The following is a 72,089-nucleotide window of genomic DNA, read 5'->3' on the forward strand; positions in this document are numbered from 1 at the left end:
ACTAATAATTCAGATATAATAATCAAATAACAATTATAAAAGATACTAATATCACAATAAAAGAAAACCAAAGCATTCATTACAAATTTGGATTATCATTTCAATCATAAAGAAAAAAAAAAAAAAAACCAACTACCGCTTTTTGAAGAAGAAATAATATCAAATAAAAAAAAACATTTCAAGCACCAAAATAAATTTGAATTAATAGTTCAATAACAATAAATAATGTTTTTCTTCTAATTAATCACAAAAGGAATTGTGATGAGCAAATATTGACATGTTAACCACATTTTCCATATGGAAAATTCAGGTATTAGCATTTTTATTCACAATGAAAAAGGTAAACATCACAAAAAATGATCATACATTTGTAAATAGCTAGAGAACATAAAAAATGGGTTAAGAATTCACCAAAATCAGAGAGTGCCGCCAACAAGGCGTGGTTTTTCTACTTCCCAATCGCAGATCTATGGAGTATGGTGCAAAACGCAATGGTGAGATGGAAACACCATGGAGAGTTTCCCAAAATGGTGCAAAAATGGAGAAAAGAGTGAAGATTCACATATCTGGAACGATTTCTCAGCTTGGAGTCACTGGTCGTTGTCGCTGGCTCTTGTTCGAACTCAAATCTATCATCTTCTCTGAATTGGGGGTGTTCAATGGAACCTTGAAAAAAAAAAATGATGGGGACAATTTTGTCCCATAAAATGGAATAAGCGCTTAAAATAAGCTGCCTTAGGGTTGTTTTTTTAAGTACTTATTTTGAAAATAAGCACTTATTCATTCATTTTTTTTTTTGTCAAATGTGAATAATTTATCACTTATTGTATGGCCCCACCACTTATTTTAAGTATTTAAAAGAAGTGATATCAAACAGGGGCTACTACAATATAGAAGTGTGCCTAAAACATTAAAAGAGTTCATAATCTTGATGGTCGGACGGTCTAATAATGACTCGTGTTCAACAGACATGGTAGAGAGAACATCAAGGAAAAGGCTTAGCATACTACAGCTTTGAGGTTAAGTTTTAATAACTACAATTAACAAGAAATGCTTCATTTTAAAATTAATTTTTATTAACTTATATTCCATTTAAAAATTAAAAAAAAATATCTAATAATAACGGGTTAAAATAAAATTACTAATAAAAATAATAAAATCAAAATCCATTTACAAATACCATGAGTACAAATTAATAAAATTTAATGAAAATATATTTAACTTCAAAGCTAATTTTTATTAATTTAAAAACTTATAGGTTTCATTGACAAATTATAAAATATTATTATTTAAAATTAATTTTTATTAATCCAAAATTCAAATGGAAGTCGGGCTGCCTAGGTCAGATTTAAATGCAACCGAAGCCCAAGCCTAAGAGTTGGACCTAAGGCCCAAGACTGATGTGAAGCTCAATCAATCCAACTCTCAAGTCCAACCTACAAAATGAAATTGGGTGCATTTGGATTAGGCTTGTGTTGGGACAATAATAAGTTGAGAAAACGTGGGGTACGACTAGGGCTAGGCGTGGGTATGGGTACATCCTATAAAAATAAGTTGGGTGCTGGTCCTGTTTGAACTTTTAAGTTGGGCTCAAAGAAGCCCAAGAAGTCATTCTCATGGGTTGCGGCTTTTAGAGATGTGGTTGAGGCCCATGCATATGAATATATATCAACCATATGAATTTGCATTACTAATTAAATGTAACAGGAGTCTTTTAGTACCAAAAATAGGGTGATGACAGGGTCAACCAACAGAAGTGCGTGTCTTGGTCCGGCCGGTCTCTCCTCTCGGAATAGACTGAAAGGAGGGAAAGCAATGTCAACTGTCAATCACCCCTTTTGGCTTTTGCTCTATCAAATCAAAATGAAAAAGAAAATGTGTGTCTAATCTCTCTGTATGGTGAATAAAGCTATCCGACTCCGTAGGCCCCTCCTGAACGCTCCAAAACAATCTCAACCAAAATACAAAAGTTGGGAAAAATGGGTGTAGCATGAGTTGGATGTGAGTGAAGGTGGTGGGTGCAACCTCTCAAATCTTTCTCTTGTCCTATTTTTCCTTCTTTTGCTGGCGTGGTGGAAGATGGTATTCTGCTGATCGATCGATCGATCAAAATTCAAAACCATGCCGAGCAAATTCAAGAAGGCGATTGGGGCCGTGAAGGATCACACAAGTATAGGGCTTGCCAAGGTATCAAAGAAAAATACCTCCAACCTTGGTATCGCTGTGCTCAAGGCCACCACCCATGAAGCGATTCCTGTGGAGGAGCGATACGTGAAAGAGGTTATCCTCCTCGCCTCTGCCTCCAAGCAGGATGCAGCCATTTGTGCTCAGACTATCGCCAAGCGCATAGGTCGCACCAGCAACTGGATTGTTGCTCTCAAGTCTCTCATGCTCGTCCTTAGGATTTTTCAGGAAGGTGATCAGCAGCACTTCCCCAGGGAAGTCCTCGACACTATGAAGCGCGGCGCCAAAATTCTCAATCTTTCAAGCTTCCGAGACGACTCCAATTCAAGCCCCTGGGATTATACAGCCTTCGTGCGCTCCTTCGCCCTCTACCTAGACGAGCGTCTTGATTGCTTCCTCAATGGCAAGCTCCATGGCCGACCTTCAAATTGGGATCAAAAGCAAGGTGGCATCATCAATTATGAACCCGCCGTTTATGACATTCAGCAGTCCCCTTCGTTGCTCGAGAAGATCTCTTGTTGGCAACGCTTACTTGATCGGGCGATGGCCACCCGCCCCACTGGTGCCGCCAAGAATAACCGACTGGTGCAAATATGTCTTTACTCGGTGGTGCTGGAGAGCTTTGATCTCTATCGGGATATCTCCGACGGTCTCGCAATTCTCCTAGATGGTTTCTTTCATCTTCAGTACGAATCCTGCGTTAATGCCTTCCAAACGTGCGTTAAGGCCTCGAAGCAATTCGAAGAGCTATCTGCCTTCTATTACCTGTGCAAGGGCCTTAACATTGGCCGAACATCCGAATATCCGAGTGTCCACAAGTTATCCGATGAGCTCATCGACACGTTGAGGGAATTCCTGAAAGATCAGGCTTCTTTCCCAACCGCTAATAATGGTAAGGCGGAGCCGCCGCAGAACCCCCAGTTGCTTCTCCGTGCATTCTCCACTAGCATGACAAGTTCGGAACCGTGTGAAGGAGGTGGTGAAGCCTCTCAACAATCCGATCAACCAGCAGAGACGATGTCGTCAGAGGAGAGATACTGGGGCTCGGAGATGGAACCGCAACCATCTAGTAGTGATCCCGACGCCGATGTAGGAGGAACAAGCCCATCCGTCGACATGGATCAAGAACAATTCGAAAGGGAATCCGATTTGATGGATATGAATGAAAGGGGAACAAGCAGCCCGCCCTTATTCAGTTCAGATCTTGATCTGCTTTTCAATGATCAGCCCCAACAAGAAGAGGAGCAACAGCCTTCGGTGTCGGGATTGGAGTTGGACGTCAAAGAAGATTCAAAGGAGGGGTGGGAGCTTGTGTTAACTCAAAGTGCAAAGGACATATCTTCCAAGCAAACTGGTGGGGAGGTAGACCATTTGTCTGTCATCGACAACCTGTATGATCAGCACAATTATCCAAACTATAATAACCCTTTCCTACAAGACATGGGTGAGGGTGGGACTAAGGGTGAGGGTGAGGGTGAGGGTGACGGTGACGGTGAGGGTGACGATGAGGGTGAGATCCATGCGCAGGCCATCAACCCTCCTGATCATCCTGTTGTTGCAGCAGATGGTGCCTTCTCCATCCCCACGTTTCAAGCAACTCCTACGTTTTGTGCACAAAACTCCGATGCCACAACACCGCCATTGCAAATCGAAAATGACCCTTTTGCACCATCCAATCCCCCGGGTGAAACTTCCTTGGATGGCTCCATGAATCAACATCTCCTACACGAACAACAACTGTGGTTGCAAAATCAAGACAAGATCATAGCAAGAAATTTAGTTTGACTGTTTTTTTTTTTTAATTTTCTGAATGCATGCTAAAGCTTGACCTGCTTTTGGAGGGAAAGGAAATGAAAATTCAATAGATTATTTCTATATATATATATGATCCAATACTATAGTATATGGATCCCAACTATTTAATTACGACCCCAATTGAACTCCATACAGATACAAGTATAATGCATTCACATCTAGGAGTAATTGCGGTTTAATTAGCTCAATCTTTGCAAATTAAAACCAGATATATAATGCACCTTTTAAGTATACCCCCATGCATTTTGCATTTGTATGTGTGTCAGTTGTCTGTATGTTGTATGCATGTATCCATGTACCCATATAATACATGTTAAGTATTAATCTCTTATATATATACTCATTTTCCCATGTTGGCTTCTTGCTAGTATATAATATATGTCATAAAACTTTTGAAAAAAATATGCACTCTAAATAAAAGGTCCATTAATTGTTATTTGGGATTTTTAGACTGTATTCCCCCTCACAATTCTGATTTAAACCGTAGACCTATAACAATTCAAATTTATAAACAGTTCCACCTATAACATCTATACTCTTTCAGGAAAATGACATCAACTCCGAACTGACACCTACCTTAACTGTATGATTGACATACGATTTCTGGGGTGAACTGTTTGTATTAATCATTACTTGACATAAGGGACTTTACTTTTTGAAGCGAATAGTACAATAACACATCAATAACCTTAAAAATCAAATAATTCTTAATGGAATTTGAAACCGCACCAACGCTGAAACAATTTATCCAATAGTGCAGCAACTGGGCTACCCCGGCCCTCAGTTGGAAGGTCTAATAATTGTTAGTATCTTTTATTGTAGATGTCTAATAAGCTTTATTCCACAACTCAACCCAATCCTAGCTCAAATTAATGTGTCTCCTAGGCACAAGTCCAGCTTAGTCCAATATACATGGCTCTATAAGCTAAGGGACGATATCCAGAAAAAGGCACACTCAGATTCAGCTTTTAGTGTTTGCTGTGTTGTGCAAAAATCCTACTTTTGTACTCTGAACAAAACTCATCTTAGCGATGACTTAATTATTATTATTAGGGATGCCTTTATTTAGTTGGTAAAACTTTTATTTGGATACGGTTTATGTTAATAGATGAATGAAACTTGGGTGTCATTTCTTAAGGTCTAGAGTGAAAGATGTGTGTGTGCGTCAGAGAGAGAGAGATTGTGTATAGATTTTCATAAAAGGATAAAAAATACCCAATGTTGGTCCTAACCATTACTCAATTACCCAATGTTGGTTCTAACAATTTTGGGTCTTGGGAACTGGAGATGGTCCTAACCTGTGTTCTTTTTTTTTTTTTAAACTGTGTTTACCACTTGCCGGCCTGAGATTTTACCATTAAACCAATTAATAGCCCTATTATCTCACATAAAGATCTCTTGAAGTTAAACAGTTATATAATTTTTTTAATAACTTGAACATTTCTTTTGGTACCCCTATTGTCTAAGAATAAGCATGATTACATGATTTTGTACCATTTGACTAAGATGATCATAGTAAAAGGAAAAAAAGTCAAGTTTTCTACATACTCATTTGCTTAACTGCGGTGAAAGCATTGATCCCGTGGCTGTTTGTTTGCAGTGTAAATCTGAATTGAATACAAATTTTGCATCTGGTTCAATTTTATATGTATTTGTTTGTAAGTATCGTTTGCATTCCTATCTAATACAAAATGTGTACATTATTTTTGTCTCATTTACATTCTCACTCACAGTACAGTTTTTGTATCCCAAAGATTGATGCAAAATTTGCACAATCTTTCTCCAAACTCTATTTTCTTTTTACATAAAGTGGGGACTACATTATCATGCTTCCTATCTCACTCCTACGCAAATAACCCTCCTACCTCTTGAAGGGATGAGAGATCCATCTTATGGACGCCCAAAAGATTGCGGAATAAGAGGCGAATTTCAAAAATTTTTCTCTCTCTTCAACTGGGAATCGTATTCCCCATTTAGAAAATTATATTTTCAAGGATCAATTCTAAACCATAAACTGAACCAGATCTGAACCAAAAAGGAGTGGGAAGGATTATACCTGATACGGAGAAATAATATCTCCCAACGAAGGTGTTCACGCCCAAGGAAGGATCCAAAGACTGCTCCCACTGAAGATGGCGCAGTGCAGGTGGAGCAGAATCAGCAGTGTTCTTCTCCAAGAACTCTGTCATTCGCAAGAATCAGCAAGATGGTACGTGAGCACAGCTTCCTTTCAATCATTTCTCAAAGGACTGATGTCAAGATCCAATCTTGACTTCTCCCACAAGTGGAGATCGAACTGGCAAACAGGGCGGCAAGAACAGGGAGGCGGCAAGAGAGTATTTGCAGGGAGCAGAATTCTCTCTTCTTGATTTCAGCACTAAAGAAAACCTGATGATCTGTATGTTTTTAGGCTGCCGCCCCCTTCTTCTTTTATAATCTTAAAGGGATCAGCTCCTAATCAGATTAGGAGTTGCTAATCCAAATCATATTTGGGTTAGAAGTTCCTTTAAGTGATAAGGGATAATCCTTATCTTATCTGGAGATCAGATCAGCCATCTCCTAATCTGATTAGGAGGTTTCCAGATCTAAATCTTATTTAGATCTTGGACTCTCTAAGTGGATAGGGTCTAAGCCCAATCCTATTAGCTGATCCACTTCAGATTTCGCCCCTTTATTAACTAAATAAACAGCCCAGTTCAAAATGGGCTTTAGGCCTATTAAGCTTATGTGCTCACTTAACCCTCTTAACTGCTGCCCAGTTGGGCTTCCTTGTATGGCGTGGGACCCAAGCATTGATCTACACATCAGCCACATGGGTTCGGCCCAGCCTTTGTTACAAGGCCTGACTGAATACACTGTTAAAGACAGTGGGCAGATGCAAGATTAGCCCATCAGGTATTAACCTCAATGGTCTTACACTTAACCTCTCAGCCCATAATGATCATACACTGTCCAACAAGAGAGGACCTCTCCCTCGGCTACAAGGAACAGTGTTGCACTCTCCACTTCATATGGATCCCGGGAATTAAAACCTTCTTGCAAACATTTTAGAAACCATATATATACTTTTATATCTTATATAAAATATATTTTACAAAACAAATCTCAACGGTTGAAATCGGCTGCCGGCAGTCTTGGTTTCCATCAGTGAGAGTGCATCCCCGATCATTACCTTTGTCCAACAAAAGGGCTGATCCTATCACTATGATCACCCACTTAGATGAATTCTCGGACTGTCCCAACATACCTAGGTTTTGACCCCCGCTAAGGATCTCACTGATTGGTACATCAAAGATAGCCCAATCCGACACCTAGTGCAGTATCATAATCGAGTATAGGGGTCGGGTGTAACTTTCCAGTTTTGCCCATCAATCTCCGAGGTCCAGGGCAATACTGGAAATCTGGTCCAGTTCAAAGATTCAATTAATCCTACACTGTATGTGCCTAGGGTCTCACCCTGGCAGCTGAGACAGGCCACCCCAACCGACTTGGTGGTACCACAGTGTCAGCCTTGTCAGGATAGGTCTCCCCAGACCGACCCACTGGCTGTGAACATTTTAAACTAACACGAGTCTCATTAAGTGTCCAGTTTAAGGGTATTACACAGAAACATACCAAGGGAACATGATTCAAATATGTATCTTTATTTATTTACAATAAACTCATAAAGTACATCATTCTGATTGAAGCTAAGGGCATACAAAACTGTATAACACCTCTATTCTCTTTCAATATAAGGCGGAGACTGAATCGATTTAATTCTTAAAAACAAACAGGACAAGACCAAATTTAAAGCAAAAATAAACCAAAATTTACACTCAACCTATTACTCCCTTAAAGCTACACCAGTACAAATGAAAATAGCACTGCAAATAAATTGATCCTAATTTATCATTTACCATTTGAAGGAAGCAATTATTCACTCTTTGTATTTCTCGACCATCTGAATTTTGATTGTGGAATGCACTGCCTGTCATTGTAATCCGTTTCTGATATTTCTAACAAAGAGGAAAAAATAACAGTTTCAATCGATGGAGATACTAGAATATTCTTTGTACCTCAATTAACTCTTAGTTTTATGTGAGAATGAGATCTATCAAATGTTGGGCGTCCAAGTCTATGCATGCCCATCAGCATCAGGTGTATGCTGAAACTCTTTCCCCCACCTTCCCGTGCGGTCTAAGATCGATGGCGAACCCACATGTTCGTCAAGCTGCAAAAATAATCAAGTTTATACTTTATAGCTTTTTATATGTTTATGTTTATATCTATATTATATAATTTTTACATACCAAGTATTCTTTTACATGTGAAAAGCTTTTGTTCGGAAGATATCACATCAAATTCAATGGACTGTGAATGTCCTCGTTGAAAACAATATCAGAGATAAGGTAGATAGCGTGAAGTGATGCAACCGACCGGTGTAGTTTAAGTAACCTGAACGCTGATTCCATTACGTGATTCAATTCTTTTCTTCATTTATTAAGTTGGTAGTAAAATCACTGGACCAGTCTGTGTAATATATATATATAATCTATTCGAGTCATTTTCTTATATATTTTAAACATTGTGAAAGCGAACGACCTCCGAAAACAGAGATTGCTGAAAAGCCGAAAAGTTTAGGTTGAATCGCAGTTCCTAAGTTTTGACTTCTCTCCCTTTGAGGAGGAAAATAAAAGGATTAAAATTCATGAGCGTGAAATCAAGAGACAAAGAGGTGAGTGTGGGGGGCAGAGTCCCACACCCTTTTTCCTTTTCTTTTCCCGAAGACCACTTTACGTTTAAATTACACAAATAAGCAACCCCATAACCCATTGAAGATGAATTTCCGGATTAACACAGGGAGAGAAAAAATGGAGGTTTTAGGCCACAAACACAATTGAGTAATGAATTAATGGCAAAAGAAGAGATGCATACGTCTTGTTACTTATGGGATGATGGTGCATCCAACTACTCAAACACAATGGTCCTACCTGGTTTCTCTCTCTCTCAACTAAAATTCTACTTTTGCCGGCAGTTGCAGTATTCACAATCGCACAAGGCAATGGGCCCTTGGGCCCTCATTTCTACTCCAAAGGATTGGAGACGTACAAGTACAACACCCTTGGCGTTGACAAATCCTTCAGGCCACAGTACGTTAGCATCACTTGATTTGCCTCAAAATAATATTTTAAGCCGTTGGCCTAAACTCTAAACTTTGATGATCATGCATCAACCATTTGAACTTTCTACCCAGCCCTTTGATAATTCTATGCTTCCCGAAAATCGAAACAATCCCCTCTGTGAATTTTGATAAGGTGCCACCTGATTGCTTAACACTTTCATGATACCAGTTGGTTTGATTGGTTCCAAGCTTTCTGGTATCATAGTTGAACTCTTTACCCTTCTTTCTATTAATCCTTAAAAAGGGTATAAACTAAGGCAATATTTGGAACTGGTGCTGTTTCCCAAATAAACACCATTTTTTTAGAAAATGGTGCTCTGCAATGGAAAGTCATTCACAGAAAACGGCTTTTTTTTTGGAACCATTGCTTCCACCTAGGCAATGATATAAAAAATGAGAAAATGACAATGTGAGGCCATATTTTCTTTTTCCAATTTTCAAGATATAGTCTTAGAAAACATTGTTTGAAAAAATGCCCAACCAAATAGTTGACGTTTCCCCAGCACCGAATGTCCTTCATGGCATCGGTTCCAAGCATGGCCTAAATCGATTGCAGCTGACACAAAATTAATTTCCCGGTTTTTCGGATGAAGCCAAATCAATAGGAATTCCCATGTCTCAACAAAGAACAAACAATAGTTTTGATTTGGAACCCAGAGATCCACAACCACAAGTCGCAAAGGGGTAGCGATGCTAGATGACACAGAGCAAGCACCATGAGGGATAGAACGCATATGTAAAGACGGAGGCACTCCATATCAAAGTTTTAACACTAACAATGTCTCTTCTGCTCTGCCCATTCAAATTGAAGATACTCCTTATCACTTTATCAGGGAATTACTATCACGCTACAACATCAACATTGGAGTAAGAAGTAGGAGATTCTCTTGAGAGGGAGAGGGACCCATCAGAAAAAAACGGTATCGAACTCGGGCCAGAACCCAGAAAGAAGAGGACAATAAAATTACCATATATCCCAGGGGAGATAACAGTATATCACGTAAACGGGGGAAAGAAAAAAAAAAAAAAAACAAGGAAAATGGGCGGTGTGTTTTGAGCAAATCCAATTTTTGATAATCGAGGCACGTTCCCTGGTGAAAAGACAAAAGATTCCTGACAAATTTTATTACATAAGAATGTGTTTGTCTTTAATTAGGAGAAAGCGGTAGTGCGCCTCTTTTATCACAGTTCAGAACTCAGAAGCTGGAGGAGATGTGCTCAAATTAATGATTTATCACCCGAAATCAAGAATAGGAGAGACGGACTTGTGTAACCGTCGTTGTAACTGTCAAGTTACCCCATCTATCAAAAGAGAAGAGGGAGAGAAAGGAAAAGAAAAATGGTAATTAAGTAAAATGGCGCTGGCGGGAAAGAAAAGGAGAAGGAAGAAGGGAATAATGATGAGAGGGGAGGGAAAAGTGAGCTGCAATGAAAGAGAAGCAAAGCTTTACAGCTTGCTTGTGCAGTTCCTTAAAAGCTTCCACGAGAAATATGACCAAAAAAGTTGCCTACTTTTCTTTTGCTAACAAGTGAGGAGGCATCATCACTCTGAACCTCTCTCAGGCATCACTTGTTTACTTACCAGTCTTGATTCTTGACGGAGTAGAGTGAGTAGTAGGGAATGGACCACACCCCACACCCCACACCTAGGGCTAAGGGATTATTGCTAATTTGCTGACCCCCACAACCTTTGGTTGTGTTACTTCAATCACCCCCCCCCCCCCCAACCTTTGGTTGCTAATTTGCTATGACCCCCCCTCTTTTCCCATGTGAAAGTCGCTCTTTTCCAGTCCTACCACCCGTCCCCCCGCTGCCCCGATCCCTTTCCATTTTCCCTGGGAAAATGCCCAGGGACGCCACGCCATGATCTCCTCTTGAAAACGGTTCCCTCTTTCTCTAGACTAGTGCAGTCTCCCCCAACTGCGCCGTTACCTGCTCCTGTTTTCTTGTGGAACTGGAAGGCCTTGAGATTTCACTGTTCTGGAAAGGGGTTGTGGTGGGACCAACTTCCACGTGTAGTTCAAAAACATAAATTGAAACAACCCATGTGGGGAATTGATCGAACGATAAAACTTGGTCATCCCATATTGACATTTCAACATCATCGCTCATATTTCACACCCCAGCCCATGAAATCATGTTGATCCATCCAATGAATTATGAAATCAGCGTTCAAAGTTGAATGGGTTTTCCACCAAGCATGTCATGTGGGCTTTAATATGAATTATAAAAGTGGACCCCAGCCCTAACCCCAACCCGTCTCTGTCTATGTCGCCACTTTGTTGTATTATCAGTATCACACACTGAATACATATCAGGCTGCAGCAGCTGCACTCAGATGTTGATCTCTCACCCATGATTATCCAAAAGCAAAACAAGTTACACAAGGAAAGAAAAAACAAGGGAACAAAAAATAAAACAAAACAAAACCATGATGATATCAATGCACAGCAACAAAACACAGTAGTATACTTTTTTTGGGATCCTTTAATTCCTACCCTTCTTCTACCCTCCAATTCCATGGGAAGGAACGTCACTCTTCTGTTGACGGTAAGGCTACAAAAAAGAACTGCTTTCTGAGTTTTTGTGATTAATATGGTGTTAGAGAGGGGTTTAAGATTTAACTTAAGAAGAGCAGGCCTTCACTCCTAAGTTTTGGTTGGTACATCACACTCACACATCATCCTATTATTATACAATCAATATATCAGCAACGTCCACATCAACTCATGGTCCTCATCACCCAAAAGGAATTAAAAATAGACAAAACAAGAATCAGAAAGCAAAAAAGTCGATTATATGATTATATCACACCACAACAAGTCAATTGTAAAGAAGCTTATTACAAAAAAAAAAAAAAAAAACAACCATGCACAAACAAAAACAATTACACACCTACTATCTAATGCTTTAAAAAAATGAAAAAAAGAAAAAAGATATGCCTATTACAGATAAACAACAGACCCTCTCTCATGTACATTATCAAATCTCTCTCACTTACTCTCAGAGTCTAAGCTTCACAAGTCAAACAATTAAAATAAGAAAGAGGATACTTCCCTAAAAACCGCATCCACCATTTCTTTTTTGTCTCTCTATTCTATATTATATAAATATTCGAATAATAACCTCCTAACTATTCTTATTCTCTCTCTCTCTCTCTATAGCCTTCTTGGTCTTCTTTCTTTTCTTGGGTCGGGGGGAGGAGACTAATAATAATGTAAAATTTTTGTTTGGTTGAGTATAGGAAGTATGTGTTTGATTCTCGTACCGGAAAAGTAGTTTCCTCTTCGACAGTTAGAATTTCAAACGGATACCTGTAAAAATGCATATCACAACAAACACTGCTAGTGTAAGTAAAAAAAAAAAAACGCTTTAATCTTAATAATTATTGCAAAGCCAATGATGGCTCGACTATTTTCATTTCCAACTGCACCATCTGGGTGGGCTTTTTGGATAGGCCAATCCATAACTTAAATGGATCTATCTAAAAAAGCCGTCCCACGATTTACACACCCGACGGCCCATGATCCCCACCTTTAATGGCTGGGATGGAGTGGATTTCTAGCTTATCACACAGCTCAAGTTGAGATTTTTGTGTGCTAAAAAGTAAAAAATTAATTCAAACGGATTTTTTTTTTCTCTCCCTCTGAGTCTCTGACGACTTACCTTTGCCCTTTGGCGGGGTTAGTTTCTTTTCTTTGTCGGTTATTCCCTCCAAGTCCTGCTGAAGATACTCTTGAGACGATTTCCGGCAAGCCTTTGTAGGGCCTTTTTTGCGCCGGCGACGTCCATTTCAGCCAGCTTCTGCAAATGCGGGTAGGCTCCGGCAGCCACGATCCTCTTCCGACACCTTTGGCTGCCTCCGGCTAAGATTGCAGAGATAACCGATACTGGAAACTTCTTACACACCATTTCGTTTTTGGGATCTAACATCTGGACTAACCTCAGTACACTCTTCTCGTCCTTGGCAAGATCTTTGCGATTCGACCGAACGGTCAATAAGGAGGCCAGCGCTTCCGTCGCTACCTCCTGCAAACCCACCGGCTTGGAAGATTCCACCATTCTCACTAGTGCCCCCATACTCCCTGCTATTGCCCGCTTGCTCGCATCGCTTATAGATAGGTTAGCTAGAAGTGAAGCAGACATCTGCTGCACGATGACATTTCCATGCTTGACAAGCTCGCCGAGTTGCAATATGAATGGATTTGATGAAGACAAGATCCTGGCTGCCAAAGCTGAAGACGAGAGGGCGTATATCCCTCGCAGGACGTGTTCTAACGTATCCGGGCTGGAAGACTCCTGTATTAATTGCAGAAGCCTCTGTAATCCGCCTTCCCGTATTATCGAGGCCCTGAAATCTTCTCCCGACGAGGCGAGGATCCACAGATTATTGGCAGCTTTTTCTTGGGCGGAATCGGTGCCAGAAACCAATAGCTGGACAAGAACGGCGACCGCGCCTTCTTCTGCCAAAGCAGCCCTTATTTCTTCAACCGCCGCTACATTCTTCATCGCACCTGCTGCAAACGTCTGGGTCAAAGGAGATCCCGAACGACACGCTTCCACTAGCACCGGAACACCACCATAGGCAGAAATGGCCCAGGCATTATCCGGATCGGCGGTGATCGCCTCGACGGCCATGGCAGCCTTCTCCTTCAGGCCCGACGAACCGGCTTCGAGAAGGCGCAGTAAAGGCCCCAAACCCCCTTCTTCGAAGACGGCGTTACGAGAGGAATCACCGGAAGTTGCAAGAACAGAGACAGCCACCGCTGCTTGCTCTCGAAGCGACGGCTGATGACTGGAATCAAGCAAATGAATCAAATACCTAATGTCTCCTTCCTTGGCCACCAGGACAGCAGCTTTATCGTCCTCTCGGAGAAGCTGAAGCAGCGAGTCCAAGGCCTTCTTCTTGAACTCGATCCCCCCGATCTGTAACCTGGCGAAGAGGTCGCGGATGAAAAATCCCAAGTCGTCTTTGGACGAGCCGGGACCGGGTTGGGAAAGAACGATAGCATTGGACTGGCGAAGGACCCCGGATTTGATTAATAAATCGAGATCATGTAGAAGGGCGGACAGGGAAGCGGAAGCCATATCGAGGTCGCTCTGCATGAGGAGCTTACCGCCGGTGTAGGAAGAAGGGTCGTGGCATTGATCAGAGAGGGATTTGGTCTTCTGAAGAGTGGAGAGGAGGGTAGGGAGGAGGTCATGAAGGAGGAGATTCTCGGACCAGTGAGGGGAATCTGAGATTTCCGAGAGGGAGGTTCTGAGGGAGGAGAGTTTAGAGAGGAGGACCTGCCAGCGACCGACGAAGGATTTGACGCTGAGAGCGGAAAGGAGGAGGATAGAGAGGAGGTGGTTGATGAGGTCAAGGGTTTGAACTGGGGATGATGATGATGATGATGATGGTGGTAGTGGTGGCGGCAGCGGCAGCGGCGGTAGCAGTACTGATCCGGTGACGGTTGCTGTAGAGGGATGCATTGGGCCGTGTAAGGCCCGGGCTAGAACCGGGAGGGATTGGATTGAAATTCAGGTGTCGAACACATGAACCAAAAAAAAAAAAAAAGGAAGAAGAGGGAGAGGATTGGTGTGAGGAGAGAGGCGCTTGTGCTTGTAAAACAATGAAGAAAGGAAGTGGGGTTGGGGCGGAGGATTGCTTGAATGAAAAGGAAAGGGAGAACGAGGAGGAGCAACACCAGCAGCAGCACAGGAAGAGGAGGAGGGGGCTTCGAGGATGGGGTGGGGAGGCTGGGTGCTTCTGATTCTTCTGACACACGACGAGGATGTTGAAGAAAAGTGAAGCGACCGAGGGAGGAAGGGACTTGGATTGCCCACTTGGAGAGAGAGAAAAGCGTGAAGGAGAGAGAAAGAGAGAGGGAGAGACAGAGACAGAGACAGAGACCGAGAGAGTGCTGAGCTGGGGGGTGGCCTACTGGGCTTGTGCCTTGTGGGGGTGTTGTTAAGGGGTTAGGGCTAGAGCTGGGGCTTTTGGCGAATCGGGTTTTGCAACATGGGGGAGACGTGTGTGCGCGCGCTAATCGGTCTAGAGAAAAGAGATGAGTCTATTACACAGTTCAATCATGTGTATATTGGTTCCTGAGGCTGCAATCTACATGCATTTCCTTATGAGATTTTTGGATGGTTATTAGATGTTTTATTTACTATTTGTTTTTGGAAACTAAGAAAAGAGGATGATTCCATGAGACTGACTAACTGCGGACTCACTGACTGGGTTTTCGTTCTCACTGTTATAAGTTAATTCTTGTGGGTCCTGGACTGTCCCTATGGATTATCACTCCATTCTCCATCTTCATCTTCATTTTCATCTTCATGTATAAGAAATTAATTCATCATATGCTTCTTCTTATCTATATTCCAATGTGCCAACTCTTATTATTTTTCTTTTAATAAAGTAATCCATTAGTTGGTTTGTCAATATCATCAAAAAGAAAAAAAAAATTACGGGTTTTGTCTACAAAATTTGAACTTCATACCAACATTGTCTCCTTGTGCTGCTCTAATGCCTCTAGTAAATATCAAGTATCCATCCACACTCATCTAGTTGTCTAAGGTCTAATCAATTTGGGAGTACAGAGCCCATATAAAATGAATTGGTTGTGCAAAATTACAACTTACAACTGACAGCCAGCTCGCCCAGGGCCGACACTAAAATTACTAGTAAAAGAAATCCCAATTGTTAAGTTCATTCCTCAAAAAAATCAGTAGAGGAATTGGTAATTCTTAACCTTTATATTCAGGGGCCATTCTTGAAGTTGAGACACATTTTTTCAATGAAACTGATGATTGCCAGAATGCCTCAAAATTGGCAATTCCTTAGAAAGCAATTTTGAAAATGTGGTTCCTATTACCAAACACCCATCCAAGTTTTCCATCGATCACTCACTGGTTTCTCACCCACATGGATCATGATGGGTGTGACAGATGCTTACCAACACCCACCTACTAGGAGAGGACCCTCTAGTTTTGCCTTTCTTCAAGTGAGCCCAACGCTTCAATCTTGTTGTATTTTGATTTTGATAAGTAAAGACAGAGAAACTCTTGTAACATGTTTCCCTCGGTCCTTTTCAAACGAGAAATTGTGTGGAAACTGAAACTAATGTCATGCCACATGACAAATGGGCGATTATATTAATATCTGTTAGATGCCACAACGGAATAGGATTTTACATGGATTGGAATTTCTTATTGCAATTAAGCCTCTATCAGAGATACATCCTCAATTCCTTTCTCCACAGAATTTATATTTGAAACACTAGATAGCGTGACAAAGGCTCTGTTTGGTTTGGTTCCCCAACATAATGTAAGAACATGAAAGAAAACATTTATATTTTGTAGTGTTTGATTGACGAAAAAAACAAAGAAAGTTGTTTAAAAAAAAAAGAGCCAGTTAATAGGCCCCATTTACTCATTTTGCACCTTGCATTCGATTCTCTTACATTTTCAGGTAGTTTTGTAAGAGAAAATAATTACTACCATTTCAAACGAAACTCTTGTAGGTTCTTAGACCAAACAATTACTTGTTTTAGAATTTTTTTTTTCTTGAGAAAATTGTAAAAGTTTCTTCATACTCTCTGGCTCTCTAGACAACAACCAAAGGGTAGCCAAAGTGAATGTTTTCGCCACAAATGGGTTATGGGTGCTACTGTAAAAATTTTCTGTAGTAGAGGAGGATAGCATATGAAAAAATCCCCATGGACCCCATCTTGGCCTGAGACATGTAACAGTCATCATACATAAACAGGGCCCAAAAGCCTTTTTTAATGGAACTATAGATGTTTTTTTGTGTTATAGGGCCAGGACAACCCTAGCCTAAATTGGTACTTTTTTTTGGCCGACTGTCAAAGAATGGATATTATGGATTGGATCATTGGCCTAATGTTATGAAATCAGGGAGTAGCCCATCGAATATGCCTTGTACTAAATGCACAGTTGAACATAACTATTATCTTTCAAAAATTTTTAAATTGGTTTTGAATAGACCTGTTTATGGGCCGGGCTTTTATTCTGTATTAACAGATTTTTCTAAGGCCCGAGTCCGAGCCCGAAGTCTAGCTCATGCCGCTGCTATTATTGAAGCGGCTGAATAGAAAAAGAGAGAGATTATAAAGAAAAAATAAAAAAAAAAGTGTATATATATTAAATTATTAATATATATATATATATATATATATATTCTAATAAATATTATACATTTTATAAAATATATAATGCTGGCTTGGGCTCGGGCCGGGCTTTTTTGACAAATCCCGAGCCCGGCCCGAAACACAATCAGGCTTGCAGTTTTGGGCCCGAGGTCAGGCCCACGGGCCTAATTACATGTCCAAGCCCGACTGAGATGCGGGCCGGACTTTTTTGACAAATTCCGAGCCCGGCCCGAAACACAGTCGGGCTTGCTGTTTTTGGCCCGAGGTCAGGTCTGCGGGCCTAATTACATGTCCAAGCCCGATCGGGATGTGGGCCGGGCCGTCGGGCTACCTGGCCCATGAACAGGTCTACTTGTCAACTTCTGTACATCAGGTCCTACATAATACTGGGACTTTGAAGCAATCTAGTTATAATGAAATCATTTTATTTTGGTTTTCTCTATCACTTGAAGTCAGTTCATTGCCTGAAATTCTGGACCAAGTTTATCAGCATTCATATTTTTCCCCAACGAATATATCACTTTAAGAAGAAGCGATTCAATTGGGTACGTATAACTTCAGTCTGAATTATTTTAGCTTAATTGAGTATATAGGTTCCATTTTTATCAGATACTGTATCTTAAAAGTTTTGTGTTATTTACAGGGATAAGAATTAATCAAAAGTTGCTGATCGACTAGAAAAAGAAGTAGAAACACTGCAACATCTCTGTGTGTGTGTGTTTTTGGGTAATCACACTACTGATTATTCAAGCCAGCTCATTTGGATCACAAATATTTGATAATTTCTCCTTGTCAACATCTCAACAATCCCAACAATCAGTTCAGGAATGACACTCTCATGGTTGGGCAGTGTAGAGGTTGAATCATGTGAGCATTTACACAACATTTTATGCGTTCCATGTCACAGAAGAGTATATTCCGTCCTGCCCTTCAGCTTCAGATGCTTCAGTTCAGTGAGGGCCCCCTGTACCTCATGACAACCACAAAGCATTACTTTAAAAGGTGTTGTGCCACCGCCCTATCTGCAGAGTTCAACTTCAAATAGGCTACTCCATAGAAAAAGAAGAAAGAAGGCTTGCCAGTGTACTAGTCTAATCAGGGGACTGATGTCCATTTTGCAGCAACCTCTTTTTGATATGCATCCTGGAAACTAAATGGTTGGAATTTTCAACAAAAGGATGACACTTGCCATATTGAATTAGTAGGTTTTAAACAAATCAAGATTAAACTTCAAATGAATTCATTGATGAAATGAAGTTCCTCAGAGTTCAAGCTTTCAGATAGATGTGGGTTTCTATCAAATAAGTTAGTAGTCAAGCTATAGCCAAGCTTGGGTTGGGTTCTTGATCACCTTGGGATCAAGCTTGTGACCAGATTATGGAGGAGGGGAAAAGTTATGGTTAAAGGATTTCCACCAATCTTGATTTGTCCCTCTCATCTCTTATCTAGTCGCAATATTTGGTTTGTTTAGGAAAAGGGCCATATCCTTGCACATAAATGTTGAAGTTGACAAGCATGAGCATACCTACAAATGGAAAGTCTGGGCTGGCTATATTGTCCCTCTATCTATGTGAATAATACAGAAAATGTGAAAGGGTGGTCCAAGAAAGGGAAATTGAGGAGTAATGCAAAGAACCTTTTCCTCTTCAACTTTATGAACAACCTAGAGGACAGTGATGATTTGTATTTTGGTGATGGGGAATTAAAGATTGATGCAACTGGATAGGGTCATTTGGAAATGGGTAACTCCAGCTCTAGTTACTCTCTCTGCTTGCTGATAGAAGCCATGAATTAAGCGAGGCTTATTCTTGTTGATTACTGGTCTTGAGCATTTTCCATGTATTTCACACTGTCAGTAGGGCATTTAGGTTTTCAGTTTCCAAATAGAACTTTAATTAAAACAAAATTAATTTTGAAGGAACAAGAAGCAAAAAAGAAATTGGGGAGTTGGATCTTTTCTGTTTCTTTCTTTCTTTCCTGGCAATCCAGAGAGAAAATAAGACTGCAACAACCATGGGATAGCTTGCCTAACACAAACATCTAATGCAATGGCCAAAACAGGGGGAATCTTAGCTCACAATGCACCAACATGGGAAGGAAAACAATTGTAGTCATTCTCCTCCTGGTCTGAGATGTTGATTCATCTGATCTAACTGATTAATATCCTCTACCAACATTGTAAGAGTGCATGGTATTGCCAGCATTTCAAGAATGCTAATGCTGTAAAGTGTAAACCACCACCTTCAAAATGCAGTCTGGTGCTACCAGAAAATCCATTACAAGCTTACACATCCTACTACTACATATGAACTACTTTTGCTAGTTGTATCCATTGGAATGCAGCCTTATGCAAGAAAAAAAAAACATCCCCACTTGACACTTGTGCTTTGAATAAATTAATTGACCAACACTAGTTAGGGATGCAGCTTGGGTCTGGTTGGTTGAAATTTTGCTGAATTTTGAATTTTCTCGAGTACAAACCCGATCCCAATGTAGTCGAAATTCTTCAAATGGGGCAACCTGACTTGCACCCCTTTCACCAATTCCACTTGGTTAATTTAAACTAGTTATTTTTCTCTGATTTTGAGATATCTCCAAGAAATATGTTACCTTCTAGTCTTCTACTAAAGAAAAAAGAACAGGAACCTTGTCTGTGAAAAACTGTTGGCTTGCATCATATTATCGTAGGCCAAAGTGACTTTTGTAAATGGCCTAAGAAAGAGAGATGTATGGTCTTTTCATTAAAAGAACTGCTTCATCCCTATTGTGCATGTATGCTTACTACATCAAAGCGAAAACCAAAATTCTGTCTTATTAATTTCAATTGGCTTTAGAGACCAATTAAAGAATCGAGGACATGTTCTTACTCCCATGAAGGCAACAACAATGCTTAACAGACAAGAGACAAGATGTATTTAGATTAGGAAGACCAAGATGTGATATATCAGATTCTTATTAGTGAAACAAGCCAATCAAGTAGATACAGATTAGACTAGGAAGATATTGCTGTTTCAATACCGACTTTTGGGGATCAGGCAAGTATCCAAGTATCAGATTCTTTCCATCTCTTCTATGTTCTATCCCATCCAAGTATCCAACAAAAGCTCACCGCTAGAGTTTTATTTGTAAACTCTGTTCAGCTTCTAACATTTCACATTTCAGGGTTGAATCAAGCTACAGTGATCTTGGCACCTGGGCTGCTGGGCCAACCAAGTTCTCAAAAGTCAGAAGGGCCAGTTCAGTTGGTTCAAGCCTATTAAGCAAAGGCCGCAAAGTGTTCAGCTTTAGCTTTCAGGAGCCCCTGTTTGCTTGTTGTGGAACAGTGAAAGAGTTGAGTGATAATCGTTGATTGTTGATTTAACGATCAAAGAAAAACATTTTTTGAAATGTAATTCAAAAGTGGACAGACGATTGGGTTTGGGACTAGAGAGGCTAAAGAAGAAAAGAAGAAAATGGTGATTAAGGCGTGCACCACCATTTCTCTCAACCTTTTCATCCTCCACAGCCCCAGAGACGTCGGAAAACCATCTCCCATCCTCCACTGTAACTTCTCTTTCTCCTTCTCTGTCGCTCTCGCTCCCGGCATCTACTTATTATTATAAATTCATTTATCTAGAGAATGTTCTCCCTCACGTTTCCTAGACGACTCGAACAAAAGCATCACTTAACGGGCTACGTCGACTTCGGTCTCGCCATGGAAGATCAGCGCTACAAGGCTACAACAACCACAGACCTCCTTCCCACCTTCTCCCTTTCCGCTCCCAGCTCGAACTCTGCGTCTAATTAATGCCTGCTCACCTCAACAACATCTTCTCTCAATAAGTCTTCTCCACCCCCAATAAATGGCATGGACTTTATACCGCCCTCCATCGCATTCTACAAGACAACGCCAGTAGCTAGCTCCTCTGCCTCCTTCACTGTTTCAACGACAAGGCTGGGGATGGACGAAAAAGAGCAGCTTGTGAATCTCTAAAAAGTCTCGTTCTTCAGAGAAATAATGCTGTCACTGCAACTGCCAAAGGAGTGATTGAGGTTCAACTTCAACAGGGTTGGCAAGCAAATGCAATTGCTCGGTTGAATCATTCTGGTGGGTTTTCAAGGTCCCTATCAAATTCGGCTAATGATTTACTGTTGTCTACAGCCGCTGAGATTGATTGCTTTCCGGGTATTAATAGTTGTAATCATGTGGTCTTTAAGCTTCTTCTCTCTTCTATTTCTTATCAGTAATTGATTCACTTCTGATATTTCTCAACATTTAGGTTCTAATGCTCATTGATTGATATTATGTGTTCTTCTTACTTTATCGCGAAGTCAAGCTGGTCATAAACAATAATGTTGTTCTCTGCAATGCAATCTTAATGGATGACTCGACAGTCTCTGCCTCAATATAGTATCACAATTTACAGCCTTCTTTGGAGATGATCAATAGCGTTGGCTGTGAACAAGACGTCCTTACCCATCATCATACTTCTAATAAGCACAGCCCCTCATTGGCCTTCTGCTTACATGATAAACCACCCTTACTGTTATGGCATTGGTCAATGCATGTTTCCGAACTTTTTCTTATTTATTGTTACAAACTTTTACCCCTACTGTTAGGGATTATGCTTGAACCACTCAAGGTTCTATGGAATGTTGGAAGTGGGAACATAATTCATATAGCTGTAAGCTTACCTCAAATAGTTAGGATAAAGTCTGAAAACATCAAGGCTCAAATTTTGAGTCTTTTATTCTTCATTCCTTGAGGATGGTACTGGGTGGAGATTTTCTTTTGTTTTTTTTTATGAAAAGGCCAAATAGCCTAGAATTCATTAGATAACTCAATAGACTCTTCTTCTACAATTTTCTTCAAGAATACAGGAATAGATGACCAAGTACAAGAAGAAGAACAAGTCAAACCAAACCGAGCTAAGGCGTGAGCCGCCTTGTTCGTCGATCTTGGAGAAAATACTACTGAGAAATCCGGGTGGTGATTCAGAATATTCTTGCAGTTATGAAAGAGTGTAAACACACTCCACGGAGGATTACCAAAATCCTCCAACAAGAAGTTAGTCAGAGTAGCACAGTCACCTTCAAAAATTGCCTTGGAAATGCCACAAGAAATTGCAAACTGCAGACTTTCAATCAGAGCACGAGTCTCAGATTCCAAGGCAGAGCACGAACAGAGAGGAACAGCTCGAGCAAAAATCAAAGTTCCATGATGGTCCCTGATGATACAATCAGCAGCTGCACGATCTGAAGAAGTGGCACCATCGAAATTTATCTTGACCATACCAGCAGAGGGTTTACACCACCTGATAGGGGGAGAAGGAGCTGAAGCAGCAGACGGATCATCAGCGTTAGGAAGGACCCCAACCAAAGATTGATTGACAAATTCTCGGGCCTTACTAAGAATCAGATCAGGAGGCCAAACATCATTCCGAAATAAGAATGCATTACGCGCCAGCCAAAGATGCCACAAGATGGAAAATGCTAATAGGTAAAGAGGATATGGGGAGGACTTAGAGGGGGTCCCCGGGGAGATCAAGAAGGAAAGAAACTCTGGTAGAGACTGAAATAACTCAGTTCGGATACCCAGATCAGAGCCAAACCAAGCCAGTTTTGCAGTAGGGCACTTGAGGAATAGATGTTCAGCTGATTCCTCACCTGTCATACAAAATGGGCAACAAGCATCAAAGTTGTACTTCCAAATTTTGAGTCTCTGCTTTGTGGGGAGAGCATCATTTAAAGCCCTCCAAAGAAACATCATGATTTTGGGACAGGTCCACTTGAGTTTCCAGAACTTGGACCATTCACAGTCCCCATACAAGAAATTCTCCTTTGAGGAGCTAGGGAGTTCCGAAAGAAGGAGCCGATGGGCAGAGGAGGTGGTGAATTGCCCGTGAGGGGTAAGGTCCAAACCAACTGGTCCTCCATAATATTACTGTGCAAAGGGAGATTTAAGGATAAAATTTCTTGAGCTGCATGGGGTGAGAAAAGTTGATTCACCAGTCGATGGTTCCAAGTCATAGAATGATGGTTGATGATCTCCGCCACTTTCAAAGATCTGAAACTATGAGACAAATTAGATATATCCACATCATGAGACAGCCAAGGGTCTGAAGAAGCATCAATATTGGTGGAGATTTTCTTTAACCCTTCTCTTGGTGTATAGTTTTTTATACTTAAAAGTGATGCCCCATGGTTTTTCTTTCTGCCTTTTTAACTATGGGTTGAAATTTGATTAAGTACAGCCCTTTAGTGTATCTACACCCATGAACTCAAAGAAGAGGGAGAAGTCACTTGTGGTTATGTTGTTCCCACTCTGAAGAAGTTGCAATTCCTATCTTCCCAATGATACTTTGGTTAAACTGTTCTGGGAAGCTCAGTACAATTATATTTTCCCCATGTTACTTTTTTCTTCAAAGAATAATATTTTTGCTTTTGCTAAATGGGTTCAGCTAGGCTCTTTGCATAGCTTCTGGCTATGCATGGGTTATATTCCGACATATTACTACAATTTTAACTTGTTCTTTCTGAAAAAAAAAAAGAACAAAAAGACTTACCATCTCCAGTTGTTTAATCACTTTTTTCTTTTATTTTGGTTGCTATCTAATATTTACTGCTTTTTTGTAGCTATTTCCCCACGTGGAGCCTATATGGATTTTGGGCTTTAGGATCAGAATGTTAAACCTATTGGCTCCTTTATTAGGTTGCAGGCATTGGTGGAATTTGCTGAAGGGAGTTTGTCAATTGATATATTTGTATCATAGAATCTTCCCTTTGCTATGTACTTATTATCCATACTCTCTACTCTGAGTACTACTGGTTGCCATCTTTTTATTCATTGTTACATTGTTATGCAGAAAGTTCTGCTTAGAGCCTTTATATAGACCATAACTGCAGAATCAACATATTGAAATGATGCAATTACTTCTGCCAGTTAAGCTGATGATCACTTCCATTATGTGTTTTGTCTATGATTAGCTTTCAATAGTTGTCAATTGCTGTTAATTTTTATAGAAGGTAATAACAATATTTTGTTAAATGACAAAAAGGAAGGTGTGCATCATAGGATGCAGAGGAGTATATAGAGTATGAACTAGAGGTCCATCTTTCAGTAACAAAATACAATCTAAGAAGGGTAGAGTTGTCACTGTACAAAAGTTTCTCTTCTCACAGCCACCTTTGCAAGGCAATAAGAAATACAGTTCACTTCCCTGACAATAGTATATCTATAACTCCATTAAGGTAATGGGCTAGATTCCAAAGTCCTTGCCCCCAGTTACTGTTCTATTTGATGATAGTTGCTGATCCTCATTCGATGGCTTAGAAGAAGCATAATCCATTGGAAATATGGAGCATCAGTAAGGAGGCCAAAATTTCAGCTTTGGTAAAGTTTGCATCACTAATATGGTTTTATAACTTTACTATTACCTCATGTTGTCAAAGCATTGAATAGTTACTGGTCAACTGATTAGTCAGTTAAGGGCCACACTAAGTGCATCATTGACTAGATGTTTGATAGACTTGATACCCATGATGTGGTTGTATAGGAGGACTAAGCACCAACTAGGTAGACTAACAACTACTCTGCATCTCTGCCTAGTTGACCTATTGGGTTGTTGCACACATTGGTTATTTAGAAGTTTTATTCAATTCTGTTTATTTCTAACTATTTATAATATATACATATTGATTTACTCTTTTAGTTGTACTTGTTTGTTATATGCATACCAATTGTTTTAAGCATTTGTAGTGGCATCTTGATATAGGACAGGAAAGAAAAAAGTTGTATCGGGGTTGATTGTGTGGGGAGAAAAGAGAGAAACATGGATCTGGATTATGAGAGGAAGATATTCAGATCTGAATAAGGAAGAGAGAAGAAACAGTGAACTTTTAAAAGAAAATGCCAGATTAAGAAGAAGATCATGCTATTTGCAGAGGTAACTTCAAAAATAAACTATTATTTTATTAATTCATTTATTAAATTCCAATTTTAATGACTATTTATATATTAATTATAATTAAGGGCTTGAATCTCCCTTTATAGACACCAATTTCAACTAGGAAACTGACTCAAAATAAATTATAACCACTTTAAAAGGCAACCCAATAGGTAACCTTTATAGGGACACTCAAATAAAGACTCTAGTTCCTAAAATAACTTTGGCATCACATTAATAAACCAAAAACCATTCCAACAAGACCAAAGAAATAGAAAATCCAAATCCTGTCATCAATTGATATCCTATCACTAAAATGACCATAACTCCCTCAAAACATGTTGGATTTAGAGAATCTTAGTCTCACTGGATACACTACCCAATTAACTACCTAATAGCACCAAAATCTTGCAAAACAGACGAGTTTTGACCCCAGAAAATAGGATAACATGATTGTATCTTCAACTTTCCAAAATGATTAACCCTATATGTCTTGATGAGCTAGAAGATAAATTTAAACTCGAAAACGCTGGGACCTGAACGACCTTGGTTTAAGAATGCAGAATCTTGATTTCTTCATCCATGGAGGAGGAACTTTTTTTAGGTCTTCTTCCAATAACATTGTGCAGGTATGAAGTTTCACAAACAAAGGTGACCACATCAGATATTCATGGTTGCACTCTTCAATTTAGAAACAAAAATCGTTGCATCCTATCAAGAATTCCATTTTATGTTTGTGGATGATACCATAAATGTTTGTTACATTTTTGTATTACATATTTGCAGTCTGTATTGATATGGCCAAACCGTTTTCAAAATACCCTCTTTAAGAAACTAAAAAAGGCCATTATCAAATGCTGGTCCTGGATGTCCAGGGTCTTGGGAGGGGTGGACTGGATAGTGAATACCGACCTAACCTTCAGCATATTTTAAGCATGAATTACCTATATGTTCATTCTTGTCACCTCAAGATCTTACCATCATTAAGAAACTGTGAGATGTTATTCCCTGCTTGTTTTCAGATTGCTCCCTTATAAATTGGATTTCTTGCCTTTCTCTCTATATGTATCATACCTCCTCACATAAAGCTTAATGTTTCATATTTTCCATTTGAAGGCCATGGGAAACAAGTCCCTATGTTAGTATGTAGGTATTCTAAAATTCAAGAACCTTTTAAATGCTTTGTAGCACTCTGAGCTGCTGAAGATCATTGTTTTGGTTTATTGGTATGGTATGATGAATTCTAGTTGGGCATTAATCAATCACAAACATGAAGAGTGCTATTACTTGTTTCTGACTTACCTGAAGGATAAAGTCAATTATGAAAAAGAAAAACCAGGAGATAGTAAGAGCACTTTTATGGCCGCCTGCCTGTTACATTAATACATCTCTCAATAGCTTGTCAACACTCTTCATCTAAACAGATGTGATGCTTTCTCTCTTCTGACAATGTAAATCATAGTCTATGCCAAGATATCTCTAGCAAAAGTTTTTTGTTGAATTAATTGCTCATAAAATTTCAATTATCTGTTTATGTCTGTGATTGCCGCCTTGTCTGCTTGATTATGCATTTCTTTAATGACATTAATTTTGTATCTTGAGCTTGTGAAGTCATGCTTGAGAGTTCAGGATCGTTTTAGAATTATGGATATGGCATTAAATGGAATGGGTTAGCAAAATAGGATTCATGTAGCTGACCACACATATAGTTGGGATAGCAGATAGGATTAGAATTGTTTCTCTGGTTGGTGAAACTAAAACTGAAGCATGAGTTGGCAATGATTAATGTTCTGTTTCACGACTCTTTTAAGCGGAAGTGGAGAATCGTTCTATTTTTCCAAAAAGAGTTGGTGATATACATGGGGCCTCTTTTCCCAGTATGTTCATCATTTCTGTTTCCATCATTGAGCATATTTTATCACCATAGACTTTAATGTGCTTGGAAATGGTAAAAATGTAAAAGACATGCTGGCTGTGATGGATAAGACCTTCTGAAGCACAAAGGACAAAACACTGACTAACTTTTTCTTCTTTAACATGTTCACATCCATTATTTATGGGTAATGTTTGGTGATGATGCATGCCAATCACTTGTTCCTTTCTTGTTTCTTTACAACTGACACACATTGAACCATTGGGGCTGCTACTCTCTCGAGCTTCTGGTGGATAGAAATGCAAGAGTCTGCAAAGGATAACAAACAAGACGCTGTCATCAATCATCATGGTAGGCTAGAGGATGGCATGTGTTGGTGGAAATTTTCTCTCCAGAGACAACCGCACCGCCTGTATAGAAATGGTCAAATGGGAGCCGAGCCACCTAACATTAGAAGACTTTGAGGTTTCTGAGTTGTGCAGAACCTCCAATTTTGATGGATGCTTTAGAGGGGAAATTTTTGGCCATCTAAACTCGACAGCCTGGGCCCAAAAAACATGGGCTTTTCTATTTTTCAGGATGCGTCCTATGTAACCCAAGGCCAGGCACAATTGAACACAATGATATATATATATATATATATACACAATTACACACACATGCATATGTTGTACATAGATCCATGCATACACACATACATATACATGTGCATACATGCTTATATGTAAAATATACAAAATTCTTATCTAAATGTTTAAATTAGTGATACTAAATAGGTTTATGCAACTTCATAGTACATTAGGCTTAACAAGCCCAATTGTGCCCAATTAACCAACCCAAGCCCCACCGTGGCCCAAACCCAACCTGACTATGTCAATTTTCAGTTCGGGTTGGGCCTGCGTTGAAAAGATCAGGCTTGACCTCAGAGCCAGTACAGACTCAGGGTTTAAGCCCAGTTTTTAGGGTTGTTGGGCCAAGGTTGACATTAAACCCGGCCCAGACTGCCTGACTTGCAAGGTGAAAGATGGGAATAAAAACTGGGTGGTAATTGGATGGATGACTTATGCGTCACGTGCTTCGTTGGCCTGCCATATAAGAAGAGGCCAACTTCTGGCTTAATGGATCCCAATGTGGGCCAACAATAACAACAATCCCACTGTGTTGCCCTCAAATTGGAAATTTGGAATTAAATAGAAATTTATAAACCATATCCATAAGATTCTTGTGTCTGTTATTGAATACAAATTTATATTTGTGCAGAAAAGAAGAGGGAGGAACCTTCAAGGGAAGGGAAAAAGTAGAAATACAAAAACCAAAAATCATAAAAAAGAGAAACAGAAAATAGAAGAGATGGAAGTTGTTTGTTTAGGTAGGTAATAGGAATTAGTATGCGAGTAGGGAGCTGCCTTCCTTGATGAGTACAAACACATTGCCACCATCTCCCCTTGCAATACGAAGTTCATTGTCAAGGTACGTGGTTAGCAGCCACGACGACTGTGAATTGGTGTTGGAAGATAGCACCTTCAGTAATAGTTGGCTGGAGATGATTCTCACCACTGACGATGCAGTGTTCTTCACCGATCTTATCGTGGCGTTCAAGGGGCAGAGGCAGAAACCGAGCTTTTGTCTTACAAATTCCACTGTCTCTGGTATCTCCACGGCGTCGGTTAATTGGGGAGAGATGATAGGGCAAAGACGCAGTCTGAGCGTTTGTCCTACAGGTTCCGTAGTCTGGCTAGTGATGGTGATGTTTTCTTCGAACCAGACCTGCATAGAAGCAATAAGAGTTGAAGTGGTTGGACTTGAAATACCTTCATCGATCGCTACATTTCAAGAATTATGTCTTGATGGGTGGAAGGTGTAGGAAATGATATATAGTGGACGATTTATCAATTATATTGTTGTCTAACTTGTAAGTAGTAACTACCAACCTGGATGCGCTTGGGGCTTCGAACCTCAAATTTGGCATTAGTTCTGAAGGAAGTGGTGGACAAGGGACAAATGAACTGGACCTCATTGTTGAGAGTGAAGCTTGATGAATCGATGGTCTGAGATATCTCCTCCACCTTCACCATTGGCAGCTTCCCCCTCGTACACCAACCTGCCAAGGATGTGTACCTACAAGCATCCAAAGGCCAAACCAACAAACAAGAAGTTGGAGCCGAGCTACTTGTGAATTTTATCTTTGCACTCTCAACTTCCATGTCATGTGTTAAAACTTAAAACCAGCAGATAGAAATAGCAGCTACGTTATCCAGTCTGCTTAAATCTTAATGATGGAATGGATGGAATTCGAATCCACTATATATCCGATTCCATTCGATCCGTTTGCAGAGAAAGAGTCAAGGCCTTACGCAACAATCCATTTGCCGTTGAGAAGAGTGAAAGCCTCGGTGGGAGCCGGCGTTGGGTTCAAGGCCTCGAGCTGGCTAATGACCTCGTCGATTTCCGCTCTGGCCTCACTGGACGCCCTCAGTCCTCGATCCGTTCCGATGAAGGAATCAAACAAAAGTTTCTTGAGCATATCAATGTCGCTGGGCTTCTCAGGCCTATCGACCGCCGCAGCTGCCATGCTGATCACGCCCTCACCGATCGGTTCATCCTCCGCCCTTTTGACGGCGTCGCCTACCGCTCGGATCCTGAGAATGGGCCTCACTCGATTATGTTCTCCGATGGCGATGGAGAATGTCGACCTCGTAATCGGCTTCCTGGAAGTAACACCGATCGAATTAACCGGAGAGAACGAGTTCTTGTTGAAACCGAGTAGGCGCTGTGACTGTGTCAGTGAGAGGGTCTTACAGGGGAATGTATTGACAGATGAAGCAGCAGCCATTGATGACTGGTTTTGGAGAAGAAGATGAACTGTACTCTAGTACTGTTGACAAGAGAAAAAGAAAACACCAACTTTTATACCATCACAATTCAGCAAAGTTGATACACATAGGTTTGGTGTGAAGCAAGATCCCAGTCTCTACTCTCTAATTCTCTCTTTCTGTAATTTGCACGACATGGGCCAACACGAAGAGCGTGATCAACTGTCGTCTAAATCGAAAACAGAACCAATGTGAGGATTTGCCCATGCCCATGGGGCCTGGCTGTCTAGGCCAGGGACCCGACCCGATTGTGGGGCCGAATTCCACAAGGGCCAAACTGGAATTCAAGTTTGGCAGTTGGCACCACCACCAAGGAGTCAAGGACCAAAAGGCAAAAGCAAAAATCCCTGACGATGGACTCCTCCATTTGGGTTGCTTTAATGACATGTCACATGCCAGCTCACTCAATTCAATGAATGTCAGCCGGCCCAATTCCAGGTTATCCAAACAAAAGAAATATTACTGTGAGTTGGGGGGGTGCGCAGTGCGCTTGCGTCGTCGAACTCGAACTAGCCTTCCTGGGCTGGGCTGGACTGAATTATTGGGCCTACAAAATAGGATGAGATGGGTCCTTTATTCTTCTACTACTAATTACATGGCGTGGTTATGGTTATGCTATTACATTACATTACATATAAAGTTGTTATTAAGTTCATAAAATATGTGAAGCGTGTATAGTATAGCTTTAAGTCTTTTTAGAGTAATAGAGGCCGCACACGCCATCCTACCCACTGACCACTGTATATAATTAATACAAAAGCAACAATAAAGGTTGAGTACCCTAAACTTGGTTGTCATTTATATAAAAATGAATAAATGAACTTTTCTTGAAGCCCAAGCCGTGCTACATTCTGATGAATGAATAAGAAATTAGTGGTTTCCATTTTCCAAAGGAAACGGATGCTTTAAATATTGCAACCGGACTTAATCCAATTGCAAATTTTTGGCTTTTTCTGCAGACTTTTCAAATCCACAGATACCATGTCCCAAAAGATCTGATTATTACATCTAATTCATTTTTATATGTAAAAATCTGAAGAAACCCTTAATTTAACCTCATCAAGGCACGCAATGCTAAGCTAGATGCTCATCTTGTGATGGAATCGCTTGTTGGTACTGTGTATCATTAAAATGAGTTATTAACACGAAAAATAAGTTTGGGTGCAATAATTTGAGCTGGGTTGGATCGGGTTGAAATCAACCCAACCCCAGCCTGAGGCAAGAATACACAAACCCTAATCCAATGAGCACAAATCCCACTTTTGAATTTGAATTGTAATCCTTACCCAACCCAAGTAATTTCATTTTTATAATTGGCCAATTGGGTTGAATTGATAAATAAATACATCATTTATTTATCATTTAGCCTTAGGTGACAACAAACAATTAATACTAAAAAATTTAGAGAAAAATTGAATTGGAATATAATTAGCGATGGTGATGTAGAGTGGACTGAGTAGTAGAGTGTTGCGTATGGGGGGCAACTTTGTTCCCCGTTCTTTTATGGTGAATCTATGTCTCACGTCACGAGACCTCACCTCATTAGTCCCGAATTCCCGATAGAGCAGACGGAGGACACTTTCCGTCCAAGTTCGTTTTATCCAATGAGGGTGCACCATCTTTACGGTCTGACATAAGTTTAGCTTTGTTTACGTTTGGCAGGTTTACGTTAAAGGATATCACCGTCATTTTCACCTGTAAGATTTTTGGGAGAATTGATGTTATTTTCAGACAGACCATCAAAAGCTTAACGTACTCTTTGAGGAGGGGTGGTCGACCTCCTTGGGTGCCTAACATTGGCACTCCTAAACCAATTTCCCTTGTGGGGCGGCATTGGTTAATAGCTAGCATGGATACCAGGGTTCCTCATGGGGACAGTGCATGGACCGACACTGCGCTACCGACACTCAAGGGAGGCTTGGCATGCGGGCCTGGCTCAAGCATGACCCTTTACCTTGCCAATCCCTTGCCCGAGCTGAATGAGCTATCCCGTTACCCCTAACGCATGGGTGCCCATTATCACCGGCATTACAGGAAACCCATCACATCGGTGCCAAGTCACCTCTTCGGCGCACAGTCGCCTCACTTCATGGCCTTCCCCCTTTAATACGTAAGCGGTGCCTCCCATGGACCAGCTAAAGCCAGCCGAGTGCCCTAGCCATGCGACTTGAGGTCATGATCCAGTGCTACTGACCTTGGTGGAACCATCTCATCGGGCAACTCCTAACCTTGCAACACACAAAGGCTTGTCCTGGCCTACATTGGCCTGGACACCGCACAGGTTTCTTCTGTTCCGCTGTAGAACTACCCCCGTGACACCATGTCAATTCCGTATACGTAGATCGCACATGTCAGACTGATGTGGCATATCACGATTGGAGTGTGCCAGCTGGAAAGTGTCCGCTGCAAAACTGACTACCGAGCAGGGTAGATGGTCAAACTCTTAAAAGAGGTATTTCACTATTTTGTGGTGACGTTGGCGTGGTAAAGCCCAATTATTGGTGTGTAGGCATATTTGTTTGAGCAGGTGATGCCACAAAGTCTTTTGCTGTCAGCTGCGCCAAACAAACCAAGGACTATAAAAGTCTACGGTCTTACCTGCAAAACACACGCTATGCGTGATATTCATATCTCCCTGCAGATTCGTTTTGGATTCAACTTCTCCTGTTCGCTGTCAAAATTTCCACGACCACGTTGGATTTGTATTGGAAACCGTCTGTAAAAGAAGATTCTTGTTCTAACTCCAACTTCGAAAAATAAACCAAAAACAAAAATAAGAGGAAAAAAGAAGCGACGTGGTCGACTTTGATTGGCTGGTGTTGCTTAAGATTACGTCCTGGTCCGGTCCACACTCCACACCACGCCCAAAATAAATTTTGTGACCAGGGTAATTGTATTTTACTGCATAATTTATTATGGGTTCACGTCCAGGCCATCTTGCTAACCCGCACTATTTATTAATTGTAGGGTAAATTCAAGATTAATACCCTCTTGCCTCTTGGGAGTTGGGACTAGTTTTATTTTGGCATCTTCAATCCCGTTTGCCATTATTCCTACGTTTTATGGAGAAATTCCTATATCACAACAGGAATGGAATTTCTGATTTTTGGGGAGTAACAATAATGTTTGGCAATTTGTTCATCATGGAGCAAGTTGTTATTCTAAAGAAATAGATTTAACGTTTGGATATTGGTGTTGTGTGATTTGAGGTATTAATCAGATAGTCTTGTTAACTGGACAAAGTTGAGGTGGAAGAATGAAGCTGAGCATCGAGATCTATAACTAGAAGTCAGAGGCCTAATGAGTTGTTCCCCGGGTAGATACTTCGACACTCAAAGTCAGTAGGGTAGAGGAAGATGTGACTGAGCCGAGCAATTTAAAGTAGAGAAAAGAGGTATTGAAAGAGTGTAGTTCCGGAAAGAGATACCTTACCTCAAGCGGTGAATACATATTTATAGTTTGGTGTCCATGTCTCAAATGGATAAGGTTTCTAGGGATGTCGAGATGAGGGCGTTCATCGAGGTCTTTGGGAGGTTTTCTCTTCCTCAACGGAGTCCGCTTCCTTGTCCGTGCAAGACACTTCTTCTTAGTCGTGCTCTACCAACGTGGTCTGAGAAAGGGGCGACCATGGAGATAGCTACATGGCATCCTTGGCCAGATCAACCATCACCCGAACACCACTCCCCCAGTTCCGAAGTCAAGGAGTGTAGTGCTCGGCCGTTGTTGGACATGGAAGAGTTTTGCGGTCTTTAATTGAGGAACTTTAGTCTTTTTGAGTTGGTTGGCTCGGGGTTTGACCGGTTCGCTAGGCGGGCTGGTTAGTTCAACGCCTGTGCCGTTTCCGTTACAAGTCGACAGGTGCATCATTTCGTCTTCCTAAGGTCACACGCGTGCAAAGTGCAGCATTGAGTCGGCGTCATTGATCTAATTTGATATGAACTGTTGGTTGCCTTCATAAAAAGGGGATAGGCGAGCCATTTTGCTTTGTCATTTGAGAAGAGTTTGCACCTTGGAGTTCGGCTAGCGTCCCTTGGTTGATATCTCAAGTGTCCCAAACTTCTTTTTTCATCAGTAAGATGTCTTCCACCACTGCTTCCTTGTCTTCCCTTTTTACTAGGTATACTTCGAGGGATGAGAGTGAGGGTAGTCCTTGGTGTGAGGCGGCCGAGGTTAGGGTACTGAAGACCGATGCCACTGTGGCCGAGGTTAGTGACAAGGGTAATGTTGAGATTTGAGAGATTAGTGTTGATGACGTAGTCGAGGCCGATGTGGAGTCTAAAGAGCAAGCGCTCAAGGAGACATTTGGGGAGCGTTTGCCTCGACTCCGTATAGCCTTTCTCCAACCAACCTGGCTCGGATCCAGGAAGTGTATCGCATTCTTGAGGAGTACGAACTGAGGTGTCTTAGGATCGGGGAGAGGGCCACTTTAGCCCGTTCCGGGGAGATTTTTGTGTATGTCCATAGTTTGATAGAAAGCCTTAGGTTCCCTTTAGATCCCAGGGTAGTGGGAGATATTTTAAAGTTGTACCTCTCTGCGAGTGATGATGTAGTCAACTTGGTACTGATAAAGGAAGTAGATCGGGTCCAACAACCCATCTACTATGTTAGCAAGGTTTTGCAGGATGTCGAAACAAGGTACTCAGAGATCGAGAAGCTGGCATATGCCCTGGTCACAGCAGCTCGGAAGCTTCGTCCTTACTTCCAAGCCCACACCGTCGTCGTCCTCACCAACAAACCTCTGAGGCAAATCCTACTCAAGCTCGAGGTGTCTGGCAGACTAACAAAATGGGCCATTGAACTCAGCGGGTACGACATCTGGTATGAACCTCGGACGGCGATTAAGGCCCAAGCCTTAGCTGACTTTATTGCAGAATGTACCTTCGCCACCGCAGTCCCTGAACTGACTGAGCTCGGGCACGTGGAGGAAGCTTCAACCAGCACGGCACCAATCCCGGTCCGAGCAAGTCTGACCTGGGACGAGGAGCCCTGGATCCTCCACGTTGACAGCTCATCCAATCAACAAGGAAGTAAGGCAGTCATTATTCTGTACGGTCCAAGCGGGGTGAAGCTGGAGTACGCACTTCGGTTCGAGTTCGCAGTGTCTAACAATGAAGCAGAATACGAAGCACTAATAGTCGGGCTCACCTTAGCGAAGGAAGTGAAAGCTAAACACCTCACCATCTGCAGCGACGCCCAAGTCGTGGTCAACTAGATCAACGGTGAATATGAAGCCCACGACCCCACCATGGCTGCTTATTTAGCCAAGGTCAGAGAAGTTCTATGTGGCTTCTTATCTTACTTCATCAGGCAAATCCCGAGATCTAAGAACGCTGAGGCCGACACCTTGTCCCGGTTAGCCAGCATAAGCAGTAACACAATGAGGACTGTGTACATAGAGGACCTGCCTCAGCCTAGCATTCTCAGGGGGTAGGAGAGGTCGCTCCTGTAGTACAAGCAGAGCCGAGCTGGATTGACCCACTCGCGAGCTATCTGCTTCACGGGACCCTCTGTAGATCGTAATGCGGCCCAATGGGTAGAGCGCCAGTCAACGAAGTACGTCATTATAGACGGACAACTGTGTCAGAGATCTTTCACGCTCCCCTACTTGCACTGCTTGCGACCCTCAGAGGCTGAGCTCATTCTCTGCGACACTCATGAAGGCTTGTGTGGCAGACACTTGGGGGGCAGGGCTCTCACCCAGAAAGCGCTGTGACAGGGGTACTATTGGCACACAATGAAGACAGATGCACTTGAGCGCGTCAAGAAGTGCGATAAGTGTCAAAGACATGCCAACATCCACCACCAACCTGTTGCCGACCCCAAATATCTCACCAGCCCGTGGCCCTTTGCACAGTGGGGAATCGACATTCTTGGCCCTTTCCCGCCAGCGACATGACAGAGGAGATTCCTGGTGGTAGTAGTGGATTACTTCACGAAGTGGGTGGAGGCGGAACCCCTAACAACGATCACAACCCGCAACATACAAAATTTCTTTTGGAGGAATATAGTATGTCGCTTCGGGCTACCTCGTGTACTTATCTCCTACAACGGAAAGCAGTTCGAGGGCATCAAGTTCCAAAATTGGTGTGTCGAGATGGGGATACAACAGAACTTCACCTCGGTGGCACACCCTTAGGCAAACGGGCAAGCAGAGGTCACAAACAGAGCCATACTTCGTGGACTAAAGGCTCGCTTAGCCCGAGCTAAAGGACAGTGGGTAGACGAGTTGCTCAGTGTGTTATGGGCCTACCGAACTACTGTTAAGACCGCCACGGGTGAGATCCCCTTCAACCTCACCTACGGCACGGAAGCGGTGATCCCAACAGAGATCGAGGTGCCTACGCTACGCTTGGAAGCCTACAACGAGGAAGCAAACGATGATGAGCTCCATACCAACCTCGACCTGATGGAGGAAGTACGAGACCTGACATACATTCAGACTGCAACTTACCAGCAAACAGTGGATCGGTACTATAACGCCCGGGTCAAGAAACGTCACTTCCGTGTCGGCGACCTAGTTCTTAGGAAAGTTATGGTACCTGAGCCCGATGTCGGTAAGCTCGGACCGAACTGGGAAGGTCCATACCGAGTAACACGGGTACTCGGGGAAGGTATGTACGAGCTCGAGACCTTGGAAGGAAAACAAGTACCTCGAGTGTGGAACATCGACAACTTGAGACGATTCTACTTGTGATCGCCGAACTAGAGAGAGGACTGCGAGTCACTCCCAGAAATCCAAGGATTAAAGTGCCGAATTGATAAAATACCTCGGCACCACATAAGTCCCAATCGCCTCCTCAGCATGGGCACATAAGACCTAGCCGCCTCCTCGACATGGGCACATAAGACCTAGTCGCCTCTTCGGCATGGGCAAAACCAAGGGTAAGGAGAGTGGACTGCAAGTCGCTCCCAGAGCCTACAGGCTGCCGAACTGATAAAAGACCTCGGCACCACATAAGTCCCAATCGCCTCCTCGAAATGGGCATACAAGTCCCAGTTGCCTCCTCGGCATGGACAAACAAGACCTAATCGCCTCTTCAGCATAGGCAACTCATTTCCACATGCCTAAGGTATAGACAGCTCGGGTATAAACCCTACGATGTCTAGCCCACTTTGGCATATAATGAAAAAGTTGAACCCTAGCAAAGGGACAACTAACATCACCAAGTAGCCCGCTCGTAGACAGGTCAGGTATATGCCCTACAATGTCTACGTACCTCAGCGTACATCATGCGAAGTTACCCCTACTGGTAGTCCAGCTCGGTAGCTTGACGGTTCAGGGTAACCTATACCTATTTGGTTAGTTTTCCAGTTAGGGAGTTATTTGCACTTGGAACATTTGACAAAAAGAAAAATGTATTTCATTAATATTAGGAGTTCCTTACAAAAAAAAAAGAGATTTCTACTATAGAACGAGCTCGCAGGCCCAGGGTATACAATATGGAAGTCTATTCGTCTGGGCGCTCTTCGCCCTTGCCCGAGGCTTCGGCAGGAAGGTTCACCCTCTCGTTAGCATCGGTCTCTTCGATGTCGATGTGATGAGCAGCTCACTGTCACTTTTCGCCTTAGAGTCTAGATCTTCGGCAGCATCGACAACCATCTCATCTGTGACCCTTGAGGTGGTGATGGTGCTTAGATCAAGCTAAGGAAATTCACGTCGGGTCAACTACCTGCTAAGCTTAAAGCCCTTACGGTGCCTTCCGTCCCCACCTCGATCAGCTCTCTATGGAACTCCTCTGAGGTCTTGCATTCCTTGACGGCTTTGGCCTTGGCCTCCTCCACTGCTTGGAGGAGTATTTCAGTTCGCTCCTTGACATGGGCCTCGAAATTCTCCACCTCCCGCTCCAGCGCCACTTTCTCCCTCATGAGCTCCTCCTTCTCGGACATCAGCTCCTTCTGAGCCCGTGCATCATTCTTCAACTGGTTGATTTCGTTACGGACTAGATTTAGCTCGATGTGAGCTTCGCGAGTTCACCTGCCAAGAGAATAATAGTAGTTAGTACAAGAAAAGCTTTCAAGTAAAGAATTAAAGAAGTAAAGACAACTTACCACCATACAGTGAGGCCACTCGAGCTTCAAGCTAAGCGACCGACAACTCGGCCTAGTTGGCGACCTCTGCGGCATAAACCGCGCTCTTGCTCTTGAGGAGGCTGTACTTTGAAGTTAGGATGCTTCTGACTACCCCCTCGCTACCCGAAGAAGTGACAGCTGCAGGGGCGGGCTCCGAAGATGTTGCCTCCTTGGGCATGTGGGGCGAGGAGACCCTTTCTAGTTCTTCCTCAAACAGATCGATCACTGGAGGTTGCGCAGTGGAGGGCTGCTTGGGCTCAAGGATGGCAGCCTGCGGAGACTCAACACGAGGTCTTTTGACAGCTCGCTTCTTCTTCCCCTTCATCCTTCCAAGGAGCTCGTTCGCAGGAAGCTTCATGGTTATTGTAACAAAAACAAAACGTCAGAAATTGCATCAAAATAAAACAAAGGTAGCACAAAAGTAATGACCTACCAGGACTCGGACCGGCCTGCATGAGCTTGTCTTTGGTCACATAGTTCGCGAACTTGAGACCGAGCTCCGCCCAGGACTGGAGCGCTTCCCTTGTCTTCAAGTCCAGCCTGACACCAGGATCTTGGATGACCGCCCTCCAGTGGGTCGGGAAAGGCCACCCCTCAGTGTTGCGGACTAAAAAGTAGCCCCTTTTCCAGGCGGGGATCCTATTTGGGAGTTCGTGTAAGAGGTTGTAGCCCGGACGTGGGGACAAGTAGTAAGTCCGCCTGTGCTCGGGTAGAACATAGGAGGAATTCTTCTTTATTGAAAGGATTGAAGAAAAAATGTGAAAGTCAAGGGGCAGGTTATAGTCGGGGAAGAGCGAGATGGTTCCTACTATGTTGTGGATGGATTTTGGGTGCAATTGATCTATGGTGATGTTGAAGAGTTTAACGAATTCGATGATCAAGGGGTCAAATAAAAGACAAAGACCAACTACGAGCTGTTACTCGAAGATCACGATCTCGTCGTGATCGCGCTCCCAAGGAAAGTTACCTATCGAAAGACTGTAGACAAGATCACTCGGAAGCCTATACCGAGCTATTAAGGCTTGGAGCCTGTTTGCTGCCATCATCGATGGGCCAAAGTTATCTGGCTGCCGACCTCGGTGTGAGGTGGATGCCAGACCACCAGAGGCCTCTCGCATCGCTTCTTGACCCAAAATAGTTTCTTCGGTAAGGTGATCTACGACCTGAGCCGAGGTACCCACCTTGGCCCCAGCGGATTCACCGCTCTCATCTAAAAGATTATCTAAACTAAAACTAGACATTGCGAAGAAAAGACAATAAGAAAAAGAGAGCTAGGGAAGACTCACCAAAGAAAGACCATACTGAAAGAAGACACCGGACTGGAGAAACCGAGCTAAGAAGCTTGAATGTGACCTCAAAACGAAGATTTGCGAATTTGTGGCGAACCAAATGAGTCTCAGGCCCTCTATTTATAGCTGGTATGTTCAAAAATCAACGGTCGAGATCAAGGCAATCCAACGGCTCCTAGGAAATGAAAGGAATGGTAGGATCCATCGTATGGACGCCAAAACTGTTGCGGAATGGGTGGGCGAATTTCAAAAATTTCCTACCTTTCTTCCAACTGGGAATCGCATTCCGTGATTTTAGAATCAAAATTCAAGGATCCTACTTGAACCAAACCAGACCAGATTTGAACCAAAAGAGAAGGGAGGGATTATACCTAATCCAGAGAAGTAGTATCTCCCAACATTGGTGTTCACACCCAAAGAAGATCCCAAGATCAGCTCCCACTGAAGATGACACAGTGATGATGGAGCTGAACCAGCAGTGTTCGTCCCACGAACTAGGTTCTTCTGAAGAACTCGTTGGAAGACTGTGAGCACCACACAAACAATCAAGAATCTTTCTTGATTTTCTCTAACTGAGAACTCGAACTGGCAGAAAAGGTGATGGCGGCTGCTGGAGGAGAATGCTAGAGAAGAAGGTGACGAACTGCTATTTTCTTCTCTAGGATTATCTGAGATCTCATCCCAAGAATGCAGAGTGCTCTGGTAAAAACCCTTAGGGTTCGAATTCAAGTAAGTCGAATTAGGGTTTTCCTCCTCTTTCTTAGTGATTAAGAAAACCTCCTAATCATATTAGGAGTTGCCCTTATCCAAATCTGTATTTGGATTAGGACTCCTCTTAATCTTATCTACAGATTAGATAAGCTTTTGGGCTTAACCTAATCTCAGATCTGCCCCTTTAAGTGATTGATCAAATCAGCCCAGATCGGAATGGGCTTTAGGCCCAATATGTATTAAGTGCTCAATAGTCTTCCAAACTGTTGCCTAGTTGGGCTTCCTTGTATGGCGTGGGACCCAAGCATTGGTCTACACATCAGCCACATGGGTTCGGCCCAACCTCTGTTACAAGGCCTAGCCGAATTCACTAGAAAGCCTAGTGAACCCCTTGATCCCATCACATGGACCCTATGGGCCCAACACTTACGCTAAGTGGTCCTTGGGCCAAGCCATCTTATAAAAACCCAGGGACTGTGGGCAGATGCAAGATTAGCCCATCAGGTATTATCCTAAATGGCCTTACACTTAACCTCTCAACCCATAATGATCAAGCACTGCCCGACAAGAGATGACCTCTCCCTCGGCTACAAGGAACAGTGCTAAACTCTCTACTCACATGGATCCCGGGAATTAAAACCATTTGCAAACATTTTGAAACCATATATATGTATATATCATATATATAAGTTTTGCAAAACAAAATTCCAACGATTGAAATCAATTGCCGGCAGTTTGGTTTCCATCAGAGAGAGTGCATCGTTGATCATTACCTTTGTCCGACAAAGGGGCTGATCCCGTCACTATGATCACCCACTCAGATGAATTCTCAGACTATCCCAACATACCTAGGTTTTGACCCCCGATAAGAATCTCGTTGATTAGCACATCAAAGACAGCCCAATTCGACACCTAGTGCAATACCATAATCGGGTCTAGGGGTCAGGTGTAACTTTCTAATTTTGCCCATCAATCTCCAAGGTCCAGGGCAATACTGGAAATCTGGTCCAGTTCAAGGGTTCAAGTAATCCTACACTGCATGTGCCTTGGGTCTCACCCTAGCGGTTGAGACAAGCCACCCCAACAGTTGGCAACACACCAGTGTCAGCCTTGGCAGGATAAATCTCCCCAGACTTATCCAACGACTGTGAACATTTAAAACTAACATAGGTCTCATTAAGTGTCCAGTTTTAGGGTCTTACACAGAAATATACCACACAACATGAATCAAACATGTACTTTTATTTATTTACACTAAATATCAAAAGTACATCAAAACTGATTGAAGCTAAGGGCATACAAAACTGTCTAACAGGAAAACCGGCTACGCGACCCCGAGGTTGAAATCGGTTTAGTGCGTTTTTTAACGTCCACGGAGTTTGTAGATCGCATGACGTCCGCACGTGAACCAGATGCGACCTGGGTTATTTCTAGTTGAGTTGGATAGCCGAACAGGTCCGACCAGCAATTCGTCCAACAAGCTGCCCGGACCTCGGGCCAAATCCACTTGTCTCGTCATGAACTCCCCGCATCGGGTCGGGACCCCTGGCTCGGGGAGTGGGGGACAATTGATGAAGGGTGATTTGGCCCGACCTAGTAAACAGGGGACACATGGACATGACATGATCAAGAGATGACAACTCATCTTATCATAAACAGTCCGCAGCAGATCGAGCTCGGGTACCTAACCACCCCAGGCTAAAGTGACCTTGGGACAAGGCCACCTTGAGACGAGATCGCCTCGGTATCAGATTGCAACAAGAACACCTCAATGCCAAGGTACTTTGGCACTCAACCCAGTTCAGGACTTAAAGACGTCAGTTCGGGGATACCGACATACCACTACATGGTGATCCCAAAAACCCCTCCAATGGATTTGGGCGGAAGTGATGAGCCTCATCGGTTGGAAGCATTGTCTTCCAACTAACGCGGAAACGGGTCCTATCGTGACGAAGATCCCGTAACTGATTTGTGAAACCTGCTAGGACTCGACTATATAAAGGCTCCACCCCCAGAGGTTCAAAGTACGTGTGATTTCTCTGCTTTCTAGCTCTCCTACATCCTTAAGCTATTTCAGCTCACTACCAGTTTACTAACTTAAGCATCGGAGCGACCTCATCAGGTTAGAAACTCCGGGTTCTCTGATCCTTCTCTTGCATATCAAGTTAATCCGTCGTCCTTCTGGAAGCCAGATCACCTCTATCAGAAAGCAACTTAATTTTCAGAAGTCATCAATTTTTTTCAGTTCCAATACCCAACATCTAGTTAGAATCAGAATAGCACACATTTTTGGAGTCAAATTCATGAATCCAACAGAGAGATACCTGGTTGGACCTCTACTCCTAGGCCACTCGAAGACTCAAGAATGACAATATTTGGTTGATAGACTTAAATCAGGATTATCCGGGTGGAAGAAGCAAACATTATCACACATGGGCAGAACTGTTCATATCAAATCCACCCTTTAATCCATGCCACAGTACATAATGCAAAATTATCTCCTTCCAGAAACCGTTTGTACAGCCTTGAACAATGTGTGCAGCAATTTTTGCAATTTTTGGTGGACATATTCTGACAAATCCGGTCCTCACCTAAAATCCCGAGATATTTTTCTTTCACCTAAGGATCTTGAGGATTTGGGAATCCGAGATGCTATGCTTAAAAATCAAGCTATGATTATTAAACTAGGATGGAGACTGCTCACTTCAACTGATTCACTTTGGGCTCGAGTCCTTCATGCCAAATATCTAAGAAGTACTTCCTTTCGGTGTGCCAAGCAAAAATCCAGTAACTCCTATATTTGGAATGACATTCTTAAATGCAAGGGATTCCATTGGGCTATTGATGCAATGAATGACACATGGCTACCATTCAAACCACAAAGCCAGAACATAGAATCTCCCACGAGCAAGATAAGAGTTACGGAACTCATTAACCATGTTACTATGACATGGCAAAGGGAGGCAATTAATAATTTATTTGATGCCCACACAACACAGGAAATAAGTGCAATTCATCTTCCAATCTCAGCCTTAGATTTGCAAGACAAACTCATATGGAGGTTCAATCCCCATGGTCGATATACTACGGCTTCCTTCTCGGGCCTCTTGTTCTCAGGCACATATTATTTCTAATAAGTTCACATGGTGAGACTTTTGGAAACTAAAAGGTATTCCACCAAGATTTCATATTTTCATTTGGTGCGCCATTCATAATTTGCTCTCCACTAGAACTCGGTTGAGAAAAATTTTCAAACACATTAGGCGCTTTGTCCTTTTTCTATGTCTGGAGATGAAACAGTGGATCACATCTTCCTGAACTACCCTTTTGCTTCAGTGGTGTGGTTTGGATCTAGTCTGAGACTCCATATATCCGACTTTCCCAACAGAACATTTTCAGACTGGATTGCCGTTTAGAGCCACTTGAATGACAGCGAAGATTCAGCAAATAATATGATTTGGAGATGCATCTCAATTGTATGGACCATCTGGAAGGCTCGGAATGGTTTAATTTTTAACCAAAACAAATGGAGTCCTGAAATGATTATCAACAAAGCAAACTCACTCTCCCTAAGCCAGCGTCTACCTAATTTGCATAATTTAGATGCAAACCCTCAAATTGCATCTTCCCATTCTTTTCAAAACCACTGGGTAAAGCCATGTTCAGGATTCCTGAAACTTAATTTTGATGGGGCCAAATCAAATTCTAAGTCGGGTATTGGTCTGATTGTTCGGGATGATAAAGGAGAAGCAGTGGTGGCTCGAGCTATTCCTATTGTGGCCAATTCGGCATCAACCATTAAAGCCCTGGCGCTCTTTGAAGGCATCAAACTAGCCTTGCAACTGGATCTTCATTCTATTGTTTTTTAAGGTGATGCAAAAATTCTAACTGATTCTTTGTTGGAGGTCAACCCAAATCCTACTTGGACCCTTCTTGTGCTCATCTCTTCCTGCAAGAATCTTCCTAATTGTTAAGTTACATTCACTCCCAGATTAGGTAACAAGGCAGCCCACAAACTGGATAAGTTTGTGCTGTCTTGCTCTTCACCCAAAACTTGGTCTTCAGTTCCAGAGTTTTTGAAAGATATTTGCATTTTAGATGTAACTGATAATTTTCATTGAATGAATTGGCCCTCGGGATTAATCAAAAAAATTATTATATATATATATATATATTTGTACTATACATATTTATATTTGTATTCTTTCTAAATTGAGCCTAAGACTACATTTAGAATCAGTGTAAAACGTTATCAGTGTATACATTTTACATTGAACCAGAAAGTGACCGTTGCTTTTTTGAAAAATAGTGATGGGTGGAAAAGTGTTACAGTTGATGAGGTTTTACATCAACTATCGATATAAAACTACTCCATCTAAACACACGCAAAATTGAACCGGAGTGTAGTTTTATGTTGATAATAATTACACCCTCTTTCCAAACACATACAAAACTAAATCGATGTAAAATTTACATTGATTCTTGATTTACATCGCATCCAAATGCAACCTAAGTGGTATGTGAAAGAACGCAAATGCCCTTCGATTGTATCTATTTCTTTTTTTATCAACCGAAGCGGATAAAGAAAAAGCAATTTGTTAAAAATCGGTGCCCAATTGTTTTGTTGGCCATTCCTTTGCATTGGTGGTGGCATGGTACTTTGATCAATAATGATTCTTATTGAAGGATAATTTTGATATTAAGGTTGTTTTTGGTTGCAGTACAAATTTATTTACACTAGTACAAATGCATGGTACAAATGCATCGGTTCGATTTTCAGTTGACCTACAAAAAAACCGGTGGTTAACCGAACCAACTAGTATATATATTTATATGTATATTTTATATATATTTTTAATATATGTCACATATTTTCTATATATTATGTATAAATATATATTTATTATATATATATATATATAATATTTATAATAATCTATTTTATAAATATATTATATATATTTTATAATATTTATAATATATTATATTTTTTATTTATTTATAGTATAACATTATACATATATTTATATAATATATATTATAAATAAAACTGAAAAACCAAACTGGTCAAAAACCGAAACCGATGGTACCTGTTCGGTTTCAATTTGAAGAAATGAAAAAACCGATGATACCATTTCGATTTGCATAAATTGCCCACGCTTCGATTTACATATCTTAATTTACTTCATTTATACTGCAATCAAACAAAACAAACTAAAATTTGAAACAAAAAAAAAGGACAGAATCTACACTCAAATTATTTGTACTGTCATGGTTTTGCATCAGTGCAAACTTATTTATATTGCAGCCAAACACAACCCAAAAGTTTTAACTTACACATGACATCAAGTGATGCATATAAGTGACGGACGGTTAAAGTCCCAAATTAGGACGTTTTTACTGTATTAATCTACAATTTACCCTTGTCACTCCTTCCACGTGTATTTGGACGTGCCATTCGATTTTTGCTGCTTCAGCAAACCGAGGGACCAGCTGCAATAATGCATGTTTATGTCTCGTATCGACTATCATTCCTTTCCTTCCCTTGTCAATCAAAAGCGATTCGCTATAATTAACCGGGCTACCGATGCCCGGTTGCCCTTCAACTCAGTAAAAATTCCCGAAGGCTATAGAGCAATGACAAGGTAATTTAGAACAATGTTCAGAGGTGAATTTGGTTAAGACGATCATTCTGCCTAATTGACGGACGAGTGCTAGGTGTCATGACATTGATTCCCGAGCCGCTTCGATGGCTTTTTGAGTTTTGACTTCTAGTTTGGCCCGCGAAGAGCATCAACCAGAGAGCTAGCTCAACCGAGCAAGGAACGGAAGAAAATAAATAAAAGATAAATTAATATTAATACCTCAAAAAGCATAAAAAGTTACAAGTTTTGATAACAGAGTACTCCCCCCACTGTATGACCCCGCGTTTCTCTCTCTCAATCGTCTCCTTCTTTCTTCTTCTGTTGCTTTCATACAAGTTTCAAGTTTCAAAACCCTCTCGATGAAGGAGCTGACGAAGCGGAGATCAGAAAGGCGATTGTCATTCCTAAGTAAGCGATTGCTCTTCCTTTGGAACCTGTTGCCCTTGGTCTTTCCTTTCACCATTTTTTGATTCTTTTCGTTCTCTGTTAATTTGTCCATTTAATTCTGTGTATAAACCATAAAGATGATGTGCTGGACTTTCCATCGTTGAAGTTGAAGGTGCTCACGAGATTCCCATGGATGATTATGGGCCATTCAATGCGGTATCCATCATGTATGTCATATTTCTTTCTCATTTAATTTGCTCGGTGATGTGCTTCCTTCTTCATGTTTTCCCTTTTCGATTTGGCCTTGCTTTCTTCCTTTTGGGATTAACAAAGAAAAGAAAAATAAAGAAAGAATGAGCACAGTCGGTGAAATGACAATCCCGGATTTGCAGGAATCGGTAGAGAGACAAAGAGGAAAAATAACACTGGGTGGACTCCTGAGAGAAGTAATGGAGGGTAGGGAGAGAGGGACAAGGTGGAAGAACCTCAAGGAACGGTTAGGATTGAAGGGGATGAATTGCTGTGGGGCCACCTGGGGCTTTAGGCCTTCCAATATGAGCGCAGGAGAAGACGATGAGCATGACGAATACTATTACATAGACCACCAGCTACACGAACGAGCAGAGGTAACGGTGGGTGAGGATCAGCTTCAGGCGCCGGAGAACAGTGTGGTGGACGTGGATCCAGCTTGTGTGGGTCAGAATCCGGCGGGGTCCGGGATGAACCTGGCGACAGCATTGGCAGCGGAGCGTCATTTCAGAGCGGCCCAGGATTCCGAGGGAAGAAATATGGTGGTGGCCCCCACTGGTACAGCCACAGCCACAGCAACAGCAACAGCAACGGCAACTGTGGGCGCAGGAGCTGGCACTAATGCTGTGCCAGGTACGCCGTTAAGGGCATCGTTGATGAGATTGCTGATGGAAGCGGACGGCGTGGATGAAGAGAGGGAGAAAGGAGGAGGAGGAGCGGGAATGGATGGGATGTGCTGCGTGTGCATGGGGAGAAGGAAAGGTGCGGCATTCATCCCGTGTGGACATACGTTTTGCAGGGTGTGTTCCAGGGAACTTTGGTTGAATCGAGGTTCCTGTCCCCTTTGCAATCGTTCTATCCTTGAGATTCTCGACATCTTCTAGTTTCTATACGCATCATCATCATCATCATCCCTTTTCTCCGTCAACTTCTTCTTGATTGTTTGGACTTTGGAATCAAGAGTTATGATTCTATCTATATCCCCCTTTCCTTTTTTTTTGTTTTCTCAATCTATCTTTCCAAATTAAAATATAAAGATAAAAGAATTTGGTGTAAGTTGATTGTTTGTTATGTAACATTGATTTGTTGGGATTGAAGTGTCTCTGGAGATGTTGATTTATCATACTCCATTGATTCCTGTGTTTTGTAGACAGTGGTGTTGGGAGTTAGAGATGGAACTATAGATTGATAAATAATGTAGGGTTTAACTAGAAAGAGGTTCAAAGGCTCCAAATCCATACGGTTTCCCACTTGCATGTTAATTGTTAAAATGGATGGTCCGATTTTTCAAAACATTAGTCATTCGGTACCTAGAGAAGTGGTAATGTAGCACAGGTCGTTCCTCACCGGGCCCAGTCCCGCCAAATGATTGCAACAGATCATCGGGTAACATAGAAATTTTAGAATTCATATGCTCAAATGCCTATCAGAAATTCGAGTTGGAGGTGCACGCATTTCTTATTGGGTCTTTACTTTATGGGTTCGAGTTGGACCCAATTATTATGAGGGTTCAAAACTTGTGAATGGTGCACCTACTACACACACTACACCTTCCTAGTTCCTATTAAGGGCACTGGGCACGGCATTTCAGCCACTCAGTAGTAGTCGCATACCTATTGCCAGTTTGGGCACCCATGGATAGATGTGTACATGTTAATTCTAGACAGATTTCCCCAATCCCAAGCCTCGTATTCATCGAGAAATGGCCTTAGCCCATCCAATCTAACATTAGTGTTTATTATAAAAATATGTACAATGCAAAATACAAGGTTTTTGTACTTTATATATTTTTTTTGTATTGGTACTCCTTCCCAACTAAGCCTTATAAACAATGAAAGATTCTATATTGGAAATTTTCTTTTTGGCTGCATTTGGAAATGATACAAATCAAGGTTTTTAAAATCGACCTAGAGAACAAATTGGTTAGGGGTCTAGTTCTCGGGTCGAACGATCGGCCTATTCTGAGAAAAAATTTAAAAAATGGTCAAAACTATTCGAACGGGTAGCTGTCTGGGTCAGTGGTTTGTTGATCAAAATCAACGGTTTTTGGGAAAAACTAGAAATCAATCACCTCTGGTCCGATTATCCGGTCTGGTCCGGTTTTGAAAATCATGATATAAATGGAGTGTAAGTCCCAGTTCATTGTAAATTTGCATTCTGATTCACTTTTACCTATGACAAATGACAGACCAATGCATATTTGCATTGATAATAAGATGTAAAAGTACATCAATGAAAAAAAAGTAAATTTGCATTCAATTAGGCTTTTGATAAAGAAAAAACATATATTTTGTTGGAATACATATTTGCATCCATTACAGCTAAAAGTCTATTTGGTAAGAAGGTAATTTGTCAATGCAAAACTAACTCAATTTTATAATTTATATAAACTATTTTACACCCTACATATTTGCATTGATACTTCCAAACGCAGCCTTAGGATTTAGTAATTATAACCACAAAAACCATCGCAGCACAAAATAAATAAATAAACAGGGTTTAGTAATGGAAATTTAGAGTTCAGTTCACCGATGATTTACTACTCCACCTATAATTTTACCTGTTTTTTTTTTTTTGATGATCAATAATTTTACCTATTCAATTTACAAGAAGTTCACTTGATTGTTTTACTTGGCTTTGGCTAAAGACTAGCGACTAGTAATTTATTGACTAGCAAATTTACATTTTACCGAGCAAAAATTTTATTTCAAAAAAAAAATACACTGATACACATGTATGGGACTAGGGGAGCAACGGCTCAAAGCCACATGAACCGAAGAGCAAAGTCCACCACGTAGTCGTACGTTACTGTGGATGGGGTCCACAAGTATATCCCACATTTTGGGACCCATAATATGTGGGATTCACATGTGGAACCTTCAGGCGGGGCTAGGGCTACCATGGGGCCTAGAGGCAGGATGCGAGTCATGTTACCTCTTCGCTCAACAGTCAACACACGAAGACAAATATAAAGTAAAAAAGTTTAATTAGGCGTCAAAAATCAAAATTGAGCCAATATTTTCCTCAAATAATTTATTCCATTTGGTTTTACTTTTACGTGGTGGATAAAATGAGATTTTACTTGAAAACAAAGGGAGCATACAAAATGTTGATAACATCGCAATTAATTGATTTAACATATTTTCTTCCGTATAAAACTAGAAATCCCGGTCAGACTGTAGTCAATCGGTTCATTTTTAATTTAATTAATTTTTTATTTTTTAAATGCAATGGATCATTATAGTCGAACTGTTGACCCGAAAACAGGTTCCGGTTCTAAATCAGTTTTTAAAACATTGCTGTTATATTCACAAAATTATGACCTCTCGATATGTTAATAACACTCCTATTTCTTTGCCTAATACATATATGAAATTTTGGAAGGTGATGATTCAAAATGAAAGCTTTGGCTGTTTCTCATTGTCAACAAATGATGGTAGCTAGAAGGAATATCTCCTTTTGATACAACAACTGGTTGGGTAGTGGGCCTTGACGAAGGTTAGCGGAGGCTAGAGCGGTTGGTTCTAGCTGTCAACGATCTTGTCTCTGAACAGAGCTACAGGGAGCTTGAAACAGAGAAGATGAGGAAGCTCCAGGGGGAACTCGGTATGAATGCTCCGAAGCTCAAGTTAGAATTCTTAGCCAAGATAAAACCAGCTGGCGTAAAGTTCACGTACCTTGTTCTTGGGGGTAGGGAGCCTTTTATAACCACCTCGTGCACTCACTCCTAAGCTTCTGTCAGGTCGGGTATGATTACCTCTGGTCTCCTGCCAGTTCGGGTGTCATCACCTCTGTTGGACAGAACCCCCATTGCTCCCTTTTGTCGGAGCCGTCTCTGCGACTGGCGATGACGGTGGCAGGTGGCGGTGGTAGGTGACCGTTGAAGTGCGGCTGTCAAGCGTCAGATCCCAAGTCAGTCAAGTGCGCCGCCCTCGGATACGGACCTCCTCGGTGTCAGGTATGGTACGTTTGCTCAGTTCGGCGTCCTAGAGGCGAAGTGTTGGAGTGGCGAACGAGGTGAAGTCTTGAGTTCGGATAGGGGAGTGTCTCGATCTACCATGAGGCGAGCCAGTTCGGGTCACTACCTTGTGTGGCTCGGGGTCTAAGGGAGAGTTCGGGCTCCTCGTAGGGAGTTCAGGCTCTTAGTAGGGAGATCGGGCTCTTAGTAGGGAGGTCGGGCTCCTCGTAGGGAGCTCGAGCTCTTAGTAGGGAGGTTGAGCTCCTCGTAGGGAGTTCGGACTGCTGATTTCTTCCCTTTGGTGCTTGTGCCCTGGGTGCGCGGTTGTGCCAAGCTGTTTGCCTTTGCCACGTGTTGAGTGATTACGAGGTCGGGCCAAATCTTTCTTCATCAATTTTCCCCCACTCCTCGTGCTAAGGGTCTTGCCTTGGCGCGGGGAGTTCGCAAGGTGGCAGGTGGATTTGTCCCGTACTTCGAATCTCGGTTGACTGATAGCGCGAGGTGCATTGTCAGGGTTAGTTTCTTCGAGCGCCCAGAAGACGGAAGACGCGCCGACCTGCCTATAAATGCTGCCAGACGTGATAGCGCGCACTTTATTTTAAAATCAAAAAAGCGTGTTGCTGGGAGACGTGACAACAGGCGTCCTTTCAAATTTTGAAAACGTGCCGCTGCCGCTTTTAATGTGAGGAGACGTGCGCTGTCGTTCTGTCAGTTTTAGAAAGACGTGCGCCGGCGCTCTGTCAGTTTCAGAAAGACGTGCGCCAATCACGTCTCGGTCTCAGGGGACGTGCGGTCAGCGCAACTGCGGGCCGTCGGATTGGCTTTGATCTGTGCCATTGCTTCTTGGTTACTGTGGGCATAAATAGTGGGGTACCCCAGTCACTTTCACTTCTGTGCTTGCCTCTTGAGCTCACGTCCAAGTTTCAGCTCGGGCCCAGGCTTTCAGTTCACGTTTCCAGGCTTTCGCTCGTTCAAGTTCCCATAGTCTTGTTGAAGCTTTTTCCAGGTGAGTAACTTCTTGGAATCCACCTTCTCTCCTCGATGTCTAGCTCGGAATGCTCAAACGGTTCTTCAAGTGGGTCAGATGCAGGTTCTACGAACCGAGTCGCATCCCCTGATAGTCCTAGCGAGCCGGAGGTAAGAGCTCAAGGAAGAGTTCGAACCCGTAGGTCGAGTCGCCTCGGGTAGTCTGGCGTCCACCTCTCGTCGGGGTCGGACGTTAGACAAGTTTGGCCCCTCGACCATGACGCCTGAGGGACTCCAATCTCTTATTACCTATTACAATTTGCCTAGGGAGTACACTTATTCTATACCTTCGGGTAGCTTTCCTTGGGAATACGGTCCTGATGAGATCGTGATATTCCATGAGCAGCTCGCTGCGAGACTGCGATTGCCTTTCCATCCCCTCTTTGTCGAGGTTTTGAATCACTTCGGCGTTACGGTCGGCCAGCTTCATCCCAACTCCATTTGTAATTTGGCGGGGACAATCTCCCTATTTAGCGAACAGGGCTTTCCTTTAGACTCGAAGATCTTCTCTTCCATCTTAATGCTTAAGAAGCATGCGGGTCTCCTCCCTGGGCGTAGGCGGGTGTATTACTTGTCTCCTCACCCAGGTTTTAAGCTTTTACATGATCTTCCTAACAAGGTCCCGGGGTGGAAGCGGGACTACTTTGGGGTGCGAAGTGTGCTGGGGTGGCCGTTTCAGACCGGGTGGGGGGTGACCGCCCCTAACTCCGGTGTTACGCTTGACAAAGAGACGGTGAAGGGCCTCTGGCAATGGGCGCGGCTTGGGCTAAAGTGCCAACAGTATCTGACGGAGGCCAAGCTCATTGCGGCCGGCCTGAGTTCGGGTAGGTTCCTTACTTGGAGGTTCTATTTTGCTTTGTCTGTCTTTTTTCTGATGCCGAACTCTTTTTTGCAGGTATGATGGACTCAGGAGGGACTCATGGTGGGCACTTGTTTCAAGGCATGAAGAGGAGGAAGCGAGTTGCCAAGCGAACTCGCGCCGAGCTGCCGCGGGATGCGGAGCCCGAGGTATCGAACTACCTGCTGGAGGATCCGCCCAGGGAGCCCGAGATGGCTCCTCCAATGCAAGAAGCGGTATGGGGCCCGTATGCTGAGACTACTTACACGGGGGCTCCCACCTACTCTAGTGCTCCTACTTACTCTGGGTCTGCTCATACGCGAGCTGGGCTCTCGGGCTCGGGGGCCACAGGGGAATTCAGGAGTGTGCTGTCGCTGACCTACGCTCTTCAGAAGAGTAAGGAGGCCATTTTCCCCGAGGAGGTCGCAACGTGGACTGATCTCGCTCTACACCAGGTGGCCTGCCATGCTGTTACTCATGCCATGGTGGTAAGTCAAGACTTTTTATCGAGCTCTTTTGCTTTTATCCTTATTGCTGTCGTTCTTTTGATCACTCGTTCTTTTTGGTAGGTGAACTCTTCTATCCACGCCTTGGCGGCCCAGGTGGAAAGGAGCTCGAGGCAGGCGCGAGCTGCTGAAGAGGCTCTTCGTGCTGCCGAGACGACTTCCCGAGCTGCTGAGGCGGCTTCCCGAGTTGCTAAGGCGGCTGTTCGTGCTGTAGAGGCCAGGCAGGCGAGGTCTCAGAGAGATGCCGAGGCCATGAGAGTCGTAGTGAAGCACATGGCGGACCTGAGGCTGGATTTGCAGCATCAGGTCGAATACCTTCAGGAGGACATTAGGGAGAGGACGCATATCTTTTCTCAAGGTATTGAAGATGCCAAGAAAAAGGTTGTCAATGAGTACATCACCTTGCCGAGTTTTGACGACCTAATGGTGGATTCGTACCGAAGGGGTTTCAAGCTAAGCCGTTGGATGATCCGAAATACGTACCCCAAGCTCGATATTAGTGCCACATCCACTTCGCGCATAACTCAGGAGATGGCCAATGCTGCTGATGGTGAGCCAGATTCCGAGGGCGAGGCAGGGCCTTCAGGTATCGCTGAAGTGCCTTCTGATAATGAAGAAGTAGCTCCGGGCCTGTAAATTTTTTATTTTTTTTTGAAATGTACTACCTTACTTTGAAATGGAATGACTTTTCTTTTGGTTAAGTGTTGGTTGTTCTTTCTCTCGAACTGAACGTATTTTTCGAACTGACCATACGTCCGATCTGTTTTCTCTAGCGTTGTAGTACCGAGCTACTTTTTGCTGGTAGGCCACTATTCGTATGTGCGCGAGGTCTCTTATCTCATCCAGTAGGTCGAGGTTGGTGCATAACTCGTCTCCATTTGTCTGATCGTCATATGCTTCTAGTCGCAGTGTAGGTATTTCGATTTCCGCCGGGATTACCGCTTCGGTGCCGTAGGTGAGGTTAAAGGGGGTCTCTCCCATGGCGGTTTTTTCCATAGTTCGGTGAGCCCACAGAACACTTGGTAGCTCGCCCGCCCACAACCCTTTAGCTTGGTCTAGTCGTGCTTTCAGTCCGCGGAGGATGGCTCTGTTCATCACTTATGTCTGACCGTTTGCCTGTGGGTGTGCGACCGATGTGAAGTTCTGATGAATTCCCATATTTTGGCATCATTCTTGGAACTTGATATCCTCGAACTGTTTGCCGTTGTTGGAGATCAGTACCCGAGGTAGCCCGAAGCGACATACTATGTTCTTCCAAAAGAAGTTCTGTATGTTTCGGGCTATGACTGTTGCCAGAAGTTCGACTTCTATTCACTTTGTGAAGTAATCTACTGCTACCACTAGGAATTTTCTCCCACCTGTTGTTGGCGGGAATGGCCCCAGAAGGTTGATGCCCCATTGTGCAAAGGGCAATGAACTGGTTAGGTACTTGAGGTCGGCAGCAGGCTGATGGTGGATATTGGAATGCTTCTGACACTTGTCGCATTTTCTGACGAGCTCGACGGCTTCTGCCTTCATCGTTGGCCAGTAGTATCCTTGTCGAAGTGCCTTTTGGGCCAGGGCTCTGCCCCCCAGGTGTCCGCCGCACAGACCTTCATGAGTGTCGCGGAGTACGAGCTCGGCTTCGGCAGGTCGCAAGCAACGCAGGTAAGGGAGCGTGTAGGATCGTCAGTACAACCGTTCGACTATTATGACGTATTTGGCTGCCTGACGCTGCACCCTCTTAGCTGCATTGCGGTCCGCAGGGAGGGTTCCATCTAGCAGGAAGCTCGTGAGTGGGTCGATCCAGCTCGGCTCTGCTTTGAGGATGGGAGCGACCTCTTCTGCCCCATCGAGAATGCTGGGTCGAGGTAAGTCCTCTATGTACACGGTTCTCATGGTGTTGTGACTCGTGCTGGCTAACCGGGACAGGGCATCGGCCTCAGTGTTCTCTGACCTCGGGATTTGCCTGATGAAGTGTAACTGGAAATTGAGTAGAGCCTCCTTTACTTTTGCCAAGTATGCAATCATAGTGAGCTCGCGTGCTTCGTACTCGCTCGTAACCTGGTTGACCACGAGCTGGGAATCACTGCAGATAACTACGTGCTTTGCTCGGACCTTGCGCGCTAGGTTCAGCCCGGCTATCAGTGCCTCGTACTCCGCCTCGTTGTTGGATGCCACGAACTCAAAGCGTAGTGCGTATTCCAATTTTGTTCCGCTCGGGCCGCGTAGCACTATTCCAGCCCCGCTGCCCTGCTGGTTCAAGGAGCCATCTACGTGAAGGATCCAAGACTCCTCATCCCAGTTCACGTTTGGCTTGACCAGGAGAGATGCTACACTGGCTGCTACTTTACGGGGTTCAGAATCTATTGGCTTGGGAGCTCCGGGCTCGCCCGAACTGGGGATCTCGGCTCGACCGGCTCAGGGGCTTCGAGGCTAAACGTGCACTCGACGATAAAATCCGCCAAGGCTTGGGCCTTAATAGCAGTTCTTGGCTTGTATTGGAGGTCGTACTCGCTGAGTTCGATAGCCCATTTCGTCAATCGACCAGAAACCTCAGGCTTGAGTAAAACTTGCCTCAGAGGTTTGTCAGTAAGGACAATGACGGTGTGAGCCTGGAAGTACGGGCGGAGTTTCCGAGCTGCTATCACTAGTGCGTATGCTAGCTTTTCTATCTACGAGTACCTTGTCTCTGCTCCCTGCAAAATTTTACTAACATAATAGATGGGTCGTTGGACCCGATGTACTTCTTTTATTAGTACCGAACTGACCACCTTGTCGCTTGCCGAGAGGTACAGTTCTAAGACCTCACCCTCCTCGGGCCGGGCTAAGGTTCGCACACTAGCGAAGTAGCTTTTTAGCTCGCCGAACGCGAGCTGGCAGTCCCGGGTCCATTCGATCCCTTTGCCTTTGATTGCCTTAAAGAAAGGCAGACAGCGGTCTGCCGATTTCGACATGAAGTGGCTCAGAGCGGCTATGCGGCCGTTTAGCCTCTGAACCTCTTTTACTTTTCGGGGTGGTCTCATATCTAGGATGACCTTTATCTTGTCCGGGTTGGCCTCAATACCACGCCAGTTGACAATGTACACTAGGAACTTGCCCGAGGTGACACCGAAGACACATTTGTTAGGGTTCAGTTTCATGCTAAATTAACGCAGAATTTGGAAGACAGAATCTAAGTCTAGTATTAATTTCTGTGAAAACTATGTCTTGACGACCATGTCGTCTACATAACATTCTATTTTCGTGCCAATTAAGGACCGAAACAGCTTATTCACAAGTCTTTGGAAGGTTGCCCCGGCATTTTTTAATCCGAAGGGCATGACCTTGTAGCAGTATAGGCCGAACTCGGTTATGAAGCTGGTTTTTTCCTCATCGGACCGGTCCATCCTGATTTGGTTGTAGCCTGAGTAGGTGTTCAAGAAGCTTAGCAACTCATGTCCCGAGGTCGCGTCCACTAGGCGGTCAATTCTAGGGAGGGGGAAGCAATCTTTCGGGCAAGCTCGGTTCAGGCCGGTATAGTCGACGCACATGCGCCACTTGCCGTTTGCCTTTTTCACCAACACTAGGTTGGCTACCCAGCTCGGGTAATGGACCTCCCTTATAAAATCTGCTGCGAGGAGCTTTTCGACCTCCTCATCGACTGCCCTCCAGCGCTCTGGGGCTAAGTTGCGTTTCTTCTGTCTAATGGATTTGACTATAGGGTCAGTATTAAGTTTGTGAGTTATCAGGCTAGGGTTAATACCGGGCATGTTGGCCGTGGACTAGGCAAAAATATCTAAATTTTGAAGTAAAAAACTCACCAGTTCAGTTCGTAGTGGTTCCTCGACGGAAGCACCGATCTGTAGTGTGCGAGCTAGGTTTGTAGCCGAAGTCAGGACTGCGACCGTTTCCTCCGTGGGTGAAGCTCGTACCTCGCCTTGCTCCGTATGCCACTCTAGTTCAAGGTCATCGGCCACCTTGGTTTTTCCCTTCAGGGCGGCAACATAAGACTTGCGGGACTCGAGCTGGTCGCCCCGCGCTACCCCCACACCGAAGTCTGTAGGGAACTTCATTGCCAAATAGTATGTGGAGACCACTGCCCGCAGGATATGCGTAATTGGCCGCCCTATTATGGTATTGTATGGGGAGGGGGTCACGACCACCAGGAAATCGTGGTTGAGTCTGACCGCACAAGGCCATGTGCCGACTTCCACAGGTACTGTTATTTTTCCGAGGGGCCTGACTTCCTCTCCGCTGAAACCCACCAGAGGAGTGCTCGCGGGCTTCAGCTCGCCCCTTTGTAAGTGTAGCTGGTCAAATGCTGACTTGAAGAGGATGTCCACCGAGCTGCCCGAATCCACGAGTACGCGCCTGACCTCGAAGTCGTTGATCCTTAGTTTAATGACAAGCGCGTCATCGTGGGGGTAGCGGAACCCTCGCGCATCGTCTTCCGTGAAGAAGATCGGCTCTTCAGTCTTTGGTCTTTTTGGGGGGTTTTGTTCCTCTTGGGCCGCTTCGTGAACTAACGTTCGGGCCACTGCCGAAGTACACCCTACTACCACCGAACCTCCCACAATTACATGGATGGTTCCCCGAACTGGCCTCTCTTCCGAAGGTTGTCGCTGCAACGGTTCGGATGGTCTGCTGCTAGATTCAGGGGCATCCTTTCCGTGCTCCCCTTGCCGACCTGCCTTATTGTTATTATTATTATCATGCTGTACAAAATTCCTTAAGTATCCGCGACGGGTGAATCCCTCTATCTCGTCCTGGAGATTATTACACTATTCGGTACTATGACCGTGGTCTCTATGGAAACTACAGTACAAATTTTTATTTCTCTCGTTCGGATTTCCCTTTAGGTGAGGTGGCCACTTTACGTATGGGGCATCCTTGATCGTCATTAAGATCTCGGTCTGCCTCATGTTTAACGGCATGTAATCCGTCTGAACTGCTAAAGGAGCTCGGAACGACTGGTTCGGCTTCGGCTCTCGGGCCGGGTTTTTTCTGTCAACTGGGTTGGAGGGTTCGCCTTCCCTCTTTCTTTTCTCGTTCCTGCTTTCGGACCGTTGGTTGATTTCTTCCTTTCGGGATGGTTGGCTACCATGTGCCATTTGAACTCTTTGTGCGTTACTCCTCGCTTGGCCGCCGCGAGCTGCACCGCGGGGTCTAACCGCGGTATCTATAAGCACGCTTCATTGAACCGGTTGATGTAGCCCCAGATGGATTCTCCTTCTCTCTAGACCACTCCGAAGATGCTTTCCTCTGTTCTGGGGCACCGCTTGTTGGTGACAAAGTGTGCGGTGAAGACCTGCACGAACTGAGCCCAGCATCTTATCGACCCGGGGGCCAGGTTCCTGTACCAAGTGCGGGCTACCCCCCTGAAGGTGGTGGTGAAGGCAACGCACATGCACGATTCACTGGCCCTGGCGAGGTGCATTTGGGACTGAAAAGCATCAACGTGGTCGTTGGGGTCAAAGGACCCATCATACTTGTCCAAAGGTGGGAGCTTGAAATCTTTGGGCAAGGGGACTGCCAAGAGTTCTGATGCGAGGGGGGAAGGAACTGAGAGGATCGGGGCGGCTCTTACCTCATCCGAGCTCGTCTCTTCCTTACCTCTGAGCTCGGGCAGGACACGGGTGGCAGTTCGGCGACTTCGCCGGCGCCTTCGTTGTTGAGTGGGCCTGGTACTGGCGCTGCTGGCCTCTGTGTTGCCGAGCTCGATGTGCCCAGAATGCTGGTAGTCTACTCCTAGGACGCCGAATCGGTTTTCCGTGAGCGGGAACTCGGGCCTGGAGCGCCGAGGTGCTGACCTTGCGGGCGAGGTTCCTAACCCGCCTGCGAGCAGCGAGGCGGGGGTGATTTTTCTCTCTCTTCGGCCTGGGGACGAGGCTTGGCTATTAGGGGGGTTCTGGGGCCGGAAGGCTTTTCCCTGGTGGGGGTGTCCATCTTGTGGGGAGGCCTTAACCGGCCTCGGAGCAGGGTGCCGAGGTGGAAATAGTGGTTGGTTCAGCAGCAATTGAGGGAACTGCTGTTGATAGTGATATTGGGAGATGTTGTGCAGTACTTGGTGCTACTAGAGCTGGTGTTGCTGGAATTGTTGCATTTGGGCTTGCATTGCCCGCATGCATTGCATCAGGTCGACCAACCGGATTTGGCTGGTTGCTAGGGGGACGGCAGTTGGTTCAGTAAAGGTTGTCTCGATAGGGGTAGGAAAGGGGATGCTCATGGCAGGAAGGTTTACAGGCGCCACTGCTTGTGGCGCATTCAAGCTGGGGATCCCATCCACCGAAAGGGGGATGGTGAACTATCCGACGCACACCACGGGGACTTGAAGTTGTTCCCTGGTGGTGTTTGTCTCCGTGCCACGTCCGGCGTTGCTGGAAGAAGCCATGAGTGTTGGGGTTTTTGAAGAAAAGAGGTTATGAGAGTTTAGAGGGAGGCTTTTAGAAGCGTTCCCACAGACGACGCCAATTGATGGTGCGCAATCCGGCTGGTCCTATCTGTCAACGACCTTGCCTCTGAACGGAGCTATAGGGAGCCTGAAACAGAGAAGATGAGGAAGCTCCGAGGGGAACCCGGTATGAATGCTCCGAAGCTCAAGTTAGAATTCTTAGGCAAGATAAAACCAGATGGCGCAAAGTTCACGTACCTTGTTCTTAGGGGTAGAGAGCCTTTTATAGCCACCTCGTCCACTCACTCCTAAGCTTCTGTCAGGTCGGGTATGATTACCTCTGGTCTCCTGCCAGTTCGGGTGTCATCCCCTCTGCTGGACAGAACCGCCACTGCTCCCTTTTGTCGGAGCCGTCTCTGCGACTGGCGATGACGGTGACAGGTGGCGGTGGTAGGTGACCGTTGAAGTGCGGCTGTCAAGCGTCAGATCCCATGTCAGTTGCGCCGCCCTCGGATACAGACCTCCTTGGTGTCAGGTATGGTACGTTTGCTCAGTTTGGCGTTCTGGAGGCGAAGTGCTGGAGTGGCGAATGAGGTAAAGTCTTGAGTTCGGATAGGGGAGTGTCCCGAACTGCCATGAGGCGGGCCAGTTTGGGTCACTGCCTTGTGTGGCTCGGGGCCTAAGGGAGAGTTCAGGCTCCTCATAAGGAGTTCGAGCTCTTAGTAGGGAGATCGGGCTCTTAGTAGGGAGGTCGAGCTCCTCGTAGGGAGCTCGAGCTCTTAGTAGGGAGGTTGGGCTCCTCGTAGGGAGTTCGGACTGCTGATTTCTTCCCTTTGGTGCTTGCGCCCTGGGTGCGCGGTTGTGCCGAGCTGTTTGCCTTTGCCACGTGTTGAGTGATTACGAGGTCGGGCCAAATCTTCCTTCATCAGGTAGTGGGCCTTGACGAAGGCTAGCGGAGGCCGGAGGTGAATGTGATTTATCTGAATCAAGTGCTGAATCGTATGAATCTTGGAATTTTGAAGCCATAGTCGTTTCGTTCCACATAAATCATTGACCAAATTAAAACTCCTTGATGATTCTAATGACTATCTTATTTGGAAAGGTCTCAATTTACTATTAACTCAATTCAATTATCCACTCTATTGAGTCTGGATCTCCTGTTTCCACAAATTCTGCCCACGTCTACCTTCATAATATGACAGCTACACATGGAGAATATCTCATCCTCCTAGATAGTATTATGTAGGGGGAGATGTTTCAATTCATAGGAAGTAGTGTGTTGTGGGTAGAAGTAGGCAGAGTTCTCATGGGCAAGAGAACTGGAGTCTACTCTCTACTAACCCAAATAAATAATGCCACCTGTCTTTAAACATGTTTAGAACCTTAAACATTTAAGAGATGTTGTAGGCAAGCTATGAAAATCATTTTATTTTAGAGGTTTCTGTTTTAACATCTTCGCTTTACGGTAGTGAAGAAGACTGGATTAGAAAAGGAAAAAAGAGAGGCTTAAGGGAGGTATATAAAAGGTAATTGCAGTGAAGAGTGGACAAAATTCATGGAGGAATATAGGTTCTATCCAAAGAAAAGGGCAAGTTGGAATTTAGATTGAACACTTACAGCTTACAAGTGGCTAGAAATACAATATTTATTATTCTTGGAATAGGCTTGACATTGATCTCCAAGACATGGTTTTTAAAATCGACCCGGAAACCGAATCAGTTAGGGGTCCGATTACTGGGTCGAACAGTCCGATTGTTCAAACCGAATGGTCTCCACATTCTAACAAAAAAAAAACTAAAAAAAATTTAAAAAATAGAAAACAGTCAAAATCGTTCAAATGGTTTAAACGGTTAACTGCCCGATTTAACAGTTCACTGACCAAAATCAATGATTTTTGGGGAAAACAGAACCGGTCACTGACCGGTTCCTAGTTTTTCTGGTCTGACCGTCTGATCCAATTCGGTTTAAAAAACCATGCTCCAGGAAACAATGCAAAATTGGAGAATATTATCTAGAGAAGATCTAGAATTTTAATTGTCACTAGAGTTAGATAGTAGTGATATGCTTTTGTTCTGCATTAGCTGCTAACAAACAAAAGGCTTCAGAGCCAATTCGCCTCAATGAACTTACTAGAATGAGAGCAGATCGATAGCACACTCAACAGGACCCTCTCCAAATTGGGCACTGTTTTTATCCACACTCAATAGAATTGCTGATTAGTTAGCAAATAGAGGCGTTGAGGAACAAGATTTCGGGATCTTAGAGATTGGTTCCAACCTTTCTCATGATTTATAGAAGCTTATGCGTGAGGAGGTTCTTAGGATTGACTAATTCTTGACTTTTCCATTTGCAGTCTTATGTTTAGGTTCTTTTCTGTTTTCATCCTTTGGTTGTATTTGGATTGGGTTGAGAGATTCAGAGAATAGTGTATATTTTGGGCATTGTGGGGGTAAGGTGGGTTATATCTTCCTCTCTGGGCAATAAAATTTTAATGCAGTCTCCCCTCCACCTAGACTAAAGTTTGGGGGTTAAAAATGATAAATGCACAAAAATTATAAATATATAATAATTTCTAGCAAAATACTGAAAAAAAACAAATAATAGTAAATGTTTTAAAAGCCTTTTTTTAAGCCATAGGGCAAGATCTTTATTTAACTTTCAACTTGGAAGTTACATCTCATCCAAAATAATAGAATGGATACAATCTGGAAAAGAGGACCAAGTAAACAATCGGTTTTGTCTTAAAGCAAATTGGGCAAGCCCATGGGCTGCTCTATTACAAGATCGAGGGGTGTGATACCAAGCACAACATGAGAAGGATTTTGAGATGGTTTTACAATCCAAGGCAACTAGCAGCGAACTCCAAGGGAGTTCCAGATCTGAAGAGAGAACTTGAATAGCAACTTTTGCATCACTTTCTATGATAATCGGGTCCAAGATGAAAGATTTTGCTAGTCGAAATCCCTCTAGAATTGCTTTGAATTCAGATTCAATGGGAGAAGAACTCTTCACCAATAAGGCTCTGGCAACCAGGAGAGATCCAAATTCATCTCGAGCAATGACACCGATTGCAGCTTTTGATGGAGACCATGCTCCATCAGTATTGATTTTAATGTGCAGATGAGGAGGTTTGATCCAAATGATGAGGTTCTTTGATGAGAAGAAGGAGGAGCAAATCCCAAGTTTTCTGGCCGGGTCAACAAAGGTCCTTCATGCATTTTCACCAAGTCTCCAAGGTGGGCATTATAGGGAATGAGAGCGGCTTAATGAGTGAATGTTTCCCATTAAAATAGGTTTGACATCTAGTGCCTTTAGTAAATAGGGAGAGGTCAAACTCCTCTTCAATAATGTTATCCATTTTCCTCCATTCCTCTAACTAGAAAAAAAAAAAAACCTTGATCATTGCAAATGTTGACTCACAAACCCATGGACGAGGCAAACCAAATTGGTTGAACCACTGGGAAGTGGAAAAATAAGTGGTCCAAAGTTTCAGGATCTTCATGGCAAAGTCTGCAGGTGGGATCAATGTGATTCGATCTCTTGGCAGGGTGAACAGACATAGGAAGGGCTCCTTTGTAACAACGCCAAACAAAGGTTTTTATTCTGGGTAGGATGAATTTTATCTTCCAAAACGATTTCCAGCTCAGTCATGGACAAACCCACATAGAGTGTGAAGATTCTGGAGAATTGGAAATAAGTTTGTATCCCGATTTATAAGTGTAGTTACCATGGGGAGTTAAAGTCCAAACCAGGGTATCCCCATGGGAATGAGAAGTAGAAGGGATACCAATTCTCAAAATCATATTTACAGTCTCCTCATTGAAACCCTGTGTGCGCACAGCATTATTCCAATTATGAGAGTGCTGATTTATAAGAGTAGCCACCATGTTTATGGGCTGGTTCCAAGTTGCAGGTTTGTCAATAAGACCATTTGACAGCCAAGGATCATAAAAATTGTTAACATTCCACCTGCTATAGATAATCCACTTATACCCTTTAGTTAAGTCATTTCTGCAATCAAGAATAGCAGTCCAAAGAGGTGAATCACCAGATTTTTTCTTCTGACGCCAGAAAGAACCATTTAGAAGATATTTTGCATGGAGAACCTGGGCCCACAAAAAATTATTTTCCTTTAAGAAACGCCAAGCAGTCTTCATTATGAGTGCTTTGTTGACCAAGCCAAAATGTCTGAAGCCTAGACCACCTTTCTTACTAGGAAGTAAAAAAGAATTCCAAGCCTTGAGGTAAAGAGGTTTTTTCTCATGAGACACACCCCAAGTCTCTGCAGATGGCAGTTAAAAGATTTGTACCTTCAAAGTTCGAACAACTTAACTACCATGAAATTACTTCCGTTTCCTTGTTTCCCAAAATTTTTAAAACTTAAAATTCATTGAAACAAAAAAAGAGGGTGCCATTGATAAGTTTTAGGCAATGCTTTATGGAATGTCTTTTTTTTTTTTAAGTCCTTAGGCAACTTCATTCAACTATTAATTTCAGTTACATCCTTGATCAATTCAAAAGAAAAAAACTCAGGAATAGAGGACCATGTTTGAGTAAAGTGACAAGTAAGAGCAAATTTGGTTAAGTGGTGAGCTACCTGGTTACCAGATCTCGGAGTAAAAGTAACTGAGGAACCATCAAGGTGATTGAGGAGATTCCTGCAACTAGATAAGAGAGTAAGGATACTCCAAGGAGGATGAGAGTTTTCTTCCAACAAGAGCTTGATATTTGATTCATTATCACCTTCAAAGATGGTATGAGAGAAACCCATGGAAATGGCGAATTTGATACTTTCCAAAAGAGCAGTGGCTTCAGAAACAACTAGAAGAGAGAGATTGATAGGAATAGCTTGCGCAAAAATGAAGGAACCTGTGTGGTCTCTCACAACAAAACCCACACCTAACTTTTGAGTGTGTAGAAAGTTGTCATCAACAAATAAAAGTGGTAATCTGAAACCTGGGTGGTAGAGATTTTGTTGAAAGACCATGAAAGCTTGATGCCATTGAATTCATCCATAGCCTCTTTGTAATCTTTTATTCCAAGGATGGCATGATTTTTGTCACACGAATGGAATAATTGCATAAGATGTAAGATGGGATGGATAAAAGAGAGAAAAACAAGGGCGGAGTAGTGTTGTGAGAGAGAGAGAGAGAGAGAGAGAGAGATGGGTCTCCTCTCTTTCTTCATTGTTGATGATCAAACTAGAGAGAGAAAGGAAGGGATGAAAAGTTTCCATTCCAATCACCACCATCACTGAAGCCAAGGTTTAAAGTATCAGAAATGCGAGGTGTACTGGAAAGATAATTTTAAGAAACATATTAGGATGCACTTTGGATACAGACAAAAAATCAAGATACGCATAAATATAGTAGAAAATAAAAATAAATCCTAAAAAATATATTATTAACTATATTTACAAATTCTTTATAATTGCAAATAAGCCATTTAAATGTAAAAAACCATAATTTAATGGTTTATATAAAATGTGACATATCGTGACACAATTAGTAACCGTTGAAAAATGATGGAATAACTAAAATGTAAAAAAAACAAAAAAAAATCTAAAATGTGAATGTCAATCTTCAAAAAACCAATATAATTAATCATAATATTTATTAGTATATAGAATTTAATAATTAATTCTAGCATTTGTTAATAAACACTTGTCACACATTAAGAAAAGTGAAAATTTACTTAAAATTAAAAATAGATATAATTATAACAAACAAATATGTGTGGCTCATTAGCAAACTTGTGGTTGTTAAAATGAAGTGATTAAGGTTCAAATCTTGTTATATCTAAAATTTGAAGTTTTTTGTACTAACAAAATGAAATTAATGAAAGACAATTATTAATTAAAGGAATTAATGAGAGAATTTGAATTATGCGCTAAAATTCAAATTTAAATATAAATTTGCTTTGGAGTAATTGAGTAATTAATGAAAGAGAAATTAAACTTAAATACAAAAGAAACGAAACAAAGGATTTATACACGTGTATCAGGTTCTTGTCGGAATGGCCAACATGACCCAATACATTGTGATATTTTGAACCTTGATTGTACCTAGCAAACAATCCCCTCTCTCTCTCTCTCTCTCGCTCTCTCAATGCTCTTTTCTCCTGCCCTGCTTTCCATTTTTTTCTTCTTCTCCCCTTTAATAGCTTGATCATGCTTTCAAGATCAAAACTGTAGTTATCTATCATAAGCTCCAAAATTATTGGCAAAATCGCCTTAGGGGAAACCTTATAAGAAAACACAGATTTCTCTTCATTGCTATTTTTCTTTTGTTTTATAACTTTTATTTTAATGTGTTTTGAAGAGAATCTTTTAGTATTAAACTATTAACCGTGTAGTGGTATTTCATACTTCGCACGTATCAATCTTTCAATCCGTATGGCGTTGATGTATGTCAGTCTAATAGATCGTGCAGGGAAAAGTATAGGAAGACATGTGCAGAGTATCCGGACTCGTTCATTGTACCGTGCAAAAGCTAGGCCTGACAATAAGTGGGCCTTAAAATTACCCAGGCCTGACTTGTTAGTCCCAAGCCCGGACTGTCTGGGTGGGATTGAGATTCCCATATTGGCTATTGCCATGTCAGGTCCAATACGTGTTCCTAAAAAAGCTTGTTTGTTTGCGCTTTACAGTGTATTTTCATTTGCACTGTTAAAATTTATTAAAAACATGGAAGCGCAAATGAGTTCGGTTTGGATTTTGATTTGTCTTTTGTTTGTTGCAGTGCAATTGGTATAAAATCAAACCTGAAATAAACACAAAGAAAGCGAAATTTACATTTAGCATCTGTACTCACACGCATTTCCAATGTGCATCTGATCATAGAAATTAATAGGCGCATGGATGCCTATCGGTTCACCTGCAACCTTAGCACAATGGAGACTGGAGAGGTTATGTTAACTGAAATTATCAACAGTTTTTAGTGGCTGTAAACTAAATTCAACAACAATATGAGGCGGTATTAAAAAAAAAAAAACACTTTTTTTACCCCAAATCTCTTTTTTTTTTTTTTGACCGGGTTTGGTTCTTTGCTGCTGCATTCATTTCCTTCTTTCAGAAAAACATGATTATACAAAAATAAAGCTTTGTAACATTTCATATTTTAGCACAGATGTCTTAAATTGCCAATTTATGTTCATACTACTACTGAATTTCCTATTTGAACTCATCTGAAAGATTCCTTGAATTAATATTGGCAAATTTGAACGGCCTTAGTTTACTTTATATATAGAATAGAATAGCTTTTGAATATTCCTGAATTCTTCCTTTTATCTTTGATCGGCTGCATATAAGATGAAGGAAAACAAATTATTTCATGCAAAATCCTATTTTTACAGTGTTGGGTTGCATATAAAATGGTCGTGGTAAAAAATGACATTATGTTGTTGTTTTTATTTTTTAATTTCTACCAGTTTTAGAGCAACCCATGCACAACCCTGAGACCCAGAGCCGAGCAACCTGAGGTCAAAGCTCATATTGGTAACTCAAGTCTGGCTTAACCTCAACCCATCACAACATGGGTTGTTCTGGGCTCAGGTGTGGACAGGTTAGTTTGAACGTCTTCCTTCTCATGCTTTTGGTTTCTACATTTCATTCTGCTTTATAGATCAATCTACGATTGGAAGAAAATAAGAATATACAAACACTAGATACTGTCTTTTTGGGGTAGTAATACACATGATGCGCGCAGAATGTATAATAATATATGTCATATGTGCATATACATGTTTTATGCATGTGTACAGCTTACAGGCCCTATAGTTAATCATATAAATGTTGTAAACATATAGTGTGTACATAAATAGTTTAAATATATAGTCTACAAAGTATATACATAGAATATATACACACACATAGGTTAAGTACATTATAAGAAAAAAAACTTTGGCTGTCCGTTGGGAACCTTCTCGGGCATGACACGTCAACCCATTCAGCCCCTTGCTTGTCTTTTTGGTCAGAAGAACATTGTGTGCGATTACTCTTTTACCCAAGCTATTGGTAATGTGTCGTGCCCAAAATAAAGCTTTGCCTATTATAGGCGGTTAGATAGGTTCTCAATCCAGTCCTAGTTGAGTTGGTTCTAAGGACTCCCTCCATTCAAATCCATGGATAGACAATTTCAAACCTATGCACTTATCAGTGACCCCACAACCCATCAACTAGGTCCATAGCAAAAGGCCTCATTCATTGTTGAATGAAAGTAGACATCGAGCCCACATTTGCAAGCCCAGGCCCATCCCAGAAGAAAAGAAATCAAGTTAAGCCCATGCAGAAGTTTGGGTTTGTATCAAGTCGGGCTTGTGTAATTCTGTTGGATCTGCCCAAGTTGCTGGGCCGGAGGCCAGAGTTAGCTGCTACTCGACTCGGATTTTGATTATTGCAACCCAATAAACCAAATTATAAACATAGGAATGAGAAGCGGATCGAACCAGAGAAAGAGTGGGAACATATACTCAAATATATGTTTATACATTTATATTTTAATGATGTTTTGCATGCAAAGGTGGCACGAACAATTAGTGATGTCCACATATCTCAAAGCTCACTTAATTTGGCCATCATCCAATTTGGTGGTACAATTATTGATTCTCACCAATAATTTTCCAGCCTGTTTATGATTATAACAATTAATTCTTTTTATAAGTTTGTAATTCAAAATTTCCCTGACCACTGATTAAAGTCTCCGTTTGGGAGTGTTTTTTAAGCAATTTCTTTCCGATCAACAAGTTACATCTCAGCATGAAACAATGGAGTTTAGTATGGATTTAGTAGGTGCAGCATTGTAAGCACAGTAAATGAACACACAATAAAATATTCTTAATCTTTTTAAGGTAGGGTGGGGGCATTTTAAGGAACAGGTGCCAAAGAAAAAACTTCTAACTGCTTACTCAACATACTCATAATATGTACCTACCTGATGCGGACTGCAATCAACGACCTTACAAAGTGAGGAATATCAGTCCAGGTTATTGAACGATTTTGACTATTGAGCGAGTGTATGAGCCACTCGATTACCAGACGGGGATGCATAATGAGCCTGACAACAAGGGAAAGATTAATAGAGAGCCTGACTCAAAGCAGTCAAAAGGTCATAGCTGGACCGAGTATATAGCGCCAAAGGGGATCTCGAATTACAATCCCTAAAGCACCCTTCACAGAGAACTGGAAAAGCCTAGAATTATGTTTGGTAAAAAATACTCATCAACTTTTCAGTAAAACTGGTTTTATTAACTTCTTCAAAGTGTCTCAGTGAAAGCCGCTTCATCAAAGCTGAAGCCGTCCCCCACACCGCGGGCAGAAAACGGGTCTTTCAGCAACCCTGGAAATGGGGTGAGAGACTGAGAGGGTAGGGGCAAGTGGCTAAGAAAGAGCACGTTGGTCGACGACAACGGAAGAATGGATCCATCCATCACATGCATGGGAATTTATTAACAAGATGTTCGCATAGCAATAGCGTATAGCCTGTTGAGTGCTGATATATCACCAGTTGGAGTGGTTTTGATAGTTGGACCAAATGGGCCACCGCAATTGAACATTATTGCCCATCCAAATAATTGGACTTCCATTATACATCCACGTATCACTTAGTTTTGGACGGTGAACATTAAAGCCCCTCCATATTATAAGTTACAACTTAGCCCAACTTATCTTGCAACGGATGTGTTCAAACTTCAAAATATCAAATAAATGTACTTTTTCAAGGAAAAAAAATGTCATTAAAAGAGATTCAAAATAAAAACTTATGAAGAGGCCGTTAATATGATTGGTTAAACTATGTTTGTTATATTAGGCAGAGGCCCAGCACGTATAACGTACGGCAATAACCGGAAACCCTATATCCAATTAAATTAGTTTATTGTAAAAAGATATTGAATTTAGAAATTAAAAGAAAAATTAGGCTAATCTGCGACAGCGAGCCTAAGATCTATTATCTATATACATGCCTGTTTGGCCTGAAAATGATCCTATGGACAGCTGACAACATTTAGAAGAGGTTCAATGCATGTGGAACATAGAGATGAGGTTTTCAAAAGCTTTGCCCATCCATCATCCATACGTTGAATGAATCATATTTCAATGGTCGTGGTCCTCCTTGCAGACCCCCGCTTTGAACACTTAGCTTATCCAAGTCCACTCCATGCTAGCCCATGGACCATTGGTCTCACATCACAGTCACAGTCGATATTGGCCTTGAAGCCAGTAATGAATATGAATGGGCTTTTTCTGTCTCTGGAGAGGCAGGTGGTCCCTCTCCTAAGTTTATCATAAATGATGCAAGCCACGTGCGCAGTAACTTTACCTGTGTCAACTTATGCATTTGCCCATTACCCTATACATCTATGTGCTGTCTGCCAATACTCAATAGTTCCGGTTCGGCTCAACCTGATCTGATTCCAACCCGAACACAACCCGACCATTGCATCAATCATGATGGTGCGTAAACCCCCCTTTAAGATGACCCAAAATCAGTCCACTAAGATTGGGTCTAACCTGACCAATTGTTATCCCTAACTTCGAAAAATTGCTCCAAAACATCTTGAATATAAACAAGCTAGCCGGTGAACCGGGTGGGTCATGGGTGGTGGTTCCTACAATCCTACTGTGTAGTGACCCGGAAACATATCCGCCATCACCGGCTCTGGATCTGTTACAAATAAAAAACATGTTTAATGAGTTAGAAGACCTGTTTGATTTCAAGGTGGAAAGGTGAATTTTAACGACATGGAAGATGGAAGAGAAAATAAATAGAGCAAGAACAAGAAACGATGCATACACGATTTTTAACATGGAATACCTTTATGAAAATTGAATAAAAATACCATGGGACACTAGTTCATCAGATAAACTCTCTCCATATCTTTCAACTTTCTTTGATTTTAATCAAAGGATTAGCACAACAAGAAGATCAAATCTCATTCTATATTATGTATAGATTGACCTCAGTGCATGTTCACTTGTTTATAAGGTGAGACTGGCCTGCAATACCATATCATAGGGATAAAAACACAACAAGACCAATTAAACTAAATCAGGGGTGAACACATCATTGTAGTGTACATGTGTTTACTCTTTGACTGGGTAAACTTGGAAGATCCGGAGTCGCCTTTACCTGCCTCAACCACCAAGATTGATTGCCTATAGCCCCCCCAAAAAAAATAAAGAGAATGAAAAGGCTAAAAGATGGTTAATTGTTGGTTTACTTATAAGATCGATAAAACTATAGGAGGTTCAAACATGCCACATGGCAATAGAATGGCATGAAAATAGTGCATATTTTTCACATGAGAACCATTTGGCTGTAACATGTCACAGGGAAAGAGGATGACTTGGATAAATCTATTTCGGGCATCCGGCCACATGCTGGAATTGCCTTCAACGCAATATCAAAGTTAGCTCTTTCTTATCCTTTCTTTTGATATGCAAATTTGGGAATTGGGAGGGTGAAGGCGATATTTGAACCTGTGATTTGACCGGTTGATCCGTTTGAATAGTCAATGGTCAAGATTCCAGGTTTGCATGAAACTCGTCATTTGATACAGTTGAATCATTGACTGTTTGACCCAGTCTTCAAGTCACAAGTTGTATGTTTAATATATGTGCAAATTTTCGGACCTTAATTTTGGATAATTTTTTGAAATCTATATCTCACAAGGTCATTTTATTTTTATAAAAGAAATTATAATTTTTAACATTTTATAAATAAAAAAATTAAAAACTTAATTTAAAATATAAATTAAACATAAAATAATACTTATACATATATTACATATAAAAATAATTATATATGACATGGTCTGACCCGATTGACCTGAATGGTCAAACCTGTGATCTATGACCACAGAGGCAAAAATGATTCGACAACACAAACTGATTCCTAACTAATCCAGCAGCTTCCTTCAATTCACCAAAAAGTAAGTTCAATTTCATATGTAAATGCATACGAGGTAAGATGAAAGGAAACTTGGGTGATGGATTGATTACTATGTATGAATGCAACTTAGAATGGACCAATCCCAACTCAAGCAAAATCAGCAAATGGAAAAATATAATTGGGTTATAAGATTGGTGGAAAATAAGGTCAATTATAGGACCCCAATTTCCTGTTGGAGTTAGGATAGTGTGACACGTATGGTTGGACTAGGATATTGATATTTGACCTCAAATTTATCAAGTTAACCCAAACTCAAGTTGCAGCCCAGTTGATCACAAATGAATCAATGGAAGTCTTTCGAGGCATGCATTTTATCATTATAAAACCGTTCTGCCGGATAGGCCGGGAGGGATGAAATGGGAAATGCAGAATGCCTAGTTGATAAAACGCAACCTTAATTGGCAATTAACACTACAACATTCTCTTGAGTTGCCACAATAACAAACCGTCCAATAATCGAATGCGCATGCTTGCTGGATGGTAATGATTGATCACCTGATCGATCGAGCACCCAAATTAAATTATTGAAATGTTCTTATATGGTTGAGGGCCCTACTAGTCAGATCAAACCTTGTAATGCATCTCTAGTTTCTATCATTATTACTACGTACGTACGTAGTTATTCTGATTTTGCCCTTGTTTCTTGGCGTGTGTTTAGAACTACGGGTGTTTATTGAATAAATGCTATCATATAGGTGTTACTTCAGCATTTCTCCTATTATGTAAATTTGTATGCATAAAGATTTGTAAAGGTAAACTTCTGTTTATATGCACATTTATCATTGGGAAAAGCTTCATTTGAGCACTTCTCTAATGGGTAGGCATTTATTCAATATTTTGTTGATGTGGTGTTTAATGGCACCTAAGTGTTAATAAATGGGTTCATCATTGCTTTTCTTGGTTTTTCAAACAAATCAAGTACAAAACGTTTAGTCAATAAATGTTCACACTTCAAAATACATGCTTGGTATTTTTATAATACTGATGTGTCTTAGGGCCTATTTGTTTGTTTTGAAATTTAACATCTGAAAGTGCAATAATTACATTAAGAAGTATATTGTTATTGGAGAACTTTTCTCTCCTTTGAACTCTAAATGCAAAGTGTTGTTATGAATTC

The 72,089-nt window shown here is 42.4% G+C and overlaps 3 protein-coding genes and 1 non-coding gene across 4 annotated transcripts; 2 read left to right on the forward strand and 2 right to left on the reverse strand.

The window, feature by feature from the left end:
* Nucleotides 1-1,507: 1,507 nt before the first annotated feature.
* Nucleotides 1,508-4,111, forward strand: LOC104606499 (clathrin coat assembly protein AP180). The gene has a single exon (XM_010271741.3). The coding sequence runs from the start codon at nt 2,122-2,124 to the stop codon at nt 3,967-3,969; it is 1,848 nt and encodes a 615-aa protein (XP_010270043.1). The 5' UTR covers nt 1,508-2,121; the 3' UTR covers nt 3,970-4,111.
* Nucleotides 4,112-11,941: 7,830 nt separating this feature from the next.
* LOC104606500 (ARM repeat superfamily protein) lies at nt 11,942-15,342 on the reverse strand. The gene is made up of 2 exons (XM_010271742.3): nt 12,830-15,342; nt 11,942-12,477 (listed from the first exon to the last, which is right to left on the reverse strand). Exon 1 carries the CDS (start codon nt 14,636-14,638, stop codon nt 12,869-12,871), a length of 1,770 nt encoding a protein of 589 aa, XP_010270044.1. The 5' UTR covers nt 14,639-15,342; the 3' UTR covers nt 11,942-12,477; nt 12,830-12,868.
* A 12,964-nt stretch (nt 15,343-28,306) lies between these two features.
* LOC104606502 (plastid-lipid-associated protein, chloroplastic-like) lies at nt 28,307-30,135 on the reverse strand. The gene is made up of 3 exons (XM_010271743.3): nt 29,475-30,135; nt 29,052-29,238; nt 28,307-28,887 (listed from the first exon to the last, which is right to left on the reverse strand). The coding sequence occupies exons 1-3, from the start codon at nt 29,951-29,953 to the stop codon at nt 28,504-28,506; spliced, it is 1,050 nt and encodes a 349-aa protein (XP_010270045.1). The 5' UTR covers nt 29,954-30,135; the 3' UTR covers nt 28,307-28,503.
* Nucleotides 30,136-45,976: 15,841 nt separating this feature from the next.
* Nucleotides 45,977-47,469, forward strand: LOC104606503 (uncharacterized). The gene is made up of 3 exons (XR_016082389.1): nt 45,977-46,116; nt 46,233-46,322; nt 46,488-47,469. It is a non-coding gene; the product is annotated as an uncharacterized LOC104606503 (transcript).
* The last annotated feature ends 24,620 nt before the right edge of the window (nt 47,470-72,089 follow it).

The sequence above is a fragment of the Nelumbo nucifera genome, chromosome 1 (genome assembly GCF_055504915.1).
Source record: "Nelumbo nucifera cultivar China Antique chromosome 1, China Antique-T2T, whole genome shotgun sequence".
In the NCBI taxonomy this organism is placed as follows: domain Eukaryota; kingdom Viridiplantae; phylum Streptophyta; class Magnoliopsida; order Proteales; family Nelumbonaceae; genus Nelumbo; species Nelumbo nucifera.

Excerpts from the sequence above, each read along its gene's own strand:
- LOC104606499 (XM_010271741.3), top strand. The coding sequence starts at position 2,122 with ATGCCGAGCAAATTCAAGAAGGCGATTGGGGCCGTGAAGGATCACACA.
- LOC104606500 (XM_010271742.3), bottom strand. The coding sequence starts at position 14,638 with ATGCATCCCTCTACAGCAACCGTCACCGGATCAGTACTGCTACCGCCG.
- LOC104606502 (XM_010271743.3), bottom strand. The coding sequence starts at position 29,953 with ATGGCTGCTGCTTCATCTGTCAATACATTCCCCTGTAAGACCCTCTCA. Across the intron at positions 29,239-29,474 it reads AACGGCAAATGGATTGTTGC|GTACACATCCTTGGCAGGTT; the intron begins GTAAGGCCTTGA and ends GGATGCTTGTAG. Across the intron at positions 28,888-29,051 it reads GAAGCCCCAAGCGCATCCAG|GTCTGGTTCGAAGAAAACAT; the intron begins GTTGGTAGTTAC and ends GCTTCTATGCAG.